This window comes from Bubalus kerabau, chromosome 1 (genome assembly GCF_029407905.1).
Source record: "Bubalus kerabau isolate K-KA32 ecotype Philippines breed swamp buffalo chromosome 1, PCC_UOA_SB_1v2, whole genome shotgun sequence".
Taxonomy (NCBI): Eukaryota; Metazoa; Chordata; class Mammalia; order Artiodactyla; family Bovidae; genus Bubalus; species Bubalus kerabau.
In genome coordinates this window covers 193,603,275-193,675,363 of record NC_073624.1, presented here as the reverse complement: position 1 = coordinate 193,675,363, position 72,089 = coordinate 193,603,275, and the positions used below count along the sequence as shown (strand labels likewise).

At 39.9% G+C, this 72,089-nt stretch overlaps 1 protein-coding gene, 1 long non-coding RNA gene and 1 other non-coding gene across 3 annotated transcripts; all 3 read left to right on the top strand.

Moving 5' to 3' along the window:
* Window positions 1-13,526: 13,526 nt before the first annotated feature.
* Window positions 13,527-33,461, top strand: ISOC1 (isochorismatase domain containing 1). Its single transcript, XM_055548408.1, has 5 exons — window positions 13,527-13,884; window positions 23,765-23,884; window positions 23,991-24,194; window positions 26,230-26,346; window positions 32,224-33,461. The coding sequence occupies exons 1-5, from the start codon at window positions 13,576-13,578 to the stop codon at window positions 32,368-32,370; spliced, it is 897 nt and encodes a 298-aa protein (XP_055404383.1). The 5' UTR covers window positions 13,527-13,575; the 3' UTR covers window positions 32,371-33,461.
* Window positions 33,462-35,544: 2,083 nt separating this feature from the next.
* On the top strand, window positions 35,545-54,418 carry LOC129628830 (uncharacterized). Its single transcript, XR_008702918.1, has 3 exons — window positions 35,545-36,238; window positions 50,930-51,033; window positions 53,658-54,418. It is a non-coding gene; the product is annotated as an uncharacterized LOC129628830 (long non-coding RNA).
* On the top strand, window positions 40,911-41,017 carry LOC129642444 (U6 spliceosomal RNA). Its single transcript, XR_008709715.1, has one exon. It is a non-coding gene; the product is annotated as a U6 spliceosomal RNA (small nuclear RNA).
* Window positions 54,419-72,089: the final 17,671 nt, after the last annotated feature.

The following is a 72,089-nucleotide window of genomic DNA, read 5'->3' as shown; positions in this document are numbered from 1 at the left end:
TATATGAACAACTGTCATATTGTACCTATCAACATATAGTTTAAAAAAAATATTTTAATTCTGTGATTATTAGTCCTTGAACACATCTTTCCAGTATTTTGTAGAATAGCAATACCTGTGGTGTCTCAGAACTGGTAGGACAGCATAAGGCTATAAACTGAAGTGCATGTGAGCTCTCACGCTAGTCTGGCCAAGGGAGAATGAGATTTTCTGGAAGGAAGTTGTGGCCTTTGGGCCAAGTGACTTGACCCTCAGAGTGTGGTGATGTGAAGAACTATGAAATTTATTTTGGTGAAACTAGGTTTATGGGGAAGATAAATAGAAAATGATTTCACTAAAAAGGTGCTGTAAAGAATGTAGACTTTGAGAAGGGTATAGATAGCTTTCTGGAAGGACGCCTAGAACATGCATACAGAGATGGGCTTAAGCAGCCTGCCCTGAGCAAGACGCAGAGATGGATGGGTCAAAGATTTCAAGGGGCAAAAACCTTCTGGTCTCCATAGCCCAAAGGTTCCAAGATTGTCTGCCAGACGTGTGACAAATCTGATGCCATAGGATGTTTAATCTAGAAAACCTTTTCCTGGGATCTGTGAATTGCTGAAGAAGGTTTAACTGGCTGAAATATTGAGAGTACAGAATCTAGAAAGCTTTTCTAGAAGGGTCTGTCTTCAGTGTTAAAAATGATAAGGAGTACCTGGCTTATTTACCGCTTATTGTTAACAGTGGTGTTCCTTTGATAGATTGGTTAAACGTCCATTCATTCAGCAAATACCTCAACAGAATACAGTTTGTACAGCATACTTTTCTTACGTTACTCTAAAAGCCCTGCACTTAAATTGATTGTGTATGTATGAAAGGATAAAGTACACACTAGAACAAGGAGTCCTGCCAAAGATGAGAAAGTGAGGGAAATTCCATAATCTAGGAGAAAACTTTAAAGGAGAAAACTCTTTTCATTTGATCTCTGTCTTGGCACCTTCAGCTGGAAAAGTACTTCTATAGGAATTATAGAACTTGGGTTCAAATCCAGATACTGCCATTTAATGACTATTTGTTCTTGGAAAAATTGTATATTCTCTCTATCTCCGTTTCCTCATCAGTAAATGGAAATAATAACTGTATTTCCCTCAATGGCTGTGTGAATTATATGAAGTATAATGTACTGTGCATGTCTGAATCATGACTTTCACAGATATGTGTGTGTGTTATTCACTCAGTTGTGTCCGATTCTTTGTGACTCCATGGATTGTAGTCCACCAGGTTCCTCTGTCCATGGGGTTCTCCAGGCAATAACACTGGAATGGGTTGCCATTCCCTTTTCTAGGGGATCTTCTCGATCCAGGGATTGAACCCAGGTCTACTGCATTGCAGGTAGATTCTTTACCATCTGCTCTACCAAAGAAGCCTAGCTTCTACAGATATCTGGTCCTAATCTCTGGAACCTGTAAATGCCTTCTTATATGGCAGAAAGTGACTTTGTAGGTGTGATTAAGTTGAGGATCTTGAGATGTGGAGATTATCCAGGTGGCCCTAGAAGTGACCACATGTATATGCATGTATCACATGGAAATACAAGAAGGAGGAAGATGTGACTATAGAGAAACATAGGAAAAGGTGATGGGAAGATGTAAGTAGAGATTGGAATGATATGACCACAAGCCAAGGAAAGCCAATACCCACCAGAAGCTGGAAGAAGCAAGAAGAAAATTCTCCTCTAGAGTCTCTCCAGAGAGAGCATGGCCTTGATGACATCTTAATTTCAGCTCCAGACTTAATGGAAATGAGGGAATCAATAATTTAAGGCTTCCCTGATGGCTCAGTTGGTAAAGAAGCCACTTGCAATGTGGGAAACCTGGGTTTGATCCCTAGGTTGGGGAGATCCCCTGGAGAAGGGAATAGCTACCCACTCCAGTTTTCTGGCCTGGAGAAGTCCATGGACTGTATAGTCCATGGGTGCACAAAGAGTCGGATATGACTGAGCGACTTTCACTTCACAGAGGCAATATGTGTTACGCGAGTGGAGCAAGTACAAGGCTTCCCCGGCTTTTTCAGTCACAATGCTCATGTGTTGAAAACATTGCAAGTTTGCTAGTAGAGTAATGGAGGGAAACTGGGGCAATTGCCATCTGCTGCCTTCACTAAGCAAAGTCAGAAAAGGAAGACTAGACTTGCCTAACCTTGCGGTAGTTTATAGCCCTTATTCTTCAGTGTCCATCAGAAGCTATTCCCTCCTTCTTCCTTTGTACCAAAATACCTGCTTCTACTAATATTTCTACAGGTGGCTGTGTGAGCCGCTTCTGGCCAATGACATGCCAGCAGAAGTTTGTGCAGGATTTCTGGAAAGGATTTTTTTCCTTCAATAATGGCCAAGGAAGTGGAGAAACTTTCTTTCCCTTGTGCTGCCCTTGCTGTCAGGCACTGAATATGATTGTGTGATGCTTGGAACTGCAGTGCCTATCATGGGACCAGAAGAGGAAGGCGAGAGAATTAGATGCCAACCTTAAACCAGACATCACTGCAGCCACCACCCTCCTCTGGACTTGTAGTTACATGCAAATGTAAATCCTTTGCCAGGAATTTGATTTCCTGCAAGTAAAAGTGTTTCTAATAGATACAATACATATAAATAAATTCAGATTGTCAATAATTTAGGTTCAGGGACCTTAGAGCACAGAACGATGTAACTGTATTACAACATCTTTGGGGAGAGAATGGGAAATAACTTTGAATTATTCAACCAGAGAATAAAAAAGAATCTTAAGGAGAATGATGAACCTATTAAATTTAGTTATTCACTGGTTTGTTCAAGTGTTTACTGAGTTGTTTTTGACTGGTACTGAGCTACTGGGAATACTTTGATGAAAGAGGTGAACAAAGTATCTGCCTTTGTGTGGTGTGTACACGTCATCAACAGACTTATGGAAAAGATAAATACTGGATGGCAAGTGCTAAGAAAAAAGCAAAGAGTAATATGGTGAACAAATGGGGGTTCCATTGATAGAATCTCCTCTAGATCGAATTAAAAGATGAAGAAGGAGCCCAGCAGGGAAAATCTTGGAAAACAATGTTGCAAGCAGAGTAAGTGCAAAGCTTTGAGGCAGGAAAATTTCTAGAGAATTCAATGTTGCTGGAGCAATGTGGTATAAAGATAGAAGTAAGGTGAGCACAGAGAGATAGTGCCTAAGTCAGGCTTTGTGAGCCCTACCAGACTATGGTAGAAAAGTGGATTTCATCTCACTTTAAGTTGGAATCTACTTTTTCACACTTTCAATGAGGGTTTTCAAGCAGAGAAGTAGGACGTTCTCATTTGTGTTTTCAGCAGTTCACTCTGTTTGGAGCATGGGCTAGGGGCAAGAGTCGAATCAGGGAAACCACTTGGCAGTAATCCAACTAGAACTGTTATGCTTCACCTAAGAGGACTGCAACCTGAGAGTCATTGGTTGGTAGGAGCAGTGGACTTTGCTCATAAAATGAATGTTGTGATACTGAAGGGGGATATGTCAAGATGGACTCACAGGTCTCTAGCTTGATCATTTCGAGGCAGTCTCACTTTCTAAAATAGTGCCACTTTCTAGGATGGGGGAACAGTTGAAAAAACAATTCATAGAATGAAAAATTAAAAGTTCTGCTTTGACCATGGTATGTTTGAGAAGTCCTGGGGACATTGGTGGAGCGGTCAAGCAGGCAGTTTGACACATGAATCTGAAGGTCAAGGAAGGAGTCAGCACTGGAGACTACAACAACTTGATTGTTGTAACATCTAGATGGTATGCAACTGATGGGAATAGATCATAATCATTTGAGAAAACTGTGCAGAGAAAAGAGGATTCAGGACTGAGGCCTGCTGTGTGCTGACATTTAAAAGTTGGATAATGAAAGAACAACATTTTTAAAATAAAGGCTGGTGAGAACAGTCAGTGAAAAGGAAAACCAGGGGAATATAAAGTAATGGCAGGTACAACCTAAAAAGGTTTCAAAAAGCAGAGAGTGACCAGAGATGTGTTGAATATATTTGAAAAGTCTGGTAAGTTCAGGGCATAGGCAGGTCTTTTGCAATAGACATGGTCACAGGATTTGGCAATAAGATCACTGGCGATCTTGACAAAAGCAGTGGACTGAGGAAGGCAGAAAGCCATAGTGGAGTGAGTTAAAGAGTAAATGGAAAGAGAATTGGAGTCACCTTTCCCAAGAAGTTTTTCTGTGGAGAGCAGAGAAAAGGGTTCATATTTATAGGAGAAAAGGAAAAGAGTTAATTCATTATCACCTCACTTCATGTCTAATCTCTCACTGAGAAATCAGTAGAGAGGGAGAAAGTGTTTATGTAGGACAGCCGTGGAGATGACTGGGAACAGAAATCTCTAAGAGATGGAGGAGCCCTTGAGAGGAGCAAGGATGCTTCCTTCAGCTTGTGAGGAGGGAAGATGTAGATGGTAAATGCTGTGCTGACCCGAAAAGTTCTCTATACAAGGGCATCTTATATAAGGGACTTGAGCATTCACTGCAGCCATGAAATTAAAAGACACTTGCTCCTTGGAAGAAAAGTTATGACCAACCTAGACAGCATATTAAAAAGTAAAGACGTTACTTTGCCAACAAAGGTTTGTCTAGTCAAGGCTGTGGTTTTTCCGGTAGTCATGTATGGATGTGAGAGTTGAACCATAAAGAAAGCTGAGTGCCGAAAAACTGATGCTTTTGAACTGTGGTGTTGGAGAAGACTCTTGAGAGTCCCTTGGACTGCAAGGAGATCCAACCAGTCCATCCTAAAGGAAATCAGTCCGGAATGTTCACTGGAAGGACTGATGTTGAAGCTGAAACTCCAATACTTTGGCCACCTAATGTGAAGAGCTGACTCATTTGAAAAGACCCTGAAGCTGGGAAAGATTGAAGGCAGAAGGAGAAGGGGACAATAAAGGATGAGATGATTAGATGGCATCACCGACTCAATGGACATGAGTTTGAGTAAACTCCAGGAGTTGGTGATGGACAGGGAAGCCTGGCGTGCTGCAGTCCATGGGGTCACAAAGAGTCAGACATGACTGAGTGACTGAACTGAACTGAACTGAAATGAGCATTCACAGATTTTGGTATCTGGGATGGGGAGTGTCTGGGAACTAATCCCCCAGGGAAAACACAGGATGAATGTGCCAACTTTTGTCAAAGAATGGTGAATCACAAAATTGCATTTGCCACGCATGACAAGGCCATCTGCAGCAGAGAAGTGGTGACAAGCAAAAATGTGATTAAGGGCTCCACACCAGCCATAACTGAACTCAGGGAAATTAAAGCCTAGGTGTAAATTGTGATAAAATTAATTGGGACTAGTGAGATGTTGCTAAACTCTCTTAGGTTGATGGTTTCAAGAACTGAAGATAATTTTAGACACAACAGGAGTTCTGGGTTTGGGAAAGAGTTTATAATTTTGCTTTCTCATTTCTACTCCAGGAACCTGTTTATTGAAACCTGAACCAAACTCAGCAACGGACAGAAACTTCTTGAGGAGATATGTGGAAATTCTAAAATACAGAATATAATAAGTTATAAACACCTTCCTATTTTCAAAAGATGATCATGGTGAGATGACTGTTTTAAAACAGAAATGTTACTCTGAAAATATGCTCTTTGAAAAGAAAATAAGACAGGTAGGAATACCTGACCAGGTTAAAATTATGACTGCTTTTAGTATATTAATCTATATCTAAATAATACCAAGAAATAAGGATAATAGACATTTAAGACAAAGTTATAAATAATATAAAAGAAAATATGATTAGGCAATTCCCTCATTTTCTTATTCGAACGTTATTAACCTGCTTGTGTGTTTATCTAAATTTCGTTCTCAGTAGAACAGCTGTCTCTGCCTCACAGGAAGCCCAAACTCCCTTCAATCTTATTCATTGATTGAGCAAATTCATGAAAAATTCAAGCAATTCAAGTTTATGTTAATGTGAGGGTGAGCACATTATTAGTGACATAGCTGGATACACTAGCAATTAACTGTAAGATCTTTGATGTTGTAATCAAATAATAAATTCTAGCATGAAGGTTCTGCTAGATGTCTCCATTAAATGATCTCTAAGGTCTCCTCTGTTTTAAATTTATCCTGTAGCTCTTTAAATCATTTGACTGTACCATAATCTATCTATGTATAAAGTGACATCTTGACACTCTTCCCTTTCCCTTGCAGAAAATTGTCAGAATTCCCCAAGGAGGAGAGGGTAAAAGCTGTTTTGATACTTGATTCCTTTGCTTTCCTTATCACAAACTTTCCAAAAAACACAAATGAAGTCAGATAATCTTGTTTGGAGCCTGCTGAGAAATCCAGTAATCCAATAAGTTATCTCAGGATTCATTTACAGTGCAGACAGAGCACTCACCTAAAATATATCCCTTTTGACAGAATATACCCTGGATTTCTCAGTATGGTGAGCTTGAAAATATATTCAGGGGAACAACCCTTCAGCAAATATTTGCAGACAGCCTACTATGTACCAGGTTGTGATTTAGCAGGGAACAACAGAGGTAAGCCTCTGTTCTCACAATATATACAAATGGTGAAAAGGGTTAAGAAAGAAAAGAAAATGAAGCAGGAAATGAGTTAAGACTGTGATCACAGTAAGTAATCTATTTTATACAAGATAGCAAGGCTGAACTCCTTTGATTTGAGGTCCCTATTTGAATACAGATCTAAATGAAATGAGGGAACAAAAACTCATATAGACATACAAAGCTCAGAGCGTATAGCTCTCTAAGAGAAAAATGGTTTTCAGGCAGAAAGAACAGCAAGTACAAAAGATGAGAAACGACAAGGGGTCAATGGGGCAGGAGCAGAATGAGTGACACAAATTAAAATTAGAGAACTAATATAAGACATTGAATTATACTTTTTATTTTGAATTATTTTAAGGTAAAAATTCATGTACAGTAAAATGCATAGATCCTAAGTACACAAATAAAATACAGAGTATTTCCATTACCCTAGAAAATTCTGTTACCCACCTCCGCCCCACTCCAGTCATTCCAGTCCTCTCATAGACAATGGCTGTTCTGATTTCTATCACCAGAGATCAACTTTATCTCTTTTCAAACATGATTTGAATGGAATTATACAATGCATATTTTTGGTGTCTGGCTTCATGTTTTTGTTTTTTTTTTTTCAGATTCAACCATGTTATTAAGATATCAGATATTAATTCTTTTCTATTTCTGTGTAGTATTCCATTGTATAAATATATCACTACCTGCTTATCAAATCTTATTGATTTGGGTTATTTCCAGCTTTGGGAAACTGTGAATGGAGCTGCTGTGAATACTGATATGTGATCCCTTTTGTGGAAATATGTTATCATGTCCCTTGCATAAATAGAATCAAGATTTGTGGTTAAAGGCCAGGTATATATTTATTTAAGTAAAAAACTTCCTTATCAATTTTTCCAAAGTGGTTGTGCTATTTACACACCCACTGCAATGCATACAAATTTTAGCTCTGTATTATTGTCATGGCCTTTCAATTTTAGCTTTTTTCAGTGGGGTGAAGTAGTATTTTTTGTTGGTGTTGATTTCATGTGTACTTTCCAGACAACTAGTGACATTAAGCACTTTTTCATGTACTTGCTGGACATTGATTTATCTTTTTCTTATGATATCTCTGTTCCAGTCTTTTCTCCCATTTTAATTCAGCTATGTATTTGTTAGCCACTCAGTCGTGTCCAACTCTTTGTGACCCCGTGAACTGTAGCTTGCCAGGTTCCTCTGCCTATGAGGAACTAGGCAAGAATACTGGAGTAGGTTGCCATTCCCTTCTCTAGAGGATCTTCCCAGCTCAGGAATTGAACCTGGGTCTTCGCATTGCAGGAGGATTCTTTACCATCTGAGCCACCAGAGAAGCTTAACTGGGCTATCTTTTTATTATTGATTAATAGGAGTCTTTTATATATTCTGGTTGTCTACCTAGTAGGATAATATTTATCCTCTAGCAGCTCCTTTTAGGGAACATTACTATATGATATGAAAATTGTCACACTTGGTGCTCATTCCCATATGAACACATTCGTGTGTCTATCCCAGATCTCTTTGTTCCTGATTGTCCAGTCTTTCTTCCTCCAGATTCCTGACCAGCTTGCCAAGCTATTTGCTATTGCCCACGATTCTGTGTATTTTCTAAGCTCTGTTCAGGCAACTTCTCTTTCCAAGGAAAGTAGATGACCAGGTCACTGGTCACTGGGAGTTTTGCCCACTGGGAGGATTTCCCCTCATTCTTGTCTTACACCAGGATATTAAGCCAATCCAAACTTTTTTATCTCCCAGCAGCTAGTGATAATGGATTTCCAGTGGGACCTGAGGGACAGGCACTGGTGAGACAGAGGTGGCTGGTGCAGGTGTCTAGACTAGCTGCTCTTATAGTTCACTGTTCTGTCCAGCCTTGCTTATTCTTGATTCCATATGCATCATGCCAACTTTCTATTTCCTCTTGCATTTCTTAACCATAGGCTTTGGTGGGTCTGACAGAAATCAGCTCAGGATGGGCTCTTCCACCTGCATGGTCACTTTATGTCCTAGCAGAGTATAAATTTCTGTTGCAGGTGCCATGGCTTCGTTCCAAAACCGATGACTGATGGTCTGCATTGTGGTTCTTGCAGGAGGATTTGCCATAAATCTAACAGCATCCTTTTGTACCTTTAGTGTTTCCATTACCATAGGACTTGTCAGGTTGTATGGTCTGAGAGGCAGAGGTGCTTGCACCACTGCTGGGATCTACTGCAAAGTCATTTCCATTGCTCTGGCCACACTCAAAGTTGGCAACATTTCATGGCACACAGAATGAGTCTTGGCTTATGCTCAGTTGTGGAAGATGCTGTCTCCATGATCTAAAGGGGCTTCCCTGGTGGCTCAGATGGTAAAGAATCTTCCTGCAATGCATAAGACCCAGGTTCAATCCCTAGGTCAGGAAGGTGCCCTGAAGAAGGGAATGGCAACCCACTCTCCAGTATTCTTGCCTGGAGAATTCCGTGGACAGAGGAGCTTGGTGGGCTACAGTCCATGGGGTTGCAAAGAGTCAGGCAAGACTGAGCAACTATCACTTTCACTTTCATGATCTAAAGAGGTCTCCTAGGTTGTTTGCTTCCTTCTTCATGATGGGAAATGCAAGTGCAAGAAGTAATTATTTGTTTTCACTGGGTGTCTTGGAATGCCCTAGATACTGAACCCTAAAATTTTACTCATGTGGTGGGTCCTTGAAACTTCTGAGATTCTCTCTCTCTTCTGGAGCTCTTTTGTCTTACCAAGGCCTGCCACGAATAATTACTTTTTCCTTATCTTCTCCAATTAGCATGATGTTATCAATATAGTGGACAAGTGTGATGTTCTGAAGGATGTCCAGTCACTTTGGAGGGAAAGACAGCTGCCATAGCTTTGGTTTGAGAAATGTAAATGTATGGTCCATGTAGAAGCTGCCCTGGAAGCAGCTGGTCTATCTCCCAAAAGCTTTACAAGGGTGTTAAATCCTGTATGCTGGTAGTTTCTTGATTGATAAGCTTATGCTTCACCTCCCTGACTGTGCACCCTCATATTGCAGGGCCATGCATGGTCTCAGTTCCTGCTGGTGCATGCTTGTTAGATTCTGTAATTCGTATGAGATATCACCCCTTTCATTCTTTAAAAGGCCCAGTACAACAATGGCCTGGTTTTGTTGTTGCATAAACCTATGTATCGGAGAAGGCAATGGCACGCCACTCCAGTACTCTTGCCTGGAAAATCCCATGGACGGAGGATCCTGGTGGGCTGCAGTCCATGGGGTCGCTAAGAGTCAGACACGACTGAGTGACTTCACTTTCACTTTTCACTTTCACGCATTGGAGAAGGCAATGGCACCCCACTCCACTGTTCTTGCCTGGAGAATCCCAGGGACGGGGAAGCCTGGTGGGCTGCTGTCTATGGGGTCGCACAGAGTCGGACACGACTGAAGTGACTTAGCAGCAGCAGCAGCAGCAAGCCTATGTATGGGCCTAGGTACCAGGAAGGAAGGTGGAGGGAAAATCCTGAGAAAATTCATGTCTTGCTAAGGAAAAGCCTTGTCTTCAAAACATGAAGGAATGCTGGTCATTAAGGAATCTGAGGTTAAACGCTAGTGTTAATCACTCAGTCTCATCTGACTCTTTGCAACCCCTTGGACTGTAGCCTGCCAGGCGCCTCTGTCCATGGAATTCTTCAGGCAAGAATCCTGGACTGGGTTGTATGCCCTCCTCCAGGTGATCTTCCCAACCCAGGGATCAAACCCAGGTCTCCCACACTGCAGGTGGATTCTTTACCATCTGCGCCACCAGGGAAGCCCAAGGAGTCTGAGGACTTAGGACTTTTAGTTTTATCAATCCTATTGCCTATGTCATGGTTCCATTTCCCAACCAGGTCCCTGACCTTGGCATAGAAAATATGTACTGTTTAAGAATTTAATGTTCTTTGGAGCTCTGCTCCTCTTAATATTAAGTCCTAGTCATGATCCTCAATGATCTCTGTCTTCTCACTGCAGGAATTGAAAGCCTTGTAGTAAATGGCCTTTGGGGGTACAAAAATCAACAATAGGCACTGTTTAAGATGATCGTGTTTTAGTCAGACGAGGGACGATGGTGGTTTGGCCTTGGGTGGTAGGACTGTATGGATGAGAAAGTTTGGATTTTGATGATCAGATCTTGTTGATAGACTAGAGGGGGAGAGAAAGAGGAATAAAGGATAAGCTAATGGTTATTGTACTTAGTAAAATGAGGTTGACACATGCTTACAAGCTAACACAGAGGGAGAAATTTTGGGAAGGTGCAAACCAAATTAAATGTGAGAAATCTATTAGAGATCCAAGTGGCAATATCAAATAAGCACTTGTATATATGAATCTGGCATTCAGAAATGAGGCCTGTGTGACATAAATCTGGAAAACAAAGGTCTATGGGTGGTATTTAAAGTCACACATCTTAAAGATGAGTGTGAGAACTAAGCCCTGGTGTACTGAAACATTTAGAGATCTGGGAAATGAGGAGAAGGTGGGAAAGGGCTTGAAAATGAAGTAGAAGGAGAAATAAGAGAGAATGGCATCCAGGAAATGAAGCATAGGATTCAAATGGAAAGAGTGACCAACTTGTCAAATATTGCTGTTCATTAGGGGGAGTAAGAAATAAGCCTTTGTTGTATTAATCCACGGAGATTTTGAAGTTTGTTTCTGTAGTGCATTACATATTAATTAATACTGTATAAACTAACTTCTTGAATTGCTTAGAATTTAAATTCTGAAAGTACTTAAATTTAACTAGTAAACCTTCTGAGAGTCCTATATGAGACCATTTTGGGCATTTTATCTGTGATGATTTTGCCAGTTAGGATAGTTATTTTCTACTTGTCACTAGAATATCTGCTGATGGATTCTTATTCATTGACTCTTTCCAATGACATTTATCAAATTTAGTACTCTAATACTTAAATTCCTGAGAAAAGTAAATTATCAATGAAATCTATACTTATGGCCCTTTTCTAGCATAGGGATGACACAGTTGGTACTCAGTAAATGTGGATGTGTTCCTCAAATACCTGCTTTATTAATGCTTTGTGTGTTATTCCCACAGAGACTGCAATATTAAATAAAATGGCCAAAGGCCAATCTCAGGTAGTACAATGGATACGGAAATTGGTTTCTTTGGAAACCTACTTAAAAAATCTGAGAGTGGAGTAAGTATGCTGACTGAAGACCACCAGAAAACATTGTGCAGATGCAGAGGTGCTTGTTGAGGGGGTCTGAGGTTCACACCAACTTCTCTAACCTGCTCTGTCTCAGAGGCATTAGTAAGGAGAAGGAACTCTTTTACAATTAGTCCCCCTAGACTAATACCTGGAATAGGTACCTTTTGGTAATCAGTCTAGACAAACTAGCATTCTATTAGCATAGATTTGCACATCTGCACACAGAAGACCTTGCAGTGAAGTAGTATCTGCAAAGATGTCATTTGGGGTCTGATGGATCCAGACAACAGTTTTAAATGGAATCGCAAAGTTTGATGAGGTGCCAGAAAACAGACTATTTTCAGTAGCTTGTATACAAGTGAGCAGTAAAGGCCAAAGGATGGTATTGGCATTACTTTAAAGTAGTGGCTCTGAACTAGGGGCAAATTTGTCTCCTGGGGGTATATTGAACAATGTCTGGAAACATTTTTTTTTTTTTTTTGATTGTCAAGCTCAAATTAAGTGTGAGAGGGAAGTGCAGGGTGATACTGGCATCTAGTGGGTAGAGGTCAGAGATGCTGCTAAAATCATACACACACACAAGATAGCCCCCATGGAAAGGTAGAATCCATTCCAAATGTCAACAGTGCCAACTAAGAAACCCCGCACCTTCCTTATTTCCTTCTAAGAGGAGGAAACCCCTGACATCTAAAATTTTATTTTATTTAGATTAATAAGCCTCTCTTCCGAGGACCTGACCTTTAAGGAAACTTGGTTCGTAGCGTATACTTTCCTGCTGCTGCTGCTAAGTCGCTTCAGTCGTGTCCGACTCTGTGCGACCCCTGAGACGGCAGCCCACCAGGCTCCCTCGTCCCTGGGATTCTCCAGGCAAGAACACTGGAGTGGGTTGCCATTTCCTTCTCCAATGCATGAAAGTGAAAAGTGAAAGTGAAGTCGCTCAGTCGCGTCCGACTCTTCGCGACCCCATGGACTGCAGCCTACCAGGCTCTTCCGTCCATGGGATTTTCCAGGCAAGGGTACTGGAGTGGGGTGCCATTGCCTTCTCCTAATTCCAGCTAATTATAGCGCCTTAAAGTGTTTACAAGTAAAAAAGTTATTTGAAGGTGATTGTTTTTACTTGCTTAAAAACAAAATCCTCAGCTTGAATTAAAAAAAAAAATCCTGATTTTCACTCTTAAACCCCTTTATATTTGCCTATGCTCAATCCAAGTTCTCCCAGAAATTGAATTGAGATATAGAGAGGGTAAGATCTCAAATCCACGACTGGAGAGACTATGTTTCATGGGGTTAAAAAAACATGAAATTCTACGTCTTGGATGGCACTCCTAAGGAAGCGTTGACTTCCACCGCTCTTCTTAGGGCATCTATCAGCTGCCCTACCAGTTTTAATATTACTACCCCCGTCTTCAAGGACTGCCTGCCTTTCGACAAGGCCGACAGGTAACGCACCCCAGCAGATCTCGCCGGACAGCCCCGAATGCCTAAGCACAGCCCCAAACGCCGCTCGACGGTGGGCGGAGCGGGCTGGAAGGCGGGGGCACCGATCTCCTCTGAGGATTGGAGCCCTGGGCAGCCCAGGAAGGTCGAGGGTGTGCGGGGTCCCCGGCCCGCCCGAGGTTGGAGGGGGCGGTCCCGGCGGCGGGCGCAGGCGCTTGGCCAGGCGCCCAGGTCCCACAGCCCGGCCCTCCGCCGGGTCCGCCCTCCGCCCGGGCGAGGAGGAGGGCGCGGGAGCCACGGCCGCCAGGACCCGCCCCCTCGCCTTCCCGAGCGGGCGGCGGGCGGCGCGGGGAGGCGGGGCCGCGGCGGCCGGCAGTGTCTGCGCCTCGCGGCCTCGGAGCTCGCAGACGCTCGGGGAACATGGCGGCGGCGGAGCCGGCGGTCCCAGCGCTCCCCGGCGGCGGCGGCGCGGGCGCGGGGGCGCCGTCGGGCACGGTCCCCGTGCTTTTCTGCTTCTCGGTCTTTGCGCGGCCCGCGGCCGTGCCGCACGGCGCGGGCTACGAGCTCCTCATCCAGAAGTTCCTCAGCCTGTACGGCGACCAGATCGACATGCACCGCAAATTCGTGGTGCAGCTCTTCGCGGAGGAGTGGGGCCAGTACGTGGACCTGCCCAAGGGCTTCGCGGTGAGCGAGCGCTGCAAGGTGCGCCTCGTGCCGCTGCAGATCCAGGTGGGTCCCGCGGGAGGGCCGCACGCCCCGCCGCTCCGGGTCCCCGTGCGTCCCCGTCCCCGCCGCGCTCCTCAGGTGCCCCGCGGCGGCCGGCCCCGCGCGCCTCGCAGACTGGGAAGGGCCGCGCCGGTGTCGCAAGCCTCGTGAATGGCCCAGCCCCGGCGCCTGTCCGAAGGTGACGGTCACCGGCTGTCCTCAGCCAAGGATGGGGCGTGGGCCTCCCAGCTGGAGGCGGCGCGCGCGAACGCCCCCACGTGTGTGGTCCTCAGCCTCCCGCATCCGCTTTGTGTGCCGGGAGCAAGTCCCAGCCGCCTGCGTAACCTAAGAGCTGTGCAGAGTAGCTGTGTTTTTCTTTGGGGTGATGCAGAACCGGGGAAAAGAGGTTGTGCGGAGTGTCGGCCTTGGGGTTTGTTCCCGGAGTTGTGTTTACCACTTGCGGAAACACAAACTTCTGGAGTCCTATCCTTTCACCCCTCCTGTTTCCCAGCTTTGATCTTCAGCCTTCCCTAAGTGAAATAACCGTGTTTAGCCTCTTCCTAGTAACTGTCAACTGAATCTGTTGATTACACGTATACATTTGACTGCCTTGAAAAAGTCATTCGAATCAGGCTGCAGTACCTTCTTAAATACCCAACTTTAGCCAGACCATTCTTTCCTGATAGTGCTGGCTGGAAAAGTTGTTATACCTGAGGATTATTTTATAGCTTTTTAAAAATATTTTTAAAAAGCCGTGTTCTTATGCTGCACAGATCTGCCTCCTGGGTTCTTTTTGTGCTCTGCTCAGAGGATTCACTCGAGGATTTACACTGTTGCAAAGCAAGAATAAAAGGTGTATTTTAGGTACTACACCATCGACAATTTTTTGGTTGAGAGACAGGTAAGCCATTTCTTTGGAAAACCAAACTGAAATGTGGGATTCAGGTTTAGAAGTCACTTTGATATTCAGGTGTCATTTTCTGAGGACTGCCCTTTAGTTTTTTTTTCAGTTGTAGTTGTCTGAGGAACTGATCTTGTTTGCTATCACTCTAGCACCCAGTCCAGAAACTTCCAAAGCAGGTACTTTAATCAGAGGACAAAGGCTGTGAGATTACACGGTCAGCCCTTGATGAGCCAAAATAGAGGCAGGTACTTGGTGTCTGATACCCTAGAATTTGCCCTGCTCTTGGGAGTTGTGGTTAATAGGGGTTTGCTACTCCCCATTTCTTTTGTCTTCAGGAGTTTTCATGGCGGACACCTTCTGCAGTCTTCCTTGTCAGCCTGTTTAGATTAATGCTGCCAAAAATACCGAAGAAGTTGGATGCACCTTTGACAAACCCATTAATAAAGGCGAGAATCCAAATACTAGCTGAAGAGATCTGGAGCTTTACTGAGGAGGCCGACTTCTTTGTGATGTTTCCTGTAGTGGTTGGGAGGGAAGGGGGGCTGTTACCTAAGAGATGTTATGCAAGACTGGTGCCCTCCCCAAGTCTTTAAGGCCTCCCCCTCCCCCAGTAATAGGATTTTTTTTTTTTTTTTGAAAAATTCAAAGTCTGGGTCTGACAACTCTTTTTAACTAAAGAAATTAATAATATGTATGTATCTACCTGAGATGTCTTGTACATTCTCAAAAGGCATTATGTAATTCAGGACACATGTGGCTTTTGAAATATTTTGCTTGGTATTGGAAATAAAATAATAGTTTAAGTTTTTGTGGTGATGTTTAAAATAATAATTATAGTAGCACTATTCTGCCCCATCCTTTTGAAAATGTAATTATTTTTCACCAAATAGTCCAAGAATACCTAAGCATCTGTTACATGATACTTTAGATATTTTAAAGTATTTAAAATATTTTTATATTATTTCATTTTAGTAATCACAGTAGCTTGACCTCTTCAGCCACGTGCCTCACCAAGCTTAAAAATAGATAATGGGATGTAGAGGGTTGCACACTCATACCATGTATATCCGTATGCTTATTCTGATACCTGTTTATACCTTCCATATGAAGAAAGAGATATATGTGTGTGTGTATACATGCTCACACACATGTATGTATATATGTATGGATACTCCCAGAAGGAAAAGGGAAGATATTTCTTTTCATGACCATTTTACTATATTTTTTGGAGCACAACTGTATAATCCTGAAGACATGGACATTCATAGCTGGACAAGAATTTAAGAGTTCATTCTGCATTTGAGTGGCAGCTGTAAGTGCCTGGCACAATGAATGTAAACAGGGGTAAGACCGAATTCATTCTCCTTACCTAAAATCCTACTCCTTCATTTTGCCAAAGAGCAGAAGATGTAGGAAATTGCCCAAGGTCTCATGGTAAATAAAGCATGTGAAGGTCCTACAGCTGGCCACAGCATTCATGTTCTCTTTTCATGCTTAATGAATATATCAAGCAGAACGGGAAACAAGTCACAAACTTGGGCTTGTAATATCAGTTGTTTTGATGCTATTTATTCCTTCTGTGGAACAGATGCCTGTCAGTCAGAAAGACTCAAGGTGGCTGTCAGGGAGACCATGCTCAGGGACAACAGGCTCCTTCTACCAGAGGCAGGGAGGAAGAGCGTGTTTGGCCACATGTCATCCATGGCTTAAATAATGCCATTTGTGATTTCGGAGAAGGCCTTATAGCCTCTGCAGCTCTGGCTAACATCCTGTATATTCTAGAATGTATTCTCAGTTTCCACAGGGGTCTAAGTTTGCTTTTAGGCTTGTACTGACTGTTGCTAATGACCCTGCAAAACACACTGCCTGCGCTGGTGGTTGGTTTGCTGTTCTATGGAGATTCATCTTTAAGATCTGATAACTTTTTAGTGTCTTCCTTTCTGAAATATTCTGTAACAGTGACCGAGTATCTGCTGACAGCTCAGGTAGCTAAAGACAGCTCATGTTTCAAGCACTTTTTATGTGTCTTCAGCTTTCTCAAAATGCTTGAAGTCTGAGGCATTTTGAGACAAAGGGGAAGAAATATAAATGAGAGGCTTATACAGTGGGAATGTAGGTCATTTTTATGACTTAACAAGTGTTAATTTTTCACAAGGTATTTCCCAAGTTTTAACTAATGGAGAATTCAACCCTGGAAGCTCATGTAAATTTGATATCATACCACTACCAGTGTGTTTTTCCAGCTTGTCACCAGGGAAGGCAGAACCCAAGTAGAAGAGAGGAAGAAATGGACATGGTTAAGGATGACACCAATTAAGAGTATTTTACTTGAGTACGTAGGAGGGACGGCTCTGGCAGCTTTGTGTGGGCAGAAGATAAGGGCTTTCCTGGGAAGGTTATTTTGACCTTCTCTGAGGTGTTTAATTGGGAAAGGATTCTGCTCCAGGTTTTACCTTCTTGGAAGTGTGTTAGTATGAAGATTATTTTAAACAGAGGTGTGGATATCTTATAGCTAGAAGGTGCCTCCAGAGTTCAGGGTGGGAAGGAAGAGAAGGCATGGTTTGATAAAAGGGAAGGGACTTGGGTCTCCCTTGGGCTTGCTAGTTGGAAGGCGGTGATTTTTGATTTCAGAACCTTAACCATGGAGTGTGTAGGAGGAGCAGGTAGATAAGCTAATGCTCAGAACTCTTGAGTTAGAGAAGTAGGCAGGGCTTTTCTCAGGAGGCTGACAGTGTCAGGGGCTCTGGAGATAACAGCTGAATCCTAAGGGATTGTCTCTCGCCCACCCACTTGCCTTGTAAAAAATTTAACATTTCAAATTACTGCCCAAAGCGTTGTACACATTTTGCTCTTTGTGGATACATGCGAGGCTACCTATAAATAAACTGTGTGCCAGTGGAAGCTATGATCTGTGTTCGGGACTTTTTTTCTACGTTTAATTTGCCAGGGGGAATTCAGTGTAGAATCAGATGTCACTGTGTTCCTGGGATCTGGTCAGCTTCACCGTCACCCCAACATGAGGTATGATGTAAAGAACCCCTCTGTCCTCAGCACTGAAATGGGTGGAGTTGGCTGGCCTCCCGCGGGCAGTTGGAAAGCTCAAACTTTAACTGATAAGCTTGAGTTGTAATCTTAATGCCAGTCACATTAGTGTTCACAATAGGTGAGTAGGTTGCAAAATAAGAGTGAAATAAATATTCTCTTGCAGTCTAAATTAAAAAGCCCCAAACCTATTTTTCAGAAACAGATCATGTACCAATAATTGTAAGTCTTTTGGTAACATTTGGAAATCTACTTTATGAACCATTTCTTAATTCTGTAGACTGTGCTAACAAGTTAGACGTTATCAGTGTTTCTCTCTCTATATTTCTTGGTTTCTTAAAGGATCATAGTAGTAAGTGGTATTTTAATAACGTCATTATTGAAGAACTGTTTTTAACATGTGCTAAACTTGAAAGCACAGAGTATGTTTCCTATAAGAGGGATGCACAGTAACCTAATACTTTTATTGATCGATTTACATGAAACTGATAGTCTTTGAAATAGCCCTATGCTGCTGCTAAGTCGCTTCAGTCGTGTCCGACTATGCGACCCCATGGACTGCAGTGCACCAGGGTCCTCCGTCCCTGGGATTCTCCAGGCAAGAACACTGGAGTGGGGTGCCATTGCCTTCTATATAGCCCTATGAGGTAGCAACTATTTTTAGTACTTTGTTACTGATTGAAGTGAAGGTGTTTAGTTGTGTCTGACTGTTTGTGACCCCATGGACTGTAGCCCACCAGGCTCCTCTGTCCATGGGATTCTCCAGGCAAGAACACTGGAGTGGGTTGCCATCCCCTTCTCCAGGGGATCTTCCCGACCCAGGGATTGAATTTGGATCTCCCACATTGCAGGTAGTTACTTTCAGAGCCACCAGCGAAGCCAGATTAAGAAGCTGCTGTTTAGAAATGTTAATGATTTGCAATTGAAATTAGTGAAGTTGCCATTTGAACTCAGATTCTGATGCCCATGGGCTGACCTGTATTGCCAGGGAGAGTCGTGTCACAGGCCTCTGTTTTGAGTCAGTATTGAAACAAAGCCTTCCTGTACCTGTGATAGTCAGGTTTCCTTGGAAACACTTCTCAGTGAAATAATGATACCTCATATTCCCTTCTGGACCCCTCTCCCAAGCACATCATGCCTATATTGTTGCTGTAATAGACTACTAAAATTTTCAAAACACTGCATTCACAAGTTCAGACTTCAGTCATTTCTAAAGATACACAGTTTACTCACTGTAGTCACTTGCTCGGGTGTTGCTGTAACAAAGTACCTGAGTACTGAGTAGCTTATATAACCAAAATTTATGTTCTCACAGTTCTAAAGGCTTTAGGTCAGATTTGGGTCCTTGTGAGGACTGTGAAGGAGAAGACGTTTCATGCCTCCCCTGGCTTTTGGTGATAGGTTGGCCGTCTTTGGCATGGCTTGACTTGTAGACATACCACACTGATCTCTGCCTTCATGTTCACATGGCCTTCTCTGTGCTCAGATTTCCCTTTTTAATGAGGATGCCTCTCATGTTGGATGAGGCATCCACCTGAGTTGGGAAGATCCCCTAGAGGAGGAAATGGCAACCTACTCCAGTATTCTTGGCTGGGAAATGCCATGGACAGAGGAGCCTGATGGGCTGCCGTCCATGGGGTCACCAAGAGTTGGGACACAACTGAGCACGCACGCACATGCTGCTCCAGTATGACCTCGTCTTGACTGACTGTGTTTTCAGTTTCCAAATAAGGCAATACTGGGGTGCAGTACTGGAGGTTAGGAATTCAGCATCTGAGTTTCGGAGCACACAGTTCAACACACAACTCTCACCATTGCTACGTTTATGGAGAGATCAGAAGTGGCTCACCACGTATCACTGAACAAGACCAGCCATCGTGTTTGTGCCTGTCCCAAGAAACCAGGGGGACCAAGCAAGGGAGGAGCAGATTCCTTGCAGATGTAGCAGCTGTTGTTAGAAAATGGTCAGATCACATGTGGATGTGAAGCAGGGTGAATACTGTTATGATCATGGTAGTCATGGAATTTGGGTATGAAGAGTCTTTTGACTATGAAATCTAAGGTCAGATTCTAGCTATGACAGTTAAGAAAGTGAGCAAAAATTTTATACTTGAAATTTGTCTTAAACTGTTGCTTGAGAAAGCCATTGATTGTGATCAACTTTTTGTGTTGAAATATGTATTCAATACATTAAAATGCATATTTTTTATGTATATGTGTATGGTGATGTATATAGATAGATATATAAATATATGAAGGTGTGTGTATATAAACATTTTTATATGTGATTTCTTCGGACTTCTTGAATATGTGTTGATCTCTAATTGCTACGCGTTTACCTATGACAGCATTTGGTCAAGTCCACTTTTAATTTGCATTCTTGGAGTTGCAACACGTCTGATGATGAGCAGCACTTTTAGTTATCTACAAGGTTTTGGTGTACGAAGAGTTTCTGAGTCAAATTATGAAGTCCCTGGATTATAGAGTCAGTGTGTAATTTAACAATTATTGAAATTTATGTGGAGTTGGGGTGGATAAGAGGTTGATTGGATGTAGTTAGAGATTTTCAGTAGTTGTTTTTTTTTTTTTGGTAGCCTCAGCTCCTCCTTTTTCTCCCTTGTATGGTATAGAGATTATTCATAAAGTAGTGGCTTTTCCCGCTACTGTTATGACATAGGGAGACCATTTAATTTTTTTACCTAAATTTTAGGATCGTGTTGATTTACAAGGAGAGTTGCAAAGATAACACAGAGAGTTCCTGTATATGTGACATAGTTCCCCCTCTTGCCAGCATCTTCCATTACTGCGTCATATTTGTCACAACTGAAGAACCAATGTTGTTAGTAAATTACTATAGCTGAGTGCCACACTTGAGTCAGATTTCACAAGCTTTTCCCTAATGTCCTCTTTCTGCTCCAGGATCCAATCCAGGATACTAGTTACGTTTAGTTGCCACATCTCCTTAGGCTCCTCTGGGTTATGACAGTTCCTCAAAGCTTCGTTGTTTTTAATGAGCTTGACAATTCTGAGGAGTGCTGATTAGATATTTTGGTAGAATGATCTCAGTTTGGGTTTATCTGCTGTTTTCTCAGTGCTTAGACCAGGGCTGTGGGATTGTGAGAGGAAGATCATAAAGGTCATTCTCATCACATATCCAGGCTGAATACCATCACCCTGACTTCACTGATTGCCTCAGTCTTGATGGCCTGGCTGAGGCCGTATTCATAATTACCCTCTCACTCGATTGTCTGTTGTGAGGAAGCAAATTGCTCGGTGCAGGCTACATTCAAGGGGTGTCCACTCCTGGAGAGGAGAATATCTAGGCACTTTTGTTTCACGAAATTATAACCAGTCATCTCTGCCCTCACCCCCTTGTCTCTGTGGCTTCTTTCTTTAACTGAAAGTTTAGAGATGATGGATTCCTCTGCTGGAAAGGATTTCAGGGCTGCGTTTGCTGACCTTCTCTAATATGACATATGTCTGATGAGGTCCCCTGCCCAGAACAGATACCTCACAGCTGTAATGAGGTGTTGGGAAGCACCAGGTAACAGGAACCCTGGGAGACCACAACTCTGAATAATCTAGGATTTCTGAGTAGGTATGGTTTTATTCCTTTAACATCCCAATATTCAGTAGTTTGACCATTTTATATGGTAGTCCTGAAATATTATGTAACTGATTTTCTTAATGAGTCTAAGACAATGATTTTGTCCCAATTTATAACTTAACATACAGCTTGTTACTCCTTCATTGGAGTCTAGACTGAGAACTGGTTGAGTTTCGATCTGCATTTACTGTATTTTGAATCTCTTCTTCCTCGGCTGTTATTCCTTGCTGCTATCCGTTTGCTTGTCTTCAGCAAACTTGTACATTTGCTGTTTCTTACCTTATGTTAATTTATAATCCAGGCAACCAAACTTGTTAGGAATATATACAGAGTTAGTCCTTCCGGTCTGAGGTAAGATCCGAGAGCTGGAGATCCAAGTAAGCGTAGGCTGTTGGTGTGTTCGTGCATGGCTATCCAGCATACCCTGGCAACTTCGTAGAGTTTCATTTTGCCTGCTTGCTGGTCTTCATATGTTGTAGAATGGCAGGATTGCTGAGTTGCATCACAATTGTTTTAAACAGGGCAATTGCAGCGAAACCACTTTTCATCATGTTCCTTCAACACATCATTTTTCACTGGGGACCCCTGGTTCAAATTTCTAAAATAATATATATATATGGATTTTGAGCCAAGATTCAATATTTCCTGAGAATTTAAGATACATGATCATAAATAGTGGTTGGTTTTCAACCTAGTACCCTAAGTACTTATATAGTCATCAGATTCATTGCTTTTGATAATGACTGAAAGGAAGCATGGTACTTGCATTAAAAATTTAAGTAAAGAAGCAGCCAAAGATGAGCATATATAATTCAAAATGCTTGAATATTTATTTTAAACATTCCTTATTGACAGAGGAGGAAAACCCTCTACATAGTTTAGAATTACAGATGGTACTCCCGTTCTCACGTGGACGTGGTGTTGGACTGCGTGTGGTTAATCAGTACACATCTGTAGAGTTAATACCAGAGGGAGATTAAGGTGCCAGAGTCCTTCAGGCCAGGATGCAGATAAATAAAGAACGTACTGACTAGAGCAGTCATACTGCTAAGGATCAAAGATTCCTCTTAATGATTCATTTAATTCTTGGAGTAATTGTTTCTTAAGTGTGATACATGTGCCGAGGTACTAAGGCAGAGTCTAGGGTCAGGCTGGTGGTGAAGCTACCACCTTTGTAATCAGGACTCAGGTTTCTCTAGAAAATTAGAAATAATTATTATCTGTTGGTGGTTTAGGTTCATTAGAGGGGAGCCTTAAAGGGTACCAAGAGTAGTGGCATAGCCTCATTCAGGATCAAACTGCGTCTTTTCCAGAGCTTGTCTAATTTGAGAAGGTGGAAAGAAAAGCACAGTGGGTTTTTTAGAACTCAGTTAGATTAAATTCTTGTATTTAACTGTGATTTTTCACTTTTTGGGAGATCCATGTTGGGCCCAAGTTATTGTAGTAGACCAACTACAGCAATTAATGTAAAGCTTGGTAACCTAATACCCAGTTTTCACTTTGATTCACTGATTTTCTTGATTGTGATAAACATGTGTAAGAATTCAGATGTCAGGTTTATGTCTTTCCGTTTGACAGTGGGGATGTGGTTGGCATCATTTCATTGCTTTTTTTTTTTTGAACTCTTAAGAAGGTATTCTTGAGAATACTGACTTAATATTTCTGTCTTGATAATAGCAGTAATTCTAGGTTTGTTTGTTTCTTTTTTTTTTTTCATTTTTTGTTCCATAGTCTCTGCTACAGATTATTTTAAATTTTATTCTTTGTACTTGTAAGCAATCTTGTCATCAAATTTGTTTATTTTACTATTTTTTATTATAAAAGTAATACATACTTTTAAATTAACATTTAGCAAATGTTTTAAAACAGCATTTGAAAAACAGAAGAAAGGTACTAAGAAAAAATATTATCAGCATCCCTAACTATGTAACCACTTGTCAATATTTTCATATATTTACTTCTACTTTTTATTCATATGTTTAGAGTTTCGAAATACTATTGAACTGTGCTCTTTTTAAAATTAACATTAGATTATAAGCATTTCTTCTTAGAGGTGTGCTTTTTTTGAAAACATATGCATATACTATTTTAATAGGCTAAACATGTTTTGTGAAATCATTTTTTGTATTGTCAATTCTTGGTTTATTTCAAATTTTCACTATTAAAAGCAATTCAGTGGACATCTTTGGGGATAATTTTTTTTCCTATCATTCATTTCTTCTAAACAATAGTTGTTAAAATTGACTTAATGGGTCAAACAGTAGGAATGTTTTTCTCTCTTTACTGACCTCCAGCTGAAAATAAATGTCACTGTATAACAAATGCTAAATCATTCTTTCTTTTTTCCTCAGCTCACTACCCTGGGAAATCTTACGCCTTCAAGCACTGTATTTTTCTGCTGCGATATGCAAGAAAGGTTCAGACCAGCCATCAAGTATTTTGGAGATATTATTAGTGTGGGACAGAGATTGGTATGCTTCCTTGTTTATTTTTTCTAATTGGCTGAAGCATGATATACATTCATACACAAATGTATGTATATTGGTACTTATCTTTGTGCTTTTTATTTCCCCCCAGTTACAAGGGGCCCGGATTTTAGGAATTCCAGTTATTGTAACAGAACAGTACCCTAAAGGTCTTGGAAGCACTGTTCAAGAAATTGATTTAACAGGTGTAAAGCTGGTACTTCCAAAGACCAAATTTTCAATGGTATTACCAGAAGTGGAAGCAGCATTAGCAGAGATTCCTGGAGTCAGGAGTGTTGTGTTGTTTGGAGTAGAAGTAAGTACCACTTGTTCTGTTTTGGACACAGTTCATTTGTAGAAAACTTGTTATTTCCAGAATGTAATTTTGTATATAGAATGTGTGTGTGTGTATATGTGTGTGTGTGTTTGTGTGTGTGTGTGTGTGAGAGTCGCTTAGTCCTGTCTGACTCTTTGCAACCCCATGGACTGTAGCCCACCAGGCTCCTTCCCCCATGGGATTCTCCAGGCAAGAATACTGGAGTGGGTTGCCATTTTCTTCTCCATGTATACAGAATACTATATAGGTAAAAAGAGCTTCCCTGTTGGCTTAGTGGTAAAGAACCCGCCTGCCAATGCAGGAGACATGGGTTTGATCCCTAGGTCGGGAATCCCCTGGAGAAGGAAATGGCAGCTCACTCCAGTATATTTGCCTGGAGAATCCCATGGACAGAGGAGCCTTGCGGGCTACAGTCCGTGGGGTCCAAAAAGAGTCAGACATGACTTAGTGACTAAACAGCAACAACTGATAGACAATAACTCCCACCATTTGTTAAATGTTGACTATTATCAGGGCACTGGTCCAAACACTGTTTTATCCTTTAATTTGTTAAACTCTCAGAACAGTCCTCTGATCTAAGTACCTTTGGTCTCCTCATATTATAGAGATGGGGAAACTTAAACACAGATGTTGTGTGTCTTGCTCAAGGTCATACAGTTAGTTAAAGGATCGAGTTGCATTTGAATGTAGGTTGATTGACCTTTGGGCCTTTACTTTGAACCACTACTCAGAACACACTTTCATCAAAGATAATATGTTTACTTATGTAGGAGTTATAGGAGTTCATCTTGGTCATGTTTTTGTTCTAGAAAACCTTAGAAGTCATGTACCTCATTGTCCACATTTGAATCATGTACATTTTTTTTTTAAGGAAAAAATATATTCATGGATTCTTAATACTGATTAAAATGATTTTGGGGGCTTTTTTGACATGTAGAAGCAGAATATAAGTATTTATTCATAGCTTATAAGACTCTCTTGAACTGAAATTATAAAATTATGAAAACCATAAAAACAATGAAATCCAAATAATTTAAGACACCCATGATGTTTTGATAGTAGGTTTCATAGTAGTGGGTTTTAATAGTAGAAAGATGTATCCTCAGTTTTATATGTATATTAAATATTTCTGTATTTTGACTTCAATACTGACAAAATAAAAGAAGCCTATTTGTATAAATATGTCATGCCAAATCTTGTTGCTGACTTTTATACTTTTTCTTATTTGTTCATCATTATTAGCTCTTACGTGTAATCAAAATAATCTTTAAGCAGTCCTCCAGTGCTAACTTTAATGAGTGTTAGTCTATAATTTTCCATGGCTCTCTTGTCATGTGAAGATAAAGTCAGCTTTGTCGCATTATTAAAATCTGCTTTCATTGCTTATATAATCCACTTATTGTTGGAGCCTGTTTTTACTCTTTATTCCCTGCCAATGAATGATACAAGTTTGTACTTGGAAAGCTGGAATCTGTATAATGCATTTGCTGGTGATGTATACTGGGTATTTTTTGCCTAAGCTACACGTTATTTTTAATTTGGCCTACCGTTACTACTGGGTGCCTTGTAACAACTCAGTTTTCCCACCATTATCTCAGTCGACAGTACTGCAGGCGCATTCTTTGTGTCAGGCATTTGGTGTGAAAACAGAAATAAACCCGACTGCGAGCGGCATCAAAACCAAGTGGTAGTAGTCAGCTGAATGAAGGTCATCCAGGTGAGACACGGATGAAAATATCAGGAAAAAAAAAATGCTCACAGAGCTGTAAGAATATGTTCAAGGTCCCCAGGACAAAGACCGTTGATGTAATTCAGTTCCTCACTTTACAAAGAGGAGACCAAAGCCAGAGATGCTGTTTGTGCTCTAGATCACTAGTGGGCTAAAGGCACAACTCAATGTAGGACAAGGTCGTTAGTCCTGTAGTGCTCTTTCGGCTCTACTGCATTGCTGCACATTTGTAAAATGCTTGTCGTGTACCACAGTGTTACATATGGGTTTTTACTTTCCATCTAGACTCATGTGTGCATCCAGCAGACAGCTCTGGAGCTCGTTGGCCGAGGTATCGAGGTTCATATTGTCGCTGATGCCACATCATCGAGAAGCATGATGGACAGGATGTTTGCCCTTGAGGTAATTGTCCTGTTTTAAAATAACTTACTTACCAAGGCTTCCAGATAAATCTGGAGAATATTAAATATGTAACAGCAATGAAAATTTACCTCTTAAATTTGAGCTTGGTCTGACAATAATCAGACTCGCCGATTTCCAAGGTCTCTACTATGCACAACCAGCCTCTAAGATCTCACCATCATATCCTGTTTTACATCTGCTCTGTCTTTATTTCTAGGGATGCTAAACACTCCTTTACCTCTTCTGTCTTAACTTTACTGTAGTTTTGCACAGGAACTAAGAGGTATTCTAGTACGCTTACTCTGAACTATTTAAAGATTTGCAAAGTAAAAGCAGCTCATCTAGGCTTAACTTGATCAAGATCTATCCAAAACCTAGTGCCTAGTGGGCCTCAGCCTGGTTCAGCCTTGTGTAGATTTCGTCAGACTTGAATTTCTGGAAATAGGCATGTCACTGACTGTGGGTACCACGCACACACAGTGTTTAATGGCTCTGCGTGGCGTGTCAGTGATTTTCATCAGCGTTGCATAACAGTAGACTTACGTAAGCAATTCCTATTCCAAGACTATTGAAAAGCAAACTCCCACAATTAATCCTTTGAAATCTTCACATTGTGGATTTCTGTCTGTTTTGTTTAATTCTAATTCTATCATAATTTTAAAGTAATGTCAATCTGGATTTGAATTGCTGAGTTTTTAACTAATTACTTTTATTGAGAATGGGAAATGTAGATTTTTTTTTTCTTTTTCTTGAGACTCCAGTGTTTCATGCATAAGCTGACCTATGAGCCACTTTCTCTGTAGATTGCTCAGTCATCTCTCGTAGTCTAAAATGTTCCCTAGGGTGGTGAGTTCGGCAAAGAAGAATAAGAAAGAAAGATGAAGGGTCAAGTCAGTGGGGAGGGCTGATGTGGAAGCCGGCAGGGTAGCTGGCAGCAGCAGTGCTTTCAAGGCCCTGGTTGGCCATCCCTTCTTTTATTCCTGAAGAGGGAGGTTTTATTAATTTTATTCAATGATTTTCAAGTCCAGTTGGACTATCAGGTTCTCTGGTTAGTTTGATACTAAGTATTGCTTCTTCCCCTCTCAGCAGAGAACTTTAAGCTCTCCCTACAGTCAGAGTTAATCAACTAACACTTTTCAAATTTTCTTAGTAATCTGATCCATCCGTGAATAACCTTTATGGTAATGCTGAGGTCCAGAACTTGAAGTGTTCCCAAGGAAGCAAAGAACTTAAGAACATATAAAACCAGAAATTTTTCTTTCTTGTAAAGAGATTTCAAGAACTTTTGTCCTGCATTCATTTACATTTTTCAGACTTGTCTTTATTATGCCATTTATTACAGAAAGTTGTTATTGCTGGCAGTTCTGTCTTTTACCAAGACTCAGAATAAAACAGTTGGCCTTTAATACCTGAGCCTCATTCTTTCAGAGGTAGCCTGTAATCTCACTGATCAGGAGTCCAAACAATAGAGGGATAATACAGGTTTGAATGCAGGTTCTGGCATTTTGTAAATTTGTGTCCTTGGACAAATCACCTAATATCTTTGTCTTAGATTTCTCATTAGTGATATGAAATAAAATTCATATTTTTATGGCAAAATAGAAAAATTTAAACTTGAAAAAGTGTTCTTTGCCCTTTGGTTTCCTCTTCCCCCCTACTGCGTATGCATATTATGCATCAAGCACATCTCCCCATCAAAAGAAATACCTGTTCAACTGTAAAGAGTAGACAGCTCCTTGAAAGATAATACTCCTTCTTGATTGTCTCAAGTGTCATGTGACCCACCACCGTGGCGCTTGGATCTGGATTCTATAAACTGTCAATAATTTATCATTTCATGTACAGCCCTCTGTCTCAAAAAACTTACATAACTGTGCTTTGACTTCTGATGGGCAGAACTGTTCTCAGAGTTTTCTGAGGGTCTGTTCCCAGGTTATGATCAGCATCTTGACTGGAGTAAAATTTTCCATTCCTTTTTTAGATCAACTGATTAATTTTTTTTGTCAGCAGTGAAATAGAAATAGTAATAGTCATTACATGGGAGGATTTTTGTGAGGATTAAATGAAATAATGTATTGGTAGTACTTAGTGTCAATGGTACCCCATTCCAGTACTCTTGCCTGGAAAATCCCATGGACGGAGAAGCCTAGTAGGCTGCAGTCCATGGGGTCGCTAGAGTCGGACACGACTGAGCGACTTCACTTTTACTTTTCACTTTCATGCATTGGAGAAGGAATGGCAACCCACTCCAGTGTTCTTGCCTGGAGAATCCCAGGGATGGGGAAGCCTGGTGGGCTGCTGTCTATGGGGTCGCACAGAGTCGGACACGACTGAAGCGACTTAGCAGCAGCAGTGTCTGACACAGTTAACACTCAAGTGTTAGCTGTTGCTTTTATTTTTATTATAGCTCTTATTCTTGTCTTCATGAGCTCCTTCCAGTCAGAAATATATAAGCATATATCAGCTTCCAAGACTTGAAAGGGACTAGTCTTAAGAAGTTCTGAGGAGGGAAGGAAAAAATACGGGCTGGGGTGGATTTCTGCCTGCAATGCAGAAGACACAGGAGGTGCAGGTTCAATTCCTAGGTCAGGAAGATCCCCTCGAGGAGGGCATGGCAACCCACTCCAATATTCTTGCTGGGAGAATCCCATGGACAGAGAAGCCTGGTGGGCTACAGTCCACAGGATCGCAGCATGACTGCGGTGACTGAGCTTGCACGGAACAGCCAGCATTGCTTGGGGTCACAGGGCTGAGGTTGGAGGGGAGAGACGCAGGTCGAGAGGTGATGGGGGAAGATGTTCCACATTTCAGACTTTTCCTCTCGGTCTGAAGTTTCTATGGAGGTGTTTTAGTTAGTCCCTCAGTCCTTGGGAGAAATGTTCAGTCTCCTCTTTTCTTCTGTGACTATGAAAGTGAAACAGCAATCTGGTCAGCTCCCCTTCTTCTCTTTCCCTTGAGAAATACAACTACTCAAGATCATTCCTGAGACTCCCCACCCTGCCTGTTCAGATCATTAAACTAATAAGATTTATCGTTACCATTACTAAAACTTCTCTGCCGGGATCTGTGGTGTGTGTTCTACTCCTCACAATGCTTTGAGTACCTCCCATCTGTCAGGCATTTTTCTTTCAATTCATAGTTGCAGGGTAAATGTGGGAGAAGACAGAATAAAACCCTCTCTTGAACTTGATGTCCTTGTACTTCTGGGAAGTTGTTAAGTGTTGCTTGGGAATTTAATGGGTTTAGTCTTTTTTTTTTTTTTTTTTTTTCTCCTCTGCCCTCTAGGAGGCTGTCATGTATTTTTAGGTTTATGGGTCAGAGTAACCTTTCTTTTCCTTTGGCCTAGTTGGACTGACTTTGTAAGTCTAAGGGAAGAACTCTGGAAGTCAATTAAGCCAAGTACCCATTTGCATTAAACAGCTGGAGTTTTAATTGTCCCTTTATGCTTCCCTGGTGGCTCAGAGGTTAAAGCGTCTGCCTCCAATGCGGGAAACCGGGGTTCAATCCCTGGGTCTGGAAGATCCCCTGGAGAAGGAAATGGTAACCCACTCCAGTATTCTTGCCTGGAGAATCCCATGGACAGAGAAGCCTGGTAGGCTACAGTCCAAAGGGTCGCAAAGAGTCAGACAGGACTGAGCGACTTCACCTTCACCTTCACCTTTTTAAGCCAGGAGATGAAGTGAGTTTGGGACCAGTGTCTTAGGTGTCCTCACAGCTCAAGGTGGTGAGTGGCAACCTGCCTGTGTCTGGATCAAGTGCCCTGTTCTCTTTCTGCTTGGGCACCGTTTCCAGTTGGTGCTGGACAGGCACCATGGGAAGATGTGTTAGCCTGACCTTAGCATTCTTAGCAAAGGCATGAGCCACGCCTTCCCCTAACACAGGTTCTCGGCTTGATTACTATTTTTGGTTGTTGTTTGTTTTTTGGTTTTGTTTGACCACACCTCGAGGCAGTGAAACTTGTGCCCCCTGCAGTGGAGGCATAGTCTTAACCACTGGACCTCCAGGGAAGTCCTGTGGCTTGATTACTTTTGAATATGCTCAATATTGGCCATACTTTATTGTTGAAGTTAAGTAATTGTATGTAGGTTTCTGTTTACTAAAATGTTTTTGTGTGTGTTCCTCTTGCGTTCCAGCTTGCCCCTGCCTTGGCCTCTTAGCATTCCTGAGAGCTGTTGGCTTAGAGTGGACCCGGTTCGGGTCAGCAGAGCACTATGAAGAGCTGTGTCTTTGCTGGGTCATTGCATTTCTTTCTCAGACCTGGGAACACTTTTCTGATCTTCCTGCCTCATGAAAGAACTAAAAAGATTACTGAGAAAATTGACCTTCGTTAGCACTTTGGAATATAGAAGGCAGTTCCACAGACATTGAAAGTATGATTCAGATTCAGGCTGACTCATTGAAAGGCCATTGATTCAACGGAACAGTAAGGAAGGCAGGCCAGCCAGGGAGAGAGCTGGGTTTAGGTGACTCGATGTTCAGGGCCCTGAGACACAGCTCGTCTTATATTTATTGCCCACCCTCCTGTCTGAAGCAACCACACAGTCCTTTGAGATTTCTAAGGGTTTTGACTTGACAGTCAGGAGTTTACTGAAAAGCAAGGAGGAGGAAGTTAGTCTCCAGAAGTCTTTAAAAAACTCAGAGACAACTCATCGTCTGGTATTTGTCCCAACGTAAAGGACACTGGCAGCCTTGCTTATTTCTTCCTCTTTCCTCTGTGACTCTGCTGTTTTTTCATTTCTCAAGACTTGTGATCAGCTGCTCCTTACACTCCTCTGTTCTGGTGGTTGAGGCCCGAACTTGCTATCTGATAAGTAGGCTATGGCTTATACCCCCTTCTTGGTCCTTGGGGATAAAAAGGAAGAGGCTGCCAGTGGAAGGGTTGGGGCTAAGGATCTACAGCCATCTGAAGGCTTTACTTTGGCTCCATTGAGATGTCCTATTTATTCAAGTGATGCCCGTTATGATATGACACTGATTCACATGTTTTTTTCTAACTTGCTTAGGAGTTGTGTCTAAACACCTCATCTTCTACGGCTCTTAACACTGGGTGTTTCATGGGATGACAAACAGCTGGTCTCCTTTTCCCCTTGGGGTTTCTGAGAAATATATCCAGGAAATGGGTCTCTACCCTGGAATTCTCTTCCTGTCCCCACTCACACTTTTTCTGTGCTTTCTCTGCTTTGCCTTCCTTCCCTTTTCCCTCTTCATCCCTCCTGCGTACTCTCTCCTTGTCCCCTCCTAGAGATGTCTGTCCTTAGCTCTTTATTATGATTCCACTGGGACGATGTAGCAAGGATATTCTTTGACCTGTCAGTGAAACTCTGTGCAATCTTAAATTTTATACTCTTGTTTGTGATTCTGAAAAGCTTATGATAGTGGCAAGGGTGGTGGTTCTGTTATCATTCGGGGGAATGTTCCTTAACCTCACATGAGGCTTTTCTGCCACCCATGTTTTACTTATGGTATATAAGTAGGTATACAGTTTAACAAAGAGTATACAGTTTAACAAAGGGTATACAGTTTAATGTCAGATATTTGGAGAGAGGGAAAAAGAATTTAAGAATCGTTGTTTTACAGTCCTCAGCCTTGATCCCTTCTGTCTCTGGCACATCTAAGTCATTATATTGGCTACCTTTTTTCTTTTTCTTATAATGTTAGTAATTGGGACTAATATTAATAATATTGAGAATCATCCTCATGGGTTTCTGGTATGGCTAGTTTGAACTCTCTCCTCGTCACTGAATTTGATGGTATGGCTGAGCACCATGGTTTTTATAGAGGACACTAGCATGTCTCACTGTGCTTTTTGCTGTTTTAATATAGTGTTCATTCTCATGCTTATTTCTTGATTTGTGTTTATCTTTTTTTTTCCTTAAGCGTCTTGCTCGAACCGGGATCATTGTGACTACAAGTGAGGCTGTTCTGCTACAGCTGGTGGCTGATAAAGACCATCCAAAATTCAAGGAAATTCAGAATCTAATTAAGGCGAGTGCCCCAGAGTCGGGTCTACTTTCCAAAGTATAAGACATGTGAAAGACTGGTATGCTACTCACTGTCTGATGACAGGACTGTAAGCCCAGACAAGCTCTTGTCTCTCATAGAATTAAAATGTTAAGTCAAAAATTGGCTCCTTTTTTGCGCCTCTTAGTAAAACTTAACCAGTTAGACCGTTTGGGTACCAGCATTTAGTTACACATGTCAAAGGCTTCAGGTGCTGCTTAACTTCTTTTTATGTTAACGTGCTTTTATTTATTAAAAAAAAATTATAATGGAGGTGCCTGTTTTGTCTATACCGTATACACTGATCATACTTTCAAAAGTGCACACTCTTGTGAAGTTTTCCTATACTGTCACAAAGACAGAGATCTCCCAGTAACGGTTTGACTTTTGTATCATTGTAAGATGTATGTTATGATGTTAATATGGATTCAGTGCTTTTGCCTTACAGGTTGATTGAAGTAGGATTATTATATGAGAATTTGAAAACAGGACTCTGGATCTTGTTACCCCTTTCACTCACAATGCAGTCAAGTTATTTATTAAGTTGCGTTGGTTTAACCAGACGAAGTCATGTTGGATAATTATATACCTTTCTTAATTATGTTGATTTTCTTCTGCTCACCATCACTAATTCTCTGTTAATGTTCTCTTTTTTAAATTGAATCTTTTACCTAGAAGGACTCATTGGGTTATTACTTGTATTTTTGATTTTGTAAACAGATGGACTGATAGCAATGTCATATCATTTGTAGAGGGCTCTTTTAAGATCTTTGAAGTATTACTTTAGCTGAATAGCTTTATAACCATCTTGAATACATCTTCTAATATGCACTAGATTTAGCAAAAAGATAAAAGACTGGATAAAATGTAGTTTTAAAACATCCATCTTCTTGTTTGATATTTTCTCCACATAACATCCAATTACTGTTAATGTAAAAGGTCTCAGTAATAATTCGGTAGTATTAATTTTGTAGTGATTACTGCCATTCAATAAATTAATTTTCATTTAATACTTATTATAGGGTTTTAAAACATTTTTTTAATGTTATGTGAACATGAAACATTTCTGTCTTTTGTATTAAAGTAATTAAAGAAAATGTATTATGTGAATGAAATCATTTTGTCCCCCACAACATGGCTCTTTGATTATTATTCCAGGGATTTGAATATTTATTTAGGGGTATAAAATTTTTGTATTTGTAATCTTTCAACTCATGGATATTTTCTAAAAAGGAAAATTCTTTGTCCGTGGGAGTAACTGGATTTTATTGAAGGGCCTTCTTAATTATTTAAAAGCAGTAGTATTTTTTTTTTTAAACAATGTAACAAAAGCAATATAGCATTCTTCTTATGGTTATGTTTAATTGTTTTTCTCAGCAAACTTGTGTGTCAAAAAAGAAGAATCAAAGATTTCTACATGTTTTAAACTAGTTTTTAGTAAATTTAACCTAGTGCTCCTCAAACTAATATGAATACAAGTCACCTGGGGATCTTGTTAAAATGCTGAATCTGGTTCAATAGGTCTAACTTCTGTGCCTGACATTTTACATTTCCAAGAAAGCCAGTTTCCATCAGCACTGCTCAAAAGGGACCATACTTTATAAGTAGCAAGGATTTAACTAACATCACCTGTTTTCCTTCATGGATCCCTGGCTCTTCTTTCCCTTGGAACACCCCCCCAGTGAAACCTTTTCACAGCTGAAAACAATTCTGTGACCTTGAGTCAGTCTCCTATGGCTGTGTTAAATTACCACAAACTGAGGTTTAAAATAACACAGATAATAATAAAGTGGCATCTTCCAGGCCAGTAGGTGAGAAGTCTGAAATGGATTTCACTGGGCTAAAACCCATCTTTCCCACTAGATTCTAAGCTCCTGGAAAGCAGGACCTATGCATTTATTCTATACTTATTCTGAAAGCTTATTTTGAGTACATCTAAATATTGTTCTATGTGCTAAAGATACAAAGATGCCCATAGAAGCTTAGAGTTTGGTACAAAATCAGATATAGCATAACTTCTCAGTAAATGTGAATTGAATTATGTCAGAGGTTCAGGAATGTAAATACAGCATTAAAGTAATGCTGTATTTAGAGTAATATAATTTTGAATTCTGCCTTCTTTGCTGATCATGCAAGCAAGGTGACAAGGCCTTATTATTGTAGGAAACCTGAATTAATTTTAATACATTAGTCTTGGAATTGGAAGTGTCTGCAATTTTGTAGGGTAACAGAATTCTTTTAACTGATGTAAATAAAGACCTTGAGCACATAAACTAAAGAAGAGTCCAGTATATTGAATTGCAAGGAGGGTAGAAGCAGGATCAAGACACATCATTTATTGAAATATATGGAGAAACTTTAAAACATAAAATGTTTGTAAAATTGAAAATAAAAGTGACAACTTGTTTTAACCAGGAAACCAAATACCCTGTAATATCCATTTAATGACCATGTTTCTCTAATTAGGAAGAATATTTTCTCTTTAAAAGTTGTTATTTTGGTAGCTATGACTCTAGATCTGGGTGAAAGTTTAAAGATCATGATCTTGCAGGTCCATTTCTGCTGTAAAATTCTACAACCTGGACTTCCTTACAGTAGTTGATAATTCTAAAGATTATCAGAAGGAAAGGGGGAGAACAGTAGGCTATGTTTTAGAGTTTGTGAAGCTGTATACCGTTTACAATGCTCAGAGCTCAAGGGTTGCTTCTAGTGCTGAGACCTTTCCCTTCCTTTTCTTCAATCTGGCCTTACTTCTTTCCTGATGGTTTTTAATTAATTCAGGAAAATGGCTGATAATATGAAAATCATATTTTCATATTATTAAAATAATATGAATTTTCATTCATATTATAATGAAATATGTTTTCATTATATTCATCATCAAATAACTACAAATTCATCTGAAATCCTTAATGTCACTTAATCCTCCATGGAGCATTATTTTCACTGTTTAAGGTGGCTCAGTGGTAAAGAATCCATCTGCCAATGCAAGAGATGCAAGTTCCATCCCTGGGTCAGGAAGATTCCCCCAGAGTAGGAAATGGCAACTCATTCCAGTCTTTCTTGTTGGGAAACCCCATGGACAGAGGAGCCTTGGTCCATGGGTCACAGAGTCAGGCACGACTCAGCAACTAAACAACTCCTGATTAAAAATAACTGAAAAATCACCATAAGATATCATGATGAGCTATATCAATTACTTTGATATGATGGAAATGGATTTATAAAATATTTGCAATTGGCTTTTAGAATTCTTATTGCTTTTCTTTATCTTTTAAGCCTAAATAGCAGACATCTTAACAAAAATTGACTTTTATTAAAGTCCCAAATGATGTTCAAGTAAAATAACCTGTTAATTCCTACTGAAGAGATTATTATTGTCCTGATTTGCATGTTGTAGGAAACAGAATTTTGAACCGAACCTCAAGGTTCCCACTCTGGTTGTATATACACCTTCTCCCTGACAAGTGAATACTAATTAATCTCTGTTCAGCTATAAAGAGCTTGCTCAAGTAATTAAGGTTTCAAATCAGTTCACCTTAAGGTAGGGAGACTGCGTTTGTGTTCTTGATTGAATCAGGTGAGCTTGTAAAAGGGGTTGGACTGTTCCTGGCAAAAGCGATTCAGCGTGTGAGAGGGATTCCAGTGGAGGGAGATTCCCTATTGCTGATTACAAAGCCAAGGACTGGGGAGACCAGCAAGGAATCGGGGACCTCTGTTGTACAAACACAAGGAACCCAGTTTAGTAAACAACCTGAGTGAATTTGCAAGCAAGTTTTTCCTCAGACCCCAAGTAAGAATGCAGGCAAGACCCCTACATCTTGATTTCTGCCTAGTGAGACTCTGAGTCTCAGAGATGGCTCCCATGCTGTGCCAGGACTCCTACAGAACTGTGAGTTAATAAGCTTCTCTTGTTTTAAGCTGCTAAATTAGGCATATTTTGTTATCCAGCAGTAGAAAACTAATATACTTGTTTTTTTGTTGTTCTTGCATTTGTTTGATTTGCAATCATGTTTATATGAAGGAAAAAGAGGAAGGATCTAAGTGGGAATTTCAAGAGAATAAATATAAATCTCTACATTCCCATTAGCTTCTATTAGTTTGTTTCCAGAATAGTGGGTGGGAGGGAAAGTGTATGTCCGTTGTGTTAATTATATAGCATTTTCCATTGTACGGTTAGCTTTTTGTATTTTTCATTGCAGAAAATAGTGCATATTTCTTAGAGCATACCTGTCATATATGAGGCTTCATTTCTTGATATAATTGTTAGTTGCACAGTATATTTCACTACTCAGCTGTAAAAGTCCCTTGGCTTCAGATTTGTTCATTGTTTTCACAGCTGTTTTCTTGTTAAATTGTTCCTCCCACTTGAGACAGTAAATGGAAGAAATGAAAAGTGATGTGTCTCAGAACCTATGGTTAATACACAAATACTCATTGTTAATGTATTTTGGATACATGCAGCTTTGAATTGGGCTTCTGGAAAATGCATATTGTGCTTTCACAAAATAGCCTGTTTGGCAGCCCCAACTAAAAATGTGGAATGCTTTGTAAGTGTTGGAAATGTGGGGATTTTTCCAAGAAATTAAGACCTTGGAAAGGATACAGAAACATACAAAGAAGGCAGGTGTAAACTGTTAGCTGTTCCTCAAATGTTAGCATCTTTTTGGTTACACCGTTCATATACAGTATGTGCTTTTTTGCTTTTGGGGAATTTGGCAAAACTTAAATATTCTTTGTTCTATGAGGTCCATATTGGATTTCAACAATTCATTCCTGCAGATAGACAGCATGGTTTAGATGTAATGTTCTCTGTGTGTGTCTATCATATATCTTTCTTTCCATATTAAAAAAGGTTGGACATGTTGGCAGGAAAGAGAATGGAGGATTTCCTTTAAATACTGGAGAACACATTTAAAGCATAAAGGCATAAACACATGTATTTGGGTATTTACATAATAGTATGTTGTATAATGGAAAGCTTTGAAATGGCAGACCCAGCTTCATTCTTAAAAGCTTTAACACTTGGGGCAAGTGTCTTATGTGTATGATAAAGAGATTGGACGGAACTACACCCAGGTATCTACATCATCAGTATGTTAACTCATTCCTCATTAACAACCCGATGATGTAACTGAAGAACTAACTGAGTAAGTAACTTGCCCAAGGTCATCCAATTTGGTTGGAAGTGAGAAGGCTGAGACTTTAAAATGCAGATTTTAGCCTGGAATTTAGAAACTACTTCAAGTGCTGTAACTACTACTTACTACGTAAGTTACTACGTGACTACTACGTAAACTATTCCCTCTTGTAGTCTGAGAGCCAGGTGTCATGCTAGGGAAGCCTCTCTGAGCAAGTCATGGTGATGCAGGAAGCATGGGTGCCAAATGGGAATTCTTTATTCCCAAGTTATTGATGTTGTTTTAATATATATAGACAACTTTATCTATGCTCTTTGCTATAAATAGCTTTTGTTGAAGACTAAATATTTTAAAATATTTACTTCTTTAGAGAGTTCATTGAGAAAGAGGAGAAAGAGTTCCATTATAGCCAACCATCTTGCTCTTTAATCTTCCTTTAAATATTAACTAAATTGATTTAGCTGTGCATTCAAAAAAGTAATTTTCTTAGAAATTTTGTCAACTCACTCAACCTTTGTATTCAGATTTTTCAGAGATAAATAGAAGCTTAATATATCTGTGGTGAATATTACTTTGACATACTACTTTCTGCATATTTTACTTACAAAATGACTGTACTTAGCTAAAACGAAATATGCCTCGTAAATACCTGAATATTTTAGTTAGCTTTGAGAAAAAAGTCTTTGGTGACATGATTAGAGCCAAAATTAGCATAAAACTTTTTAGAGGAATGGGAATGCACATATACTGTCAAACCCTTATTTTCTTTCTATATTGACCAATCTCAGATGTTCTGAATAAATCTAATTAAATAATTTGCTATAATAACTGTAAACTTGAATTTTCAAGCTAAAATTAGTGTCAGGCTTGGGATTTGATTGTACACTTCTTAAAATCTAGTAAATAAGAGTGCTCCTATTTCACAGATGCTCCAGAAAACATGGCATTCCTGGCTCAGAGACAGAGCAGTGTGATCAGTAGCATACTTGCTTTGGTTCTCTTTGCGCTTCAGTCTCCCAAGGTGATGCAGGAGGTGCCAGATGAATTCCATGCACTCAGTGGATTTACACTGAACTTTTATAGCAGACAGTAAGCAAGCCTGCTCTTTGTCCAAAAAGAGCTGTTAAGCCTCATTAGTCGAGGTTACTGGCTGCACAAACAAGGCTGAGAAGCGGTCTGGGTGCCTTGAAGATGTGGCACAGCCAGCCAGACCTGGAGGAGTACAAGCGCTCCAAGGAGGGTGTACCTCCCAGCAGACAGGTGTGATGGATTTAATGGAGAGGATGGTGGGATGGGGCTCTGGTCCTTGTCTTCGCTCTCTGTGGCAGCTTTCCACAAGCCTTTCTGAGACAACTCTAGGTTCTCCTGTATAGGAAATGGAGTTGGATGAGATAACCAAAAACATCTACCCTTTCATCTAGATGTTAGTGTTATACTTTCCTGGAAACCTTCATGTAAAATAAGGCTGTCAGGTTGCCTGAAGAAGCCTCAGAAGTTTTACAAGTTTTACAAGTACAAGCCACAGAAACACAGTATGGTTGATTGCCCTCAAGTGTTAAATGGATTCTTAGGAGAGAAGATGAATCATTGTATTGGTTCAGTGAAGGATGCCCTTTATAATTTTAAAGGACACATCTTAGAAAATGCAAACACAATTATAAAGGCATGACCAATAAATGTTAACCTCGTTTTCTTTTTCTTTGACAAACATAAAAGAGAAATCCAGTGATTGTAATAAGGCATAAGGGCATTCATAAAAAAAAAATACCATCTTTATAGGATGTCTGGACCAGCTTAGAGACTTTAGATTGAATGCATTGGTTGAGAATTTTCTTTTTTTTTTTTTTTTTTATTTTATTTTTAAACTTTACATAACTGTATTAGTTTTGCCAAATATCAAAATGAATCCGCCACAGGTATACATGTGTTCCCCATCCTGAACCCTCCTCCCTCCTCCCTCCCCATTCCATCCCTCTGGGTCGTCCCAGTGCACCAACCCCAAGCATCCAGTATCGTGCGTCGAACCTGGACTGGCAACTCATTTCATACATGATATTTTACATGTTTCAATGCCATTCTCCCAAATCTTCCCACCCTCTCCCTCTCCCACAGAGTCCATAAGACTGTTCTATACATCAGTGTCTCTTTTGCTGTCTCGTACACAGGGTTATTGTTACCATCTTTCTAAATTCCATATATATGCGTTAGTATACTGTATTGGTGTTTTTTTCTTTTAAAAGAACGAATGAGAGCTTGTTGCTCAGTTTTGTGAAACACTTCATAGATTTTTATTTTAGATGTTGGAGTAGATTCTGTGAATTCACAAATTTTGCTGAAGAGTATTAAGATCAGCTTGAATGGTTGAAACCTCTCAAAAATAGGTTAAGCATCTACTCTTGACCCCTTGAAAAATTCTACTCTATTGGAAGAGCTACTAAATTTATAAGTGATTCTTGAGATGATGTTAAATGATTTGAATCCACCTTAACTTGCAAAATAGTTCTGGAAAAATTAATCATACAATCACTGTTAAAATGTAAATTGTACACAAAACTCTGTACAATTGAGTTTTTGGCTACTTGGAATGTGGAAAAATGTTCCAGTGCATAGGGTTTATTTATATTAACAGCATCTGGTGAAACCTTTTCTGTCACTGATTGACCAGCCAAATAGGTTTTGAAGTATTTTAACACATAAGAAATAGAATGCAAGCGAACCGTGGCTACCAAGAGTTTTCTGGAGTGAGTACATATGGGTTTATTTTATTTGTTCTTTCGGTACTGCTTTATTGAATACCTGTCCTGTGAAAGCCTCCCCGTGAGGGAATGTCCCGAGAAGAGAGAGCTGTTGTTCTGAAGGAATGCAGTCTAGTGAGAGAATAAACAGGCCACACAGGGTGGTTAGTACAAAGACGAAGTCCTGAACACAACTAGGGAATGCTGGAAGACTAATTCTCCCCAGATGGGATTTAAGTCCAGAGCCTCCAGCCTTTTTATTTTCATTCTTTCTGGTACGATTTGTTTCTTTGGCTTTGGGTTGGTTGGTTTGGTTTAATAGATAAAATTGTTGTTGCTCAGTCACTGAGTCATGTCCGACTTTTTGCAACCCCATGGACTGTAGCCTACCAGGCCCCTCTGTCCATGGGATTTCCCAGGCAAGAATACTGGAATGGGTTGCCATGCCCTCCTCCAGGGGATCTTCCTGGACCAGGGATCAAACCCGTGTCTCCTGCATTGTCTCTTTACCACTGAGCCACCAGGGAAGTCCAAAAGATATAATTGCATTGTAATATGTCATGATATATATTACAGTTTGGTTTAATATTTATAATATTTTCTGGCCTTTAACAAGTTAGGGCATTTTACTCCAAGCTTCATTGTCCCTTGAAGGAGCTTAGTCTAGTTGTCTAAAAAGAGCTGCCCTGTGCTCGCTTCGGCAGCACATATACTAAAATTGGAACGATACAGAGAAGATTAGCATGGCCCCTGCGCAAGGATGACACGCAAATTCGTGAAGCGTTCCATATTTTTTTAAAAAAAAAAAAAAGAGCTGCCCAACTTTGCACTGGGCATGCCCAACACCTGTGAAGGGCATAGGTACAAAATGGGTAAGAATAGCAGCTTGAAAAGTGAAGTAACAGTCATTCAGTCATGTCCAACTCTTTGGGACCCCATGGACTATACAGTCATGGAATTCTCCAGGCCAGCATACTGGAGTGGGTAGCCTTTCCCTTCTCCAGGGGGGTCGATCCCAACCCAGGGATCGAACCCAGGTCTTCTGCAATTGCGGGTGGATTCTTTACCAACTGAGCTACCAGGGAAGCTCAGTAAAAGCCAGGTACTTAGATAGATGCTGTGACTTAACTAATACTCATAACCTTGTCAGGTTATTCCTATTATCCTTACACTGACAGGTTAAGAATCTGCAGCTGGGAGTTAGAATGAATGAATCCTGTTTTAATGGGCTCTCCCACTTAACTTTGTGGCTTTGAATATTCCTAAATACCAGCCATGGGGAAGGACAGCTCAAAATACACCATTTATGTATTGATTAAAGACAGCTCTGCTGGGGTGTTGCTGGTTGTGCCAGGTGACCTGGAGTCAGCGTGCAGTAGGCATTTCGTAACCCAGAGTGCTCAAACCTGATTGCCCATGGGATGAGGTAGGCGATATAAGTAAATGAAATGGGACAGGTAGGCCTGGTACATGTGCAGCCAAGTTTGAGAACCAAGTGCTCTAAGACTTCGCTACTCAATGAGCCCCTCAAATCATCACCATCATACGTATGGGAAATAGAGGCTCTCAAGTCTCATGCTGGTACTACCAGAACATAATCTGTGATTTACCAGAATTCCCAGGTGGTTCTATGCAGGCTAAAGTTAGAGGAGCATTGCCTAATAGTCAGATGACACGTTGAACTTCACTCTAAAGCCTTAAGGACAGGGGTTCTTAAATCATAGCTCTGCATTAAAATCATCAGGGAGTTTAAAATGATACTGATATTCAGGCCTGTCATTGGAAATTCTGATTTAACTGATCTCTGATTAAAATCCTAGAATCATTATTTTTAAAAATTGTCCCAAAGTGAATCTAATATGCCGCCAGAGTGGGGGAAAAATAACTCCTGTCAGTTTGTTTTTAATTTTGAAATTCTAGGAAACTCTCTTCACCCAATACATCTTTCTTGTATGGAGTCATCTGATGATAATATTGAAAAAGGAAGTGGGAGAATTTTGCCTGCTTCCAAAACTGTTAGCTGTTATAACTAGGTCTGATTCTGATTATTAATATTAAGCTGCCATTCTTGGTAAGTCTCCTGCAAGGAGACTTAAGAGATGTGGGTTTGATCTCTGGGTTGGAAGATCCTCTGGGAGAGGAAATAACAACTCACTCCAGTATTCTTAGCCTGGGAAATCCCATGGACAGAGGAGCTTGGCGGGCTACAGTCCATGGGATCATGCAGAATTGATAATGATCGAGCATCTGAACATGCATGAATGCTTGAAGATGGACTTAAGAATTAGTCTGCCCTAGTTGGTAAACAGGCAGCTCTTCACTTTGGTTATCAGTCTACACAGCAAAGTCATCTGGGGACCTTGCATCTACATTTACTGTACTTGCACAGAGCTTAGAATGCTGATGCGGAAGGGGATGTGTATGCGCTTTTAGTTGGAGGCCCACAGTAAGCAATTGGAATGGATCAACCAACCAGGTGTCTTATATGTTAGGACTTAGAGGTCACCTAGAATAAATCAAATTTTGTCACTTAGTCCTGTGAACTCCAATTTTTTCAGTGTCTAATATATATATATATTACTTATGAGAACTTCATATAATGTTTGTAAAGTACTTAGCACAGTCTCAACTCTGAATAGTCTAATCTGAAACTTCTGAAAGTCTGATCTGACAGGGCAGGTCTTCTGATGAAAGATACCCAGTTCAAGTGGTGTGTATTAAAGACCTTGTCTCCAGTTTCTATTACTTCTACCCAAATTATGGTGTTTCCACCGCCACCCCCCTTAATGAACTAGTTGCATGCCTTCCAGTCACAAAATAGAAAAGTAGCTACCTTTCTTATCAAAAAGAACCAGAAGTACTCCAATAAGCCAAATGATGTTCTGTGAAAATTAAGGGTTTTTTTGTTGTTTTTTTACCTCCCTGGGAAAAGTAAGCAATTGAATTGAGCACTTCAGTTTATTCGGCCTTGTGGGGCAGGCTGGCTGGCAAGTTCAGGTGGCTGGTCCTACAATCACATGTACTTTAAGATCCATACTGAGGTTCTGTCAGCGGCAACAGGTCACACCTGTTGCTCAAGTTTAACTGGCTAGTTTGTTATGTGCTAAGTGGTTTTCAATCTTTCTATCACAGTGCAAATAAAAACTAACATTTCTAAAGTACTTCAGGGTAAACCAATAAAATCAGTCCAGGAGAGGCAACATACTGAAATGCTTGGCTGCACAGAGGACTGAAAACATCTATGCCTCGGGGCAAGCACGCTTAGAGCCTAGTTAGCGAACACCTGAATTGGAAGCTGTATGGCGCCCCCTTGGGGTATGATGTGGGAATAAGGCCCTTAACAGGGCTTTGTCCAGAGCCGCTTATCTCTTCATGTTTATTATTTATCTTCCATATAAGTCTTCATTTACAGAAAAGCGAAGTCCCTGCTCTTGTGGGGCTTAAATTATGATGGTATCCCAGCTTTCATTTTATAAAAATGGATCATGTAATCTAGATACCATTTGAAGAAAAGGGTAATTGCTCAAGTGGAAGGAGATCCAGCATTTTCAACATTCCGTTCAGAGTCTGTTTTAATAACAGGTTTCTATTTTCCCCCTGGCTCTCTGTTCTTTTCTTGTTTGTGGAAAGGCATGCATTTTTTAATGGGATTATTATAAACCTACATGGTGAAATACACTGAGAAATAGTGAATGCTTAATTAGAAATTAAAGAAGTTTTCAGTACATGCAACCTTAGAAATGAACTCATCCAATTTCCTTTCTGGATGAGATACCGAAATGCAAACTCATCTCCTCGCCAGTGATGCATTCAGCGGGCTTTCATGTCTTCCTAACGAGGCCAGATCAAGGCTGTTGATTTTCCCTCAGAGCTTTGAAGGGATGTTGTTTATTTGGTAACCAAAGCTCAAAGAGCTGGTGGCCTCACATACAGAAAAGCTGATCGGAGGTATGAAAAATGAGGGCTCATTACTGTTTTAGCAAAATGCAAATTTATAAATCAGAAAATCATTTGTATTTGGTGTGCCTACTCTCTTTAGCAGTAAGAAATGTAAAGTATTTGATACAAACTCCTGAGAGGATTTTACACTACTTGTCTGTGTTCGGTATAAATGCGCAATTGGAATATTTGGATTCTGTGCTTCCCTCTGCCCTGTGGAAGCAGTGAGGCCTGGATGAGGCAGTCGTGGGGAGGGAACACGAAGTGACTTCAGGAAAGCTCTGTGGCTCTGCTCAGAGTTTTGCAGACCTAATTGTTGGTATTTGGTGGTGCTTTCTAACCTTTTTACCTCCCTTTATTGTAAATAGTCAAACATCTGACTAAAACAGGGCCAGCAGAGCTCATTTTTCTTTCTTCTGTTTGTGTTCCGTCTCTAGCCATCCTCCTCTCTGCAGATTTAACTTTTCAACATTGATTTGTATGAATGTGTATGTTCTACATGGCAGAAGGATTCTGAGGGTACAATTTTGAAATTACTGTACCTTAAGGCTTTTGTCTATTCATGAGGGAATTTCTAATTCATCTAAGAATTCAAAAATGAGACTTATCCATAATTCCTGCTACTTTAAGTTTAGCCATTCAGAAATGCTCCTTTTTAAAAAGATTGAGTTAGACACCGCATCAATTTAGGGAATGCTAGGAAACATAGTAAATTTAACCAGATAAAAACTTCGGGCAAAGTCATGATACAGTGGTGCATTTCTTCCCAGTGATTTCTAGTGATTTCTTTGAGCTCAGATTATTAAAAACCAACTTTATATGAAATTCAGAATATTCTGAGGCAGTTCAAATTTTATAACAAATTATTCACTTACATGCATTATTTCACCTAAATATTAATATTAAAACCTAACTGAATTTTCACGATCCTGAATTGGTCCTTTTTCTAGGTCATTTTCAGAGCAACACAGAGATAATTCTTTTGTACTTTAAAAAGAAAATTGAACTGTATTCAGTTGCATTCTCATGATAGCCAATTTTAATGCTATTCCTAAAACAAGGACAGACAAGGGTAGCTGCTAAGTTCAGGGAAATGTAAGGTTATAGCTATAACCTCTAATTACACTGTTTGTGGTCTCTCAAGGACCATACTTGGAAGTTAAAAGACAAAGTAGTGTGGGCTTACCTGGAAAGGTCATCCATTGTGTCAGAATCAGAGGCTGAGAATATCCATCAACAAGGGAAGTTCGAAAAGACGCCCACTAAGGCCAGAGGATGAATGATTATTTTTGAAGCTTACCTCATTCAATCTTAAGGAAGAGAGAATGATGATAAGATTATTTAAGGACCACATTGTAAAAAGTATTCCAAATATGCATGCTTATCACTTGTGCTTCTTTCATTAATTATCAACTCAACACAAGACCAACTCTTCACAAATTTCTCATAATTTAGAAGTTACAGCATAACTTTTTTCATTTATTCAAGTTTGATACTGTAAGTCAGGTCATGTTTTCCAAACTAAAGACCACTTCACCAAAGTGAACTCTAATGATCCCCTATACCTAATGAGCAGATAGGCATGTTTGATTAAGCTTATCTCAGCATTGATAAAAATTGTAAAATACCAAAAAATGTGACCACAAAATAAGTGAAATCTTATGTTGGACAAAACTCTATAGTATTAAAAAGCAAACATCAACTTGGGAAAATTCTGCAACATATACTTGAAAAGAACTTAACGCTTTTTAATGTAGAGACTTGTTAGCAGTTGTTTAAACTGACAGCTCTTTCTTTCATATTAGGAATATGGGCAAATAGGAAATTGCCAGGCGTTTACCAAAAAAGAATGCAAATTATCACAGCATGAAAAATCACCATAAAAATGTAAGTGAAAATAGGGAGTTACTATTGTGCACAGATCAGATCAGATCAGATCAGTCGCTCAGTCGTGTCCGACTCTTTGCGACCCCATGAATCGCAGCACGCCAGGCCTCACTGTCCATCACCAGCTCCCGGAGTTCACCGAGACTCACGTCCATCGAGTCAGTGATGCCATCCAGCCATCTCATCCTCTGTCGTCCCCTTCTCCTCCTGCCCCCAATCCCTCCCAGCATCAGAGTCTTTTCCAGTGAGTCAACTCTTCTCATGAGGTGGCCAAAGTACTGGAGTTTCAGCTTTAGCATCATTCCTTTCAAAGAAATCCCAGAGCTGATCTCCTTCAGAATGGACTGGTTGGATCTCCTTGCAGTCCAAGGGACTCTCAAGAGTCTTCTCCAACACCACAGTTCAAAAGCATCAATTCTTCGGCGCTCAGCCTTCTTCACTTGGAAAAGCAAGCACACACACAGACAGTCTGGTACAGCTTTGTATATAATTAGCAAAAATTACATACAATTACATACAAATTACATAATTATGTACAAAAGTTACCTACAATTACATTTTCAGAGGGTAGATGGTAAATTTAAAAATATATGTATAGACATGTTCTTTAAATTCTAGTAAGTTCTAGGGAGTGAAACAGTGAGGGATACATAAATAAATGGATATTTGTTGCTTATGGGAAAAGAGACATAGATGGATATTTGTGAAAATATCAATAGTTACCATTTTTGTTTCAACCATATTAAATACTAAATAGCCAATTTGAGTGCCAGAACCTAGTCAAAGAACTGTATATACAGCAAAGACTAAAGCAAAATTTTCTGCTTCTAGAACTTACATTCTAGTTGAGGCTATTTAATAAATTTGTTTTTATAGTTAGTTTTTTAGTTTTATGGTTTTTACAAAATATATTTTGTTTATATACTTCTCTAGTGAATACAATTTATCAGAAATATAGGTTACCTGATTTATTCTAGTTAAAAGGTGAATGTTTGTTCTTTTTAAGTATCTTCAGTTCAGTTCAGTTCAGTCACTCAGTCGTGTCCGACTCTTTGCAACCCCATGAATCGCAGCACGCCAGGCCTCCCTGTCCATCACCAACTCCCGGAGTTCACTCAGACTCATGTCCATCGAGTCGGTGATGCCATCCATCCATCTCATCCTCTGTCATCCCCTTCTCCTCCTGCCCCCAATCCCTCCCAGCATCAGAGTCTTTTCCAGTGAGTCAACTCTTCGCATGAGGTGGCCAAAGTACTGGAGTTTCAGCTTTAGCATCATTCCTTCCAAAGAACACCCAGGGCTGATCTCCTTTAGAATGAACTGGTTGGATCTCCAGGTTTCATATACTTTAAACAGCTTTCTGATGTCTTTTAAGTGTTTTGAGATGTTGTATATTGAATTGGGCCACAGAGGCCTTAGCTGAATATAAGAGTGTATGACTATATATTAACTTTATTACCAAGCATCATTGTCAAGCTGATATTAGACTTTCTAAACATTTTCCCAAACTTCTGACAATGAAGAGTTTTGAGAATTTCAAGAATGAGAAAACGAATGAAGAAGCTATGGAGACATTTTTTTTCACCACAGATAGCCCTGGATCATTGCATAGTCCTGAGTTGTATCTAACCTTGTTGCCATTTTCAATATATCCTATATCTTAGCTATAATGGGGAGGAAGAAATGGGATTATGCAGGAATAGGTGATCCTTCCTAAGTATCTTTTAAAACTGAGTGGTAGCTCTTAATCTCTTTGTACATCAGAATGACCTGGGGAGCTTAATATAAATCATATTTTCAGACCCCTGACCAACAAATTGTGATTTAGTAAGTCTGTGACTGGGCCAGGCCTTTGTTTTTTTATTTTTTTATTAAGTTGTCTCCAGTGGTTCTGATGGCAGTAGCCACATACTGGGAAACACAGAGTAAGTGCCAGGGAGCTTGAAGCTTATGTCCCAGTAAGGCTGTCAAATTGTCTCCAAAGAAACTTTGCCTCGTAGCCTAACTCTCTGATACCCCATTACTGTAGTAGAAGTTCTAAGGCGTTCTAAGTCTTCTGCACAATTTTATGCTGAACATTTCTTGAAGGTCTACCTGCAAGGGTTGTTTCTGTTTTTTCCTGAATCTAATTCAGACTGAATTGAAATGACAAGGTCACCTTCAGCATCAACAGTTGTGTTCTTTGCAGGACTTCCTAGTTACGTCTTTGTCAAATCAAACTTGAGCTCTCCATGCTCAAGGGGAAACATCTTTCAGACTTAATAGGCTTCCAAATACCTTTGTTTGACAAATACTAACCTGAGGGACTGTTATATTATTCTCTGAAAATGTCTTTCAATTGGAAGTATTATTGCAAAAGAGAATTTTTGGCTTTTCACTAGCAAAGAAAATTTTCTTTGTATTCTGCATCAAGATGAATACACAAAAGTTAAAGTCTCTCAGCGTGGAAAGATTCCTAAATATATGTATGCAAATGATCTTTAGTTGACAATTTAAAATATGTATCTGAAATCTCCTTAAGTGGTGACGCTTAAAGCATGAAAGTGAATAAGTGAAAGTGGTTCAGTCGTGTCCAACTTTTTGCGACCCTGTGGACTATACAGTCCACGGAATAATCCAGGCCAGGATACTGTAGTGGCTAGCCTTTCCCTTCTCCAGGGGATCTTCGCAACCCATGGATGGAACCCAGGTCTCCCACATTGCAGGTGGATTCTTTACCAGCTGAGCCACAAGGGAAGCCCAAGATGACTGGAGTGGGTAGCCTATCTCTTCTCCAGCAGATCTTCCTGACCCAGAATCGAACCACACGGTCATGACCTAACATGGGATTAAATCGTGAAGTAGATTCAAATTGTGAGTGGCCCCTCACCTCTGCTTCCTGACTCCTGTGTTTAGGGACTTGTCCATATCTATTGTCCTCTGGTACTAGGGTCACCAAGTGCTCAGTGATATGCTCTCAAATTTACCTTTCTTAGCTGCTGACATTAAGTTCTCAGATAGAAGTAGATGTTCTATTTCCTCCTGGGAGGTTAGCACAGAACTTTTCATCCACTAAATGCAATTCAGGAAGGATGTTAAATGTTAGCAGGAGTTCATTTGTCAGGGCGTTAAGGGGTTTGCCCAGAAATCAGAATCCCTGATAGTTTTCTTTCGCCCTGTGAAAGCACCTTGACCTTGGATATTACTTAGTATTTTGTTAATCTGTTAGTCATAAAAATACCATCCTAATCATAGATGCTAAAATGTGTCTCTGAGTAAATGTTTGTGCTGTTTTCCCTTAAGAGTTTCTTAAAGCAAATTAAACAGATGAATATGAATTTATATAAATTCATGAGTAAATAATATGTGTGTGCATATATATATATACACACACACATATAAACATCCCCATATTTCCTGTAATTTGCTATAAAAATAGAGGTTACTTTCAAGTAGTGGGTTTTGCATGGACTGTTTAAATTATTGTGCCAAATTATGTTTATTGTCTTGTGTCATGGAGACACAGGACAGTGGAGACATACGTATCATGTTGAAAAAATGTGCTGGGATAAAAAAGCTAGAAAACAGCTGTACTGGGTAATGAAACACTAGAGATTGGTTTTGTAAACTCATCACAGATTGATGTACTTTGTGTTTCTTATTCCTCAAAGAGTTTTGTTTGCTTTATTATGAAGTTTTATTGATGAAAGAGCAATGGAAGAGAAAGCCCCTTTTAACAAGTTTTTAAATATGTTTTTAATTCAGAGCTTAGCATGTTGCTTGGCCCACTGGATTAAGTTCTGCCTTTGGCAGGCTGTGTGAGACTCATTTCACTCATTTCCCCCAGCCTCACGCATTTATCAAATAAGTTTACCCAGCTTGCAGTTGTTCAGTCATAAGATTCCATCGTTGATAGAAAAATTACATTGTTGAATGTAGCTCTCTCTTTTATAGATGATGAATCTGAGGCCCAGATGGGTAGATGATTTGCCTTAAATAGGATCAAAACTATGTCACTGATTCTCATCCCAGATCTTCACTGTATGCTTTAACTGTAGCCCTTGCATTTTTACAGAGTGTAACACATGTCTAATTGTTCTCAGCTCACATTTTATCCCCTCAATAACTGTGTATGAATGGAATTTAATAATATCCCCACTTGACAGATGTGAAAACTGAGGGTTTGAGAAGTTAATTGAATCAGCTAAAGACATAGGTTTTGTATGAGTAGAAACACTTTGCTTTTTGCTCTTGACAGTTTTGCCTCTTGTTGAATGGCAACGTTCCTGGGTCTCTAACCTGAACTACTGTAAAGATTGCCTTTTTTGGAAATGTTCATCCTTTAAAAATAAAGTGAACTTCCATCTTGTCCTGAAATTTGAGAATTGTTTAATTAAAGCCAGTCATCTAGATGAAAACAATTAGATACAAACACAAATATTTCCACTATTTAACAAGTACTTAAAATTAATAGGATTTACCACTCTGGAACTTTTTTTTTTTTCACCTGACATCTTTTTTTTGAAATTTTATTTATTTTTTATTTTTATTTTTTGTTTCACTTTTATTTTATTGTCAGATAGGATTCATTTTCTTTTTCTTTTTTTAAATTTATTTTATTTTAATTGAAGGCTAATTACTTTACAATATTGTATTGGTTTTGCCATCTTAATGTTGGGAATATAGTCTCAAATTGTCAGTCAGTGTGATGTGTGGGTTTTTTTTTTTTTTTTTACAAATCTGATCAGTTGATGTAATTTTTTAAACTTAAAATAGATTGCTTGAAAGAATGAAAAGGAAAGTCTTCAAATTATAGGCCAAATTTGATAGCCCAAAATATTCATAGGCAATGGTTTCTGAAGTGAAGGTAAATACTTAATGTAATTTCTCTCCTTCCAAAAGATACACTGTTGGACCACAGGCCTTACTGGAAAAGAAATCCAGAAGTAACTAGACATCTTGGGAAGAGGGAGTTCCAGCCACCATGAGGTAGAACAGATACTCTGGTAATAACGCTTAAGAATTCGTATGACATCAGTAGTGGGGCTTAAAGGGATTATATTTTAGCACTCAGTCATATGTACCAAGGAGGACACATTTTACCCTTTGTGATGAAAAACTTCCATGGTATTTAAACTAAGAAAGAGAAGGTATTGAGTCAATACTTGTATTTTACTGTGGAGGAAACAAATTTAGGGAGGTGAGGTGTCATCCTAGCTTTCACATACAGGTGCTGGACCAGATCAAAACCCTCCTTCCTTGCTCCCTTTCTGGACCTCTGTTACTAAAATAAACTATATTCATTGAATGTGTAGACAGTAAACATGTCTGAAATAATTTCATATGGGACATGTGTATGATGGACAAAGCTGCCTTTCTGCCAAGGACCACGGATGTACAATCAGGCAGATCACAGAAACCATTCACACTTGTCAGAACGAGATGTGCTCTGATAGAAATCTTGGAAATACAGGTTGCTAACAAGTCAGCTTAGCACAAATAGCAAGTGCATTGGAGGAGGCCATTGAGGAGGATGTGACCACCAGTTGAGTGGATCAGAGAGCTGAACCTAGGAAATCTTGCACCCGCTGTTCCTGTAGGGGGCCCTGTCACTAGGAGGTAACCATGAGAGAGTAAGATGGGGAGACCCTCCAGGGTAAACCAGGTAAGATCTTTATAGAAACTTTAAAGATCCTGGTGGGTTAGCGGTTGCACAAGCAAGCTTCCTAAGTTGCTTATTAGAACGGCCACCTACCAATCTGGATAGGTCTCTCCTTGTCCTCCATATTGGGGGGCCAATTCATGAAGCAATGATACGATTATTTTGGAGTGATTTTAGCAGAATGCCTGCAAAAATAACTTTTCTAGTTTTTACAACAATTAGCAGAAATTTGCAGACCAGGTTTACATATAGGATAAAGTCTCTGTGGTCTTTTATCCAAGAAAGAAGAACCACTTCTAAACCACCGAAGGTAAAAAGGAGTTTCTATTCTTCTAAAGAAAAGAGCTATCTTGGCAACTTTCTCCCCTGTTGGACTACATGTATATCAGGAATTTTTTAAAGCAAAAATATGACAACAAATTCAGGCCTTTTTGATCCATAGAGTCAGGGTACATCAGACTCATTCATCCTGCTAATCTTACACCTTAATGCCATTCCTAAGTCTCCCTTTAATAAAAAAAAATATGCTTTTATTCTATTTTGTAGGGAAAATTTTGGAACCAGATGATTTTGTAATTTCTGTCCTCATGTTGCTAATTTCTGGTCCTGCGTATTAATCAGTAAAGAATTTAAATGGTTTTGGTAAAAGTAAGCTATCAGGGAAACACACAGTTTTATAAACTTGTTTAATAGAAGGGAGATGTGGGCAGTGTGAGGAGGCAGTGCTGGTAATTTGTCTTCAGAAATCAACAAATTTCTACCCATAATAGCTCTTAAAACTCAAAGTGGAGAAAGGGAAGACATTTGTTATAAATAACTGCCACAAAGATAATTTTTAAAACCAAGCAGGCACATCTCCAGATGAAGTAGCATGAAAAGAGCAGGGCCTTTTCAGAATTCACGTCAGATATGGTCTCATGTATTATTTAAGTTTGCAGATGACCATAGTAAGCCTCTCTGAACGTTGAAGTAAGCTAAACTCGGAAGGCTTATAAGGACAGACATTATGGGTAAGGTCATATTAGTGCGGATGGTAACATATATAGAGGGCAGAGACTCCAATCACAGACACATCGCAGGGTTTACCTTCATGGTTCTTAATACCTGAACCCCACACAAGGCATTGATCGTGGAAGTGAGAGACACATGAAAGGAAAAGGGACAAGAATGGTTTGAGCACCTTGTCTGTACATTTTCCAGTGCTTAAAAACTATTTTATGAAGAATAATAGGATTCTGGGCTTTTTATCTAAAATTATTAACTACTGAAAAAATACAAAAAGTTTTAGATCATGTGTGTGTGTGTGTGTATGTGTGTCTGTGTCTGTGTCTGTGTCTGTGTGTATGTCTTTGAGGACATGTGTCCCATATCCTCATGGGAATTAAAGAAATCAGTGTATTTTGGCTTTTTGACTAATTTTCTGAGACTAATAACAAAGACAATAACCAAGCCCTCCCATAATAGTCCTTTGGTTTCTCTGACAGAGACCAGACGTGGAAGGAAATGATTCATTTAGTTATTCCAAATCCTGTAAAGACATAAAGGGATGTTTAAAGGTTGGACTTTTTTTGTTAATTGTTTCTAAACACTTAAAAAAATTAAGGTATATGTTGATGTTCGTGGAGTAAACCCTTTATTTCTCTCTATGTCTGTAGCATGTGTTTAAAAAAAAAAAATGTATGGAGAAGAAAAAATTTCCCTTTCGAGTCACCTTTCCTCTCTGAAGCAAATGAAGTGAAAACACATCCCACCCATTGAGAATGCCCAGGGTATACATCCCGCTGTTTCATGATTATTTAATTATGCAATGATTCATCAAGTTCTCATTTAGTCAGAGAGGTAGAAAAAAGAAATCATAATGAAATCAACACTGAAGATAAGTTCTACCAAGGGGCAGGATTTAGAAAGTTATATTGCTGTTTTTCTTCCTTGCTGGCCCCTAAGCCTAGCATTCTGGATGTTGTTCAGGAATCACTCACCAGTGAGGATGAAGAATTTTCAAGATGTGTTGATGGAACATTGGAATGTGCTCAGTTACCTCTGCCTGCTGGCATTTTCCTGTGTCTGCTTATGGGTTTTACAACAGAGAAGGTTCTTTTAAAATCTGAAGACCATTTTAGACATGCTTCAGCACTGAAAACGCATGAAGTCACTCTCAGGTCTCTCTGCAAGGTAGACAATGGTAATAATCTTGATTGTGTCCTGGCTCAGGCACTTGCTGGAAGCAACTCTCCTGAAGCAGTGCATCATATAGTTTCAGGGCCAAGTGTGAAACCAAGAATCTGACCCCGTCTCTGCTACCATCAAGAAACCACTGCGTGTGAAAACACTGGCCGTGGGTGGGTCAACAGAAAAGGAACTGTGGAAACGTGAGGTTCACAGGCTAGCCTGAGATCAGCAGAAGGAAGTTATGATTTAAAAGGGAGTTCCTTGGTGCTCACTCATGCTCAGATGCCTTTCTCTCTCCTTCCTGAGATAATAAAGAAACACAACAATGAATGAAGTTTTGAAAGTGAAGAAAATTATAGCTGATCATGGGGATTTAGTAACAATTTTCTGCAAATCTGAAAGTACATACGTGGAAGTCTGCTAGTGATAAAGACAGACAATAAGGAAACCAAAATAGAGGTGAAAGCCAAGCTCCCCAAAGAACCCCAGAATGGCCCAAGCTCAGTGTGCAAGCATAGAGCATAGAAGTGAACAAAATAAAATAGTTTTCATTAAATGCCCCTATAGAGCAAATATATTGATACGCACATACATATTGTACTACCTCCTTCTTTCCATCAGAAAACACATTTAATCTCTCCTAAAACTGTAAAGAGCTGCCTGGAGAAAGCTGTGGTACTGGGTGGGTGCAGATATCCCAGAAATAGTCTTCATTCTGGCACCAGAGGATTTTCAGAGCTGTGAAAATACTCTGTATGGTATTATGTGTGTCCTTAATCATTCATTTGTGTCCAACTCTGTGCGTCTCCATAGACTGTAGCCCACCAGGCTCTTCTGTCCATGGGATTTTTCAGGCAAGAATATTGGAGAGGGTTTCCATGCCCTCCTCCAGGGGATCTTTCCAATCCAGGGATCGAACCCATGTCTCCTCCATTGCAGGCAGATTCTTTACCCACTGAACCAGCATATATGTGGTATTATAATGATGGATATATGGAATTTAAGATACATGAAATTTACATAGCAAACTCATAAAATAGACACCACCAAAAGGGAACCACAAGGTAAACTACAACTTTTGGCAATTATGATGTGAGGATGTACATTCTTTCTTGATTTAAGAAAAAAGTACAATTCTGATAAGTACCATGATGGTAATGTGGGGAGGCTACACATGTGTGTACCTCTCTCTCAATTTTGACTCCTTTGAGCTCAAGCTGAGTACGCTTTAGTAGAAGGGTCAAGAAGAACTAGCCATGAGGCACAACAGAACAACTCTATAAAGGTACAAGTTGCCATGGAAACAGTGAGAGAGGTGCAACTGATTCCATTTGCAGTGGTACCCAAAGCTACCTATGGTTTTTCTAGTAGTCAAGTACAGATGTGAGAGTTGGACCACAAAGAAGACTGAATGCCAAAAAATTGATGCTTCTGAGCTGTGGTGATGTTGAAGAAGACTCTTGAGAGTCCCTTGGACTGTAAGGAGATCCAACTGGTCAATCCTAAAGGAAATCGACTCTGAATATTCACTGGAAGGACTGATGCTGAAGCTGAAGCTCCAATACTTTGGCCACCTGATACAAAGAGACAACTCACTGGAGAAGATCCTGATGCTGGGAAGGGCTTCCCTAATAGCTCAGTTGGTAAAAAATACACCTGCAATGCAGGAGACCCCTGGTTTGATTCCTGGGTCAGGAAAATCTGCTGGAGAAGGGATAGGCTACTCACTCCAGTATTCTTGGGCTTCCCCTGTGGCTCAGCTGGTTAAGAATCTGCCTGCAATGCAAGAGACCTGGATTCAATCCCTGGGTTGGGAAGATCCCCTGGAGAAAGGAAAGGCTACCCATTCCAGTATTCTGGCCTGGAGAATTCCATGGACTGTAAAGTCCACGGGGTCACAAAGAGTTGGGCATGGTTGAGTGACTCACTTCACTTCCAAAACTACCCAGAACCTGTATCTGAGCCAAGATTGTGCCTTTCTCTTAACAGACATCTCTAGTTTCGGGAGATACAAAAGGAGAGCACCACATATCTTACTGTCTTTACTCAGTCAAATTCAATTCTTGTTTCTATCCTCAGTTTCCTGCCCTGTACAATTCCAAAGAACTAATATTGTACGTCTGGAATTCCTTGCTAATCTGGACACAGGATGTAGAGGATATAGTAGACTTAAACCTTCTGTACTTCATGCACAAGACAATGAAGGCCTTTGCTGTTTGGCCAAGAGTGTATCATTTTTTTTTTTAAGAAATTCTTGAAATAAATATAAAGATAATTAAAACTCATGATTTTGGCAAAAAACAACAACAACAACAACAAAATACATATTTTTTTTTAATTTTATTTTATTTTTAAACTTTACATAACTGTATTAGATTTGCCAAATATCAAAATGAATCCGCCACAGGTATAAAAATACATATTTTTAACTTGACTTGACAAGTTAATCTCACATGCATTTACTGTGAAGTTAAAAGTGACATAGTGTGGTGAACATGTATTCCTGTGACTAAGTTCTCAAGAATGATACAATTTGATCCTCACTCCAAAAGGTAGACCCTAAGTTTCATAGCTGCACAGAACTTTCTGCCCTGTTACACTCCATTGTCTTCTACTTTGATCACCTGTTCATCCTCATAACTGTCCTATTTGATTATTATCTCTAAGTGGAAAAGAAGGCAAAGTTAAAGCCAAAAATATATAAAGATCTGGAGTGGATAGAGTTGGAGGTATGGACATAAAGGGGGAAGAGGTGACACTTTCAGCTGTTTATCTGAGGAGATGCCAAGCCTCTCGGTGACTCAGGTGGTAAAGAATCTGCCTGCAGTGTGGGAGACCCGAGTTTGATCTCTGAGTCAGGAAGATCCCCTGAGGAAGGGAATGGAAAACCACTCCAGCATTCTTGTCAGGAGAATTCCCTGGACAGAGGAACCTGGAAGGTTATAGACCATGAAGTCATGAAGAGACTGACACAACTGAGAGACTAACACACACACACACACACACATACACACACACACACACACACCTCTAGCTTAAAATTATTTGTGTCTTATCTAATAAAATCATGATTTTTTTCTTCTCCCAAATGTTTCTATTATTAAATAATTAGAAACATTTAATTTTATTAAGCTTACTTAGTTTTTATAACTTAGACTTGAAAAGTCAATGCAAGAAGATACTTCCAAATGATATATTTGTTAAGAGGCTATTATCCAAAATATACAAAGAACTCTTAAAACTCAACATAAAAAAAATTGATTTAAAACCTGAGCATCATACCCAAATAGACATTTTTCCAAAGAAGACATACAAAAAGCCAAAAGGCATCATTAAATATCGAGGAAATGCAAGTCAAAGCCACAAGGAAATACCCTCTCATACTTGTTAGAATGGCTATTATCAAAAAGACAAGGGTTTATGAGAATGTTGAGAAAGGGTTGCACTGATGATTCAAATGTAAATTGGTGAAACTAGTATGGAAAACAGTATGGGGTTTCCTCAAAATATTAAAAATATGATCCATATGAGCCAGTTGTTTTACTCCTGGATAGTTATCCAAAGAAAGCATTTAAGATAGAGGCACCTCAATGTTCATAGCAACATTATTTGCAGTTGCTAAGATATGGAAGCAACCTAAGCATCCATCAGTGGATGAATTGATAAAATAAGGTGTTTATATATGCAATGCCATATTTAGTTCAGTCGCTCAGTCGTGTCCGACTCTTTGCAACCCCATGAATCGCAGCACGCCAGGCCTCCCTGTCCGTCACCAGCTCCTGGAGTTCACTCAGACTCATGTCCATCAAGTCAGTGGTGCCATCCAGCCATCTCATCCTCTGTCGTCCCCTTCCTCCTCCTGCCCCCAATCCCTCCCAGCATCAGAGTCTTTTCCAATGAGTCAACTCTTTGCATGAGGTGGCCAAAGTACTGGAATTTCAGCTTTAGCATTGTTCCTTCCAAAGAACACCCAGGACTGATCTCCTTTAGAATGGACTGGTTGGATCTCCTTGCAGTCCAAGGGACTCTCAAGAGTCCTCTCCAACATCATAGTTCAAAAGCATCAATTCTTCGGCACTCAGCTTTCTTCACAGTCCAACTCTCACATCCATACATGACTACTGGAAAAACCATAGCCTTGACTAGACGGACCTTTGTTGGCAAAGTAATATCTCTGCTTTTCAATATGCTATCTAGGTTGGTCATAACTTTTCTTCCAAGGAGTAAGCGTCTTTTAATTTCATGGCTGCAGTCACCATCTGCAGTGATTTTGGAGCCCCCAAAAATAAAGTCTGACACTGTTTCCACTGTTTCCCCATCTGTTTCCCATGAAGTGTCATATTACTAAGCCATAAAAAAGAACTGAATCTTGCCATTTCCAACAACATGGATGGACTTAGAGGCTATCTACTGATATTCTAAATTTGCCAGAATTGACTAATGTATCATAAGTCATAATCATAAATCAGAAAACTTATACTCATGTCATTATAAGTCATAATCATAAGGTATTATCCAATGCAAGGTTCATCTTTTCCCTTTAACCTTGCACTGGATAGTGTCTTATGATTTCCCTTACTTTTTGAGCAGAGAAATAAATGATACTAAATTTTTGGGGGGTGGGGGTGGGCAAAAAACAGTCTTTATTTCACCAGCAAATAAATTCAGGTCGTCTCAGGTTTAGTAACTAAATGGATAATAAGAAAACATGTTTGCCCTCAGAGTTTTTAAATTGTAAAATGAAAAAAAAGGGGGGATTGTGGACATATATATACACATAGGCCTTAGAAATTTATATAAGTATAAATGTATAAATAGATAACTTTGTTGTTGTTCAGTAACTAAGTTGTGTCAGACTGTTTGCGACCCCATGGACTATAGCCCGCCAAACTCCTCTGTCCATGGGATTTCCTAGGCAAGAATACTGGAGTGGGTTGCCATTTCCTTCTCCAATGATACTGAAATTTTAACTCAACTGTTTGTGTGAAAAAGACTCACAGAAAAACAGAAGTTATACTCAGTAATTTTTGAACTCACTGTTCTTATGACCATTTCACTTGATACAATAAGATGAAGAACTCAGTGAGAGGTAATTCAATTGGAATTCCAAGGGACTTTGCAATTTAAAGGAATGTTTATTGTGTCACAAGTCTTGGGTCAGAGGTCACCTATGGATAATGCATTCTTAGCATCTGTTTTGTGCTGAAAATATCTTAAAAAAATACTGGTGTGAAGGGAAAATAGTTGATGAGTATGAGGATTTCATACATACAATTCTTTCACTCTTGATATCTCTTACTTTGGTTTGCTTTTTTTCTTTTTTCCTTTTCCCCAATGCACTTATTAATTTCTATTATATCAGATAGTTTACTAATTTATCATGTTATTCATACCTTTCTCTCCATGCCAGCATATAAGCCCCATGCAGGTGGAGATCTTTATCTCTTTTTTCATTGTTGAATCCTAAGCATGTCAACAGTGCCTCCTAGAGACATTGTAGGTGTTCAACCCACAGATATTTGTTGAATGAGTAGATTAATAAAGATAATGGGATATCTTTTCCTCAAAAAGGATCATCATCTTGACTGTTATTTTTCTTTTAAACATTTTAGGAATAGATATTTAAAACATGATGGTAACTTGAGTTATTTAATATTAAAATACTTATTGAATTTATACTTAACTATTCTAATATAAATATTTAAATTTTCTTTAATTTTTATGAGATAATATTGGCTCCTTTATATTTCATGCTAATAAGAAAAATGAATTTATGATATATAATTGGCAATTTATAGACTTCATTTTTCACTCAACAGTGTATATTTGCATGTTTTATAGTTTAATGTCTGGTTTTGTTACTGATTTTGTTACTGGTTTTGGAGAAGGAAAATAATCAACACTGTTTTTTAATATCAGTCAAATGCACCCATCGTCTCTAACTTCACTCCCTCAGTCTCTGTCCCAGCTCTTAGAATTACTTGCCTGGTTTACTGGTCCCTTAGGATCTACTCTGGAAACCCAGTAATTCATTTTCTACATAGCAGTTATAGACAGGATTTTAAAAAGGAAAATGTTACCACTTGGAGTGTGAACACTTGTAATCTTCCTCTGTATTTAGTAGTGGAAATTATTTATAGATGTAAGAATTGAGAGAGGGAGGAGGGGGAAATATCCTTGAAAGAGAACAAAACATAACATTATGAACAGTTGAGTTTTTTATTCCTTGAACCATACATTGCTAAGGCTTCAGACTTCTCTTCACAGGGTACAGTTGATCCTTGAACAGTGTAGACGTTACAGTTGCTAACCCTCTGCTTATAACTTTATAGGCAGCCCTCACTATCATGATTTTGCATCTGTAAATTCAAATTCAACCAACTGTGGATTATATAGTACTGCAGTATTTATTTAGGGAAAAAAAAAATCAGATATAGGTGGACCCACACGGTTCAAACCTGTGGTGTTTAAGGGTCAGTTGTGTATTCTATGACTCAGTGAATTTTTCACCATCTCTGCCCCACCTCCAGCCACCTTGTTCCCATCTGATTTACTCAGTGTCTTCCCCATTTGTGCACCCCTCAGTCTCCCATAACCACCGCCACTCTCAGCTTCATGACTTCCTTGACAGATTACCTGGCTTTGGATTTATCGTCTGAGACACTGCCTTGAGAATTACCTCCTTTTACGAACTGCATGTCAGTGACGACCTGAGGACGTCCTTCTACTACATTCAGCCTAGGTTTTCAAATTAGGTTTCCTGGAAGTTAAAAAAATACAAAATAATTTTTCTACAGTTTAGCAGGGGTGGGGGGGACCAACTAAGCTATCATGTATATTGTCAACATTTATTTAGTAAATATCTATTGTACATTTAATATGTGCCAATTTTCAGTGTTGGATATGCAATAACTAACATATTAAGGTAGTTTTCTATTTCTAGCATGCTTTCCATATTCTGGAGGATATAGTCTATTACAATAGTGAGAGAATTTCTATGGTAAGGATGTATAGAATGTCATTACAACACCTACTTGACATACATATCTCAGCTTAGGAAAAATTTCTTGGGAGAATAATTAAAATGAGTTGGAGTTAGCAAGGAAGAAGATGGCAGAAAGAATCTGCCTGCCAATGCAGGAGGCACAAGAGACATGGATTCAACCCCTGGGTTGGGAAGATACCCTAGAGTAGGAAATGGCAACCCACTCCAGTATTATTGCCTGGGAAACCCCATGGACAGAGGAGCCTCACAGATTACAGTCCATGGGGTCACCAAGAGTCAGACATGACTTAGGACACATGCACACACAGAGTTAGCTGATGCAGTCTGAAATAAGATCTGAGAGCTGGAGATCCAAGCAAGTGTAGGCTGTCAGTGTGTTAGGGCATAGCCGTCCCGTATGCCCTGGTAACTTCCTGGGGGAGGTAGCAAGGAAGAATTGGGGGAATGTGTGGAAGAGTATTCAGGAAGAGTAAACAGACATTTGAAAATCTAGGTGAAATGGACCTCATAGCATCTTTATAGGTTGGATGGATGGAAGTCATCAAGAGAGGAGCCAAGAAAGCTAATTTGTGGGTAGTTCATCAAAAGCCTTTCAGTCATGAATTTGGATTTTATCCTAAAGTAGCAGTTCTTTTTTTCTCCCCAAGTCTCAAATTTTTTATTAAAAAAAACACTAAGATAACAAACTTTCTAGACTTTTAGCAGTAATGTGCTGTGCTTACTTACTCAGTCATGTCCATCTCTTTGAGATGCCATGGACTGTAGCCCTCCAGGCTTCTCTGTCCATGGGGATTCTCCAGGCAAGAATACCGGAGTGGGTTGCCATGTCCTGCTCCAGGAGATCTTCCCAACCCAGGGATCAAGCCAAGGTCTCCCACACTGCAGGAGGATTCTTTACCATCTGAGCCACCAGGGAAGCCCTTTAGCAGTAATAGTAGATGCCAAAATACATGGAACTATATCAGAGTTTTGAGTGAATATAAATTAGAAATCTAGTGTTCTATTCATACTAAGTCAAAAAAGTGGAATCAATGTCATAAATTAAAAAAAAATTTTTTTTTAATTTATTTTAATTGGAGGCTAGTTACTTTACAATATTGTATTGGTTTTGCCATACATCAACATGAATCTGCCATGGGTGTACACGTGTTCCTCATCCTGAACCTCCCTCCCATCTCCCTCCCCGTAAAATTTTTAGCTAGGTAAAAATTCATTAGTTTTCTAAAATATATATTATACATATTATATATACACAAAATATATATTATACATAGTATACATACACATATGTATATATATACACACACACAAAAGCTTTTCTACTACACCTGATAAAGGCTTGAGAAAGAATAACAACAAAAAAAGAGAGAAATTGGAACACATGAAATAAATGAAATGGGAACACTGAATATGAAATAGAAAAAGTGAGACAAACTAGATAAAAAATAAAAGATCATCATATGGTCCAGTTGCTTTTAAACATGGCTGCTCCTTATGTAGCAGTTCTTGAACTTCAATGCACATTTAAACTAAAGAGAAATTTTGCATTATAGAGTCTTTCGAGGTTAGTAGTGGAGCTTGCTATTCTGCATTTCTCCAAATTTCTTAGGTATTGCTGATGCTGCAGGCTCATGGAGCACACTTTAAACAGCAGGCTCTGAGGGAAGTAGTAAAGGTTTGAGAGATTTTAAGCAGAACATAAACTATGATCAATGTTTGTCTTCTAGAAAGATCACTGATTATAGAATAGAGGATTAACTACAGAAGGGCAAGCTCAGATGCAGGAAGATTTTTGTAGACTATTTTATATTAATTGTAATCTGATATAACAACACCTTAGGCTAGTTGATGGCATGGGTATGGAAAGAACTAAGAAGATTCAAAGATGTTTGGGAGCTTAAAATGAAAATCTTGAAAATATATTGTACTTTGGAATTGGAAGAAAACATAGAAGATGAAAGTTTACTAGGTTTTTGGTTCAGTCAAATCTGTTGCTTTTCACTGTGATATAGGGGATCTGTGGAAGGTGTGTAGAATAAAAGATCAAGACATTTTTTTTTCCTGTGGTTTCACTGAAAACTTTTTTTCTTGAGTTTTAATGAATTTGGTGTGAGGCACCTAAGGAACCAGTCCCATCCACACAGGCCACAGTTTGATATTCTAGTTGGAACATGACTAGTTTTCAATGTAAACTACACTTTGTTGCCACTTTGGATAGAGCACATCAGTGGAGTTTCAGTAAGTAGGAAAAAATGCTTGGATTATCTTCTATGTGAGACTACAAGTTCTGGTCCTGTTACTCACAGATCACATAGGCAAAATGTGGTTAGTCTGAAGGGCAACTTTGCAGTCTTACAACAGGAGCTAGAGATGTCCAACATAAGGGAGTATTGAAGAAGAGGATTTCACCCATGAGTCAAGTCTTAAATATGAGCTGGCAAAAGCCCTGACCATCTACCTCCTTCCTAAGCAGCCCATTCCTGGACAATCTGCCTATTTACCACTCAGAAGGCTTTTTGTTGCTCAGTAGCTAAGTTGTGTCCGACACTTCACAACCCCATCGGCTACAGCATTGCCAGGTTTCCTTGTCCTTCACCGTCTCCCAGATTGTGCTCCAACTCATGCCCATCAAGTCGGTGATGCCATCCAACCATCTCATACTCTGTTGTCTCCTTCTCCTGCCCTTCACCTTTCCCAGCATCAGGGTCTTTCCTGTGAGTTGGCTCTTCCCATCAGGTGGCCAAAGAATTGGAGCTTCAACTTCAGCATTAATCCTTCCAAAGAATATTCAGCACTGATTTCCTTTATGATTGACTGGTTTGATCTCCTTGCAGTCCAAGGGACTCTCAGAGTCTTCTCCAACACCACAATTGAAAAGCATCAATTCTTCAGTGCTCAGCTTTCTTTTATAGTCCAACTCTCACATCCATACATAACTACTGGAAAAACCATAGCTTTGACTAGATGGACCTTTGTCAGCAAAGTAATACAATGTGTCTGCTTTTTAATATGCTGTCTAGGTTAGTCATAGCTTTTCTTCCAAGAAGCAAGTGTCTTTTAATTTCATGGCTGCAGTCACCATCTGCAGTGATTTTGGAGCCCCCCAAAATGTTCACAATTTGATCTCTTGTTCCTCAGCCTATTCTAAATCCAACTTGGACATCTGGAAGTTCACCATTAAATTACTTGAGAGTCAATTCCTAGGCAGATTGGTAAGAAGACCAGGGTCCCCAAGGAGGAGGAAGGGGCCTAGGGCTCTCAAAGTGGAGATAAGGGTTTGGAATTCTCAAGGAGGAAAGGACAAACATTATTTTCTACATTCATTCAGTTCAGTTCAGTTCAGTCACTCAGCCGTGTCCGACTCTTTGTGACCCTATGAATCACAGCATGCCAGGCCTCCCTGTCCATCACCAACTCCCAGAGTTCACGCAAACTCATGTGTATCGAGTCAGTGATACCATCCAGCCATCTCATCCTCTGTCGTCCCCTTCTCCTCCTGCCCCCAATCCCTCCCAGCATCAGGGTCTTTTCCAATGAGTCAACTCTTCGCATGAGGTGGCCAAACTATTGGAGTTTCAGCCTCAACATCAGTCCTTCCAATGAACACCCAAGACTGATCTCCTTTAGGATGGACTGGTTGGATCTCCTTGCAGTCCAGGGGACTCTCAAGAGACTTCTCCAACACCACAGTTCAAAAGCATCAATTCTTTGGCGCTCAGCTTTCTTCACAGTCCAACTCTCACATCCATACATGACCACTGGAAAAACCATAGCCTTGACTAGACAGACCTTTGTTGGCAAAGTAATATCTCTGCTTTTAAAAATGCTATCTAGGTTGGTCATAACTTTCCTTCCAAGGAGTAAGCATCTTTTAATTTCATGGCTGCAGTCACCATCCGCAGTGATTTTGGAGCCCCCCAAAATAAAGTCTGACACTGCTTCCACTGTTTCCCCATCTATTTCCCATGAAGTGATGGAACCAGATGCCATGATCTTCATTTTCTGAGAGCTTTAAGCCAACTTTTTCACTCTCCTCTTTCACTTTCATCAAGAGGCTTTTGAGTTCCTCTTCACTTTCTGCCATAAGGGTGGTGTCATCTGCGTCTCTGAGGTTATTGATATTTCTCCCAGCAATCTTTATTCCAGCTTGTGCTTCTTTCAGCCCAGCATTTCTCATAATGTACTCTGCATAGAAGTTAAATAAGCAGGGTGACAATATACAGCCTTGATGTACTCCTTTTCCTATTTGGGACCAGTCTGTTGTTCTATGTCCAGTTCTAACTGTTGTTTCCTGACCTGCACACAGATTTCTCAAGAGGCAGGTCAGGTGGTCTGGTATTCCCAGCTCTTTAATAATTTTCCACAGTTTGTTGTGATCCACACAGTCAAAGGCTTTGGTATAGTCAATAAAGCAGAAATAGATGTTTTTCTGGAACTCTTGCTTTTTCGATGATCCAGCAGATGTTGGCAATTTGATCTCTGGTTCCTCTGCCTTTTCTAAAACCAGCTTGAACATCTGGAAGTTCGCAGTTCACATATTGCTGAAGCTTAGCTTCGAGAATTTTGAGCATTACTTTACTAGTGTGTGAGATGAGTGTAATTGTGCAGTAGTTTAAGCATTCTTTGGCATTGCCTTTCTTTGGGATTGGAATGAAAACTGACCTTTTCCAGTCCTGTGGCCACTGTTGAGTTTTCCAAATTTGCTGGCATATTGAGTGCAGCACTTTCACAGCATCATCTTCCAGGATTTCAAATAGCTCAACTGGAATTCCATCACCTCCACTAGCTTTGTTCATAGTGATGCTTTCTAAGGCCCACTTGACTTCACATTCCAGGATGTCTGGCTCTAGGTCACTGATCACACCATCATGATTATCTGGGTCATGAAGATCTTTTTTGTATAGTTCTTCTGTGTATTTTTGCCATGTCTTCTTAATATCTTCTGCTTCTGTTAGGTCCATACCATTTCTGTCCTTTATCGAGCCCATCTTTGCATGAAATGTTCCCTTGGTATCTCTAATTTTCTTGAAGGGATCTCTAGTCTTTCCCATTTTATTGTTTTCCTCTATTTCTTTGCATTGATCACTGAGGAAGGCTTTCTTATCTTCTCCTTGCTATTCTTTGGAACTCTGCATTCATATGCTTATATCTTTCCTTTTCTCCTTTGCCTTTCACTTTTCTTCTTTTCTCAGCTATTTGTAAGGCCTCCTCAGGCAACCATTTTGCCTTTTTGCATTTCTTTTTCTTGGGGATGGTCTTGATCACTGCCTCCTGTACAATGTCATGAACCTCTGTCAATAGTTCTTCAGGCACTCTGTCTGTCAGATCTAATTCTTTGAATCTCTTTGTCACTTCCACCATATAATCATAAGGGATTTGATTTAGGTCATACCTGAATGGTCTAGTGGTATTCCCTACTTTCTTCAATTTAAGTCTGAAGTTTGCAGTAAAGAGTTCATAATCTGAACCACACAGTCAGCTCCCAGTCTTGTTTTTGCTGATTTGTTTGCCCCAGGTCAGTCTGTCTTAAACTAGCCACTACTTCCTTCTATTATTTTTCATTTAAACATCCAACATTTTCCAAGTAAGGCTAATTTTTCACTGATTTTTCTCCTAATAGTTGTGGGGCATTGAATCTTTAGCATCTGAAGGCTCTTAACTAATGCAGTTACAGCTAAAAATCTCTTTATTTTCTCCTGGTTATTACCTTTCTGCCCTGACATTGTTTAGCTATGCTCAGTGAGTAGGTAAAGGATTATGACAAACATCTAGTTGTAAAACACTAAATTCTTATTTCCCAAACCTACTGATGTTGAAAGTTTTTTTTTCTCCAAATATTTTTTAAGACTAACATACTTATTTCACAACTATTCATAGTCTAGTGGGATAGCTACTTGTTAGTTCAACAAGTGATTGTTAGTTCAACATTTCTGACTAAGTTAAACAAGTTATCCAATATGTAAAAATTCAGTTATCACCTGGGCTGACTTTCCAAAAATATTTTATTTTGGAAAATGCGTATTCATGAAGGAAGGTTCTTAGAGAATATGTAATGATTGGAATTTATTATAGTTCCCATATTTTTCTTACAAAGAACAGAGTTTTAGAAGGGTTATTTGACCTTATTAGACTCACTGAGCCAATTATGGATAAATCCCAAGATGAATAGTTTGCTTAAGTCAGAGCTTTGGAACTTTCCTTATCATGACCATCACTTGGGGTGCTCCTTAAAAAACACTTTTTCCTGATTCCATTCCAGAAATGAATTAGAATGTTTAGGAGATAAACCTAGTGTTAAGGTTTTCCATAGAAACTGAACCAATAGGATATGTGTGGCTGTATATTTGTATACTTATGTGATTTATTATGAGAAATTGGCTTACATGATATGGAGACTGAGAAGTACAACAATATGCCATCTGCATGATGGAGAACTAGGGAAGCTGGTCATATATTTCAGTTCAAGTATGAAGGACTGAGAACCAGAGTAAATGGTGATATGAATTCAGACTGATGCTGGAAATAAGATGTCACAGCTCAACTAGTAAGGCAGGAAAAAGAGGCAAATTTTTCCTCCCTCCACATTTTGTTCTAAGCAGCCCTCAGCAGATTGGATGATGCCCAACCACATTGGGCAGGGCTGTTTACTTTATTAGGTTTGCTGATTCAAGAGATAATCTTATTTAGAGAAACATACTCAAAATTATTTTGAGAAACATACTCAAAATAATCCCCCTCTCAATGAGATAGAATAAAACAGAATCTAGGCACCCATGGCTCCCTCAAGCTGACACATACAATTACCCTTCACATCTCCTCCTTTTGTTAACTTGGCACACATACTCATCTCCTTAAATCATACTTAATATGCAACCAATGAGATTAATAAGACCACAATTCTGGCTATCATGCCACAACTATCCTGTGTACAGGCTTCCCTGGTAGCTCTGCTGGTAAAGAATCTGCTTGCAATGCAAGACACCAGGGTTCGATCCCTGGGTTGGGAAGATACCCTGGAGGAGGGAAAGGCAACCCACCCCAGTATTCCTGCCTGGAAAATCCCCACGCACAGAGTAGCCTGGGAGGCTGCAGTCCGTGGGGTTGCAAAGAGACAGAAATGACTGAGTGACTAAGTACAAGCACGATCCTGTATACAATTGAAAATGCACTGACTGCTTCACCAATAAAGTAGGTAGAGTTCTTGAGTGATAGTCTTCTCTTTAATAATCTATAGCTTATATGATGATGTTAATACTTAAATATATGTTATAAAGTCAGTATATTTTGAGGACCTAAACAGCCTCTTGATGAATGTAAAAGAGGAGAGTGAAAAACCTGGCTTAAGACTCACTTAAGAAAAACAAGATCATGGCATCTTGGTCCCATCACTTCATGGCAAATAGATGGGGAAACAATGGAGACAGTGAGACACTTTATTTTTGGGGGCTCCAAAATCACTGCAGATGGTGACTGCAGCCATGAAATTAAAAGACACTTGCCCCTTGGAAGAAAAGCTATGACCAACCTAGACAGTGTATTAAAAAGCAGAGACATCACTTTGCCAACAAAGGTCCATCTAGTCAAAGCTATGATTTTTCCAGTGGTCATGTATAGATGTGAGAGTTGGACCATAAAGAAGGCTGAGCATCAAAGGATTGATGCTTTTGAACTTTGGTGTTGGAGAAGACTCTTGAGAGTCCCTTGGACTCCAAGGAGATCAAACCAGTCAATTGTAAAGGAAATCAGTCCTGAATATTCATTGGAAGGACTGTTGCTGAAACTGAAGCTCCAGTACTTTGGCCACCTGATGCAAAGAACTGACCCTGATGCTGGGAAAGACTGAAGGCAGGAGGAGAAGGGGAGGACAGAAGACAAGATGGTTTCATGGCATCACTGACTCAATGGACATAAGTTTGAACTAGCTCTGGGAGATGGTGAAGGACAGGGAAGCCTGGCATGCTGCAGTCCATGGGGTTGCAAAGAGTCAGATACAACTGAGTGACTAAGCAACAACTGCAATATATTTTACCTTACATGATGAGGAACTAAGAGAGGAAGGAGAGCAACCTGCCTGTGTGTATACATATATCCGAGAAACAGTCCTAATTTCTGCAACTGGTCACATGGTTTTAGCTAGTATTTATAACTACTTTTTCCTTCTGTGTTCCCTTTTCTTCACCAGGCATCTCAGCTGGTCATGGCTCTTTAACCAGTAGGGTAATCTGAACCTTCATTCCTGAAGGGTCTTGACCATTACTGGTCCTGCCTGGATTTTGGTTAGTTTAGTGTAGTTTTCTATTGACTTTAATCACAAGATATGGTGATGCTAAGTGTCACCCTAAGAGATTGACTGTATTCAAGACTTACTCTTCCTTGCTTCCATTGTAGAGAGGTACAATTTCCTCTTGGTGTGAAATGTTTCCCAAGCTTATACTGAAATTCCCTTCCTTGTTGATTAAGAAGCATGAGGAGTCAAAAGTGGCCAGTGGGGTGGCAGCATTATTAACTTCCTGGTCAGTGGATTAATTGTTGTGTCCTGGTGAAAGCGTTCCTTCCTCTAAGACCTTCAGTCCAGTGGAGTATATAGTCTCAAGAACACACAGCAAAAATTTTACTAGTAGGTACCAAGGGTAATATTGAATGGACCCATGACCATTTGTACTCCTCGAGTTCTGGACCTGTGAATCCTGACTTTGGGAGAAATAGCACCATATATTGGATGTTGATTTAGAGCTTATGCAGCATTATGGAGGAGCTTCCCTGATGACTCAGCAGGTAAAGAATCTGCCTGCAATGTAGGAGACACAGGAAATGTGGATTTGATCCCTGGGCCAGGAAGATCCCCTGGAGATCAAGCCACTCCAGTATTCTTGCCTGGGAAATCCCATGAACAGAGGAGACTGGTGGGCTCCAGTCCATGGGGTCACAAGAGTTGGACATAACCTTAGTGACTAAACTACCATAGCCCTTGCTACTGCTTTGCAAGGTATTGCAACCTTGCTGGCACTGTAACTGAATCTTCAAAAGACCATTACACCATTTGATCAAGCCAGCTGCTTCATCATGGTGAGAAATATGGTAAGACCAATGCATTCCATTAGCACGGGCCCTCTGTTGTCCTTCTTTTGCTGCAAAGTGACTTCCTTGATCTGAAGCAATGCTTTGTGGAATACTATGATGATGAATAAGCCATTTGTTAAGACTGTGGATGGTAGTTTTGGAAGAAGCATTGAGTGCAGAGAAGGCAAATTTGTATCCAGAGTGTCTATTCCCAGAAGCACAAATCACTGCCTCTTGCATAACAGAAGTGGCCCATTGTAATCAGTCTACTACTAGGATGCCATAGTAAGGGCTCAGAATTGACCTCTGTTGCTAGCAGATGAGGAACTCAGTGGTGGTCATAGCCAGATTGGCCTCAGTGAATGGATGGCCATATCGCTGAGACCAAGTCTAAACTCCATCCCTGCCATCATGGCCCCTTTGTTCATGAGCCCATTTGGTGATGACAGGGGTGGCTGGGGAAAGAGAATGACTGGCATCCACAAAACAAGTCATCTTATCCACTTGATCATTAAAATCCTCCTCCACTGCGGTCACCCTTTGCTGAACATTTACACTGGATGCAAATGTCTTAATGTTTCTGCCCAATCAGAGGGGTCCACCATGTACTTCTTCCCCAGGTTTCCTCATCATAAATTTTCGCATCATGTTTCTTCCAAATCCCTGTCATCTAGCCCAACTATTGACCACAATCCATGAGCCAGGTTATAATTGCACATCTGACCATTTCTCCTTCCAAGCAAAGTCAACAACCATGTGCCTGCTTGAGGCCACTCATATATATACCACTTCCATTTGATTAGGGAGTGTTGCTATCCATGCCCAACTGTGTAACTTGGTGGATCAGATAATACCTAGGCTAAACTAGTTATTTCTTGCTCACTAGTTCCAATCAGCAAAGTGTCATCAGTGCAATGGACCTGTATATTTTCTTACAGAAAATGTGATCAGCATCTTGGTCTGTGAGCTAAGTTATGATACAGGGCTAAAGAAAGGTGATATACTCTTGAGATATGACGGTCAAGGTGTAATGCCAGCCTTGCCAGCTGAAAAAAAATCTGCTCCTGGTGGAATTTATTTATGTTCAGGAATGGAGAAAAGGGTATTTGCCAGGTCAGTAGCTGAACACTTGATACCATGGAATGGGCTAATTTGCTCAAGCAATGAAGCTACATCTGGTGCAGCAGCTGCAAATAGGTTCACTATAGTAGTCAAGCTTACAATAATCCACTGTCATTCTTCAGAACCCATCTTTCTTTCGCACAGGCCCAAATGGGATTGTTGAATGGAGATGTGGTGGGAATCACCAATCCTGCACCTTTTAAGTCCTCAATGGTGGCACTGTTCCCTACAATCCCTCCAGAAATGTGGTATTATTTTTTGGCTTACTATTTTTTTAAATAGGGAGAGAGTCCTAATGGCTTCTGGTTGGCCTTTGCTACCATAATAGCCCTCACTCCTCACCAGATGATGATGTTGTGCATACAGGTTTGGGTATTACTGACTTATATTATCGGTAGGCACCAAATTTGTCACGTTGTGTAAAAGTTTAGTAAAATGATGTCCCAGATATGCATGGTCTAAGAAGTAGACAAAATTAAGGAAACTATAAGCTCTTGAGAAAAGACATGTTTGGGTGTTTAAGGTTGGAAGATTCACTTGGCTACTTGTATTATAAAGGAGTACCTAAGCAGAGATGATAGCACAGTTAGGAAGTACAGTTTAGAGTGTGGCAAGTCAAAGTAGTTATAATTGTAAACTATATTGGTAATCCTTTTATTTGTTTCCCGTTTTAGGATTGCTATACTGTGAATTATTGAAAAACTTACCAGCAGGTGGTAGCACTGTTTAACAAATATATCCTGATCACAAAACAAGCATTTGTGAATGAATTATTGGTTACAAAAGCAGCAAAATTCAAACATGTCAGAATATTGGATTGTGACCCAAAAAATCCAACTCCTGGTCCCAGTGGTGTTTTTAATTATTGGCCTTATAATCTTGCAAAATAAATCTCATAGGATTTAAATAACATTGTAAATAAAATTAGTATAATAATAACTGTCTTGGCATTTGCTATTTTAAGGATGGGAATAGAAAATGATTTTTAAAATTATTAAGAGAAGGGTAGGAGGCTATGTTGGAGAAGGCAATGGCACCCCACT

What these genes read in the sequence shown, in the direction of transcription:
- ISOC1 (XM_055548408.1), top strand. Translation starts at nt 13,576, where the DNA reads ATGGCGGCGGCGGAGCCGGCGGTCCCAGCGCTCCCCGGCGGCGGCGGC. An exon ending in TTAGTGTGGGACAGAGATTG is followed by an intron (nt 23,885 to 23,990) that starts GTATGCTTCCTT and finishes ATTTCCCCCCAG; the next exon opens with TTACAAGGGGCCCGGATTTT. An exon ending in TTGTGTTGTTTGGAGTAGAA is followed by an intron (nt 24,195 to 26,229) that starts GTAAGTACCACT and finishes CTTTCCATCTAG; the next exon opens with ACTCATGTGTGCATCCAGCA.